The following is a 69404-nucleotide window of genomic DNA, read 5'->3' on the forward strand; positions in this document are numbered from 1 at the left end:
AACAACAAAAAATGATTAAATATCTAGAAAACATGCCCTCTGAGGGAAGGTTGAAAAAAATGGGTTTATTTAGTCTGAAGAAGAAAACAGAAGACTAAGGGGGGACATGATAACCATTTTCAAATACATAAAAGGATGTTATAAGGAGGAGGGAGAAAAAAAATGGTTGTTAACTAAGGCTACGATTTAGCTACATAGGTTGCAGAAGTCATGGAATCCATGACTTCCAGTGACTTCATAGAATCATAGAAACAATCATAGTTACATATCTGTTGTTAGAGGTTAACAATGTAACCAAATAGTTCCTGTCTATCAATGTATTCTGTTAATTCAGAGATCAAAAGAAGATGTTAACATTTAAATGAACTGTAGATATAGTGATATCACTCTTAATTTATCTTTGAAGTTTGTGGTAAATCACCTGCAAATGGTGGAAGATATGCAATTGCCTTTTGTTAATCCATGTAGCTAATTACAGGTGATGTTTAGGAAATAGGAGGTCATTTCAAAGACACTATTGTTCACTCAAGGACTGCATGCTGGCAAGAGGCTATCATAGCCTGCCAGTAATCTCTATACAAATTCTTGGGACCTGATCCTTTCATCTCAAATGTGCTTATGCTTTTTCAGTGGAAGCTTGAAATACAAGATTGAGGGCTCCAGTTCCATTCTTGATCACCTTGATTTTGCACATTGGATGGAACCTATGGACTAATTCTGAAAGAACTTTTTGCAACTCTAAAGCTCACCATCTCTACTATTAAACGGACCTAAAAACTCTATTCATAGCTGTATGTATAATGACCTTTTAACCAATATTCTCTCTCTTTTCTTTTTTAATAAATGTTAGTTTAGTTAATAAGAATTGACTGTAAGTGTGGGTAAGCTCTGAAATATTTGCGTAAGATATGAAATATTCATTAACCTGGAGGGTAATGTGTCCCATCCTTTGGGAATGGTAGAACTTTTAAATGATTAACAAGATTTTCAGTAATCCTCATCATATTTGACTTGGCTGTCTCGGAGGAAGCCCAAGCCTGGGTTGCTTTAAGGAAGATGTTTTATTGCTGGCTTGGTAAATCTAAGTATTAAAATAACCACCAGTTCTGGGGATTGGCTGCCCCATTCTTTGCAGTTTTCCCTAACTGAGCAATCTCAGCATGGCACCCCTCGAATCCCCGCCCCAATAGGATAAGAAGAAATGGGCTTAAATTGCAGAAAGGATGTCTTAGGTTGGACATTAGGAAAAATTTCCTAACTGTCAGGGTAGTTAAGCACTGGAACAAATTGCCTAGGGAGGCTGTGGAATCTCCATCATTGGAGATTTTTTAGAGCAGGTTAGAGAAACACCTGTCAGGGATGGTCTAGAAAATATTTAGTCCTGCCTTGAGTGCGGGCTACAGGACTTGATGACCTATTGAGGTCCTTTCCAGTCCTACATTTCTATGATTAACACTTCCCTAAAATAAGTTACTTTTTAAAAATCCCCACCCTTAAAATAATACACACAACTAAGATAGCAAATAAATTAAAAAAAAAGGAATACATTTTTTGATTTAGGTCAGAAATAACCCCTCTTTAACGTACGTTTTTCTTTCAATAAAGATTGAGTGCCAACTCCAGAATTTAGCCTTATATTATAAATATGTAAAAAGTCTAGAAATGTATAAGATTTTTCATACTTAAATAACAAATTCTGAAGATGATCCCAATGTTGATGATGAAGAAAACAACAGGGATAACAACTATGCCCATGGAAATCATGTTGTCTAGGACTAGTTTAGTCACATCCATTTTTTCTATAGAAAAAGACAAAAAATGGTCAGAAGTTGCTGAAAATATCTAATACCTATATTTGTCCTGCTCCAGAAATGTATTTTCCATTTTAAAGATAGAGAATGATTCTAGATTGTCTTGGGTATTTTGTTATGTGTGTTTGCTGAAAGCACAATTATAATTATTTGACAAATGAAATGGATAGAGAACTGTTGGCCTTTCAAGAAAACAAGGAGAACAGCATCATAATGTATTCTTATGTTTCTCACTTTTTATTTATTTATTTATTTAGTAGTAGTAGTATTCAGTATTCCATATTTTAAATAGCCTTCACAACATACACGATCTTCAAGCATAAAAAGGGGAAAGTTATGGTCTATAATTTATTCCCATGAATCACCAATAAATCCTGCTCACAAACTGACTCCATAGGTTTGGGTGGTCAGGAGTTTGGTTAAGTCCTCCATAGAATTCCTGCATTTCAGATGCTCAAACACACTCATTCTCCTTTGAATCTCCTTAAAGTTCTCAGTGACTAAAAGCACTATTTTCTGAAGGTTGCTGAACATATTCCTGAGCTGTTCATTAGAAATCAGTCCAACTGTTCCAATAATCACTGGGATCATCTTTGTTCTAGTTTTCCATAATCATACTAAGTTCTTCATACTTTGCTATCTTCTCTTCTCAATAGTCTATTGAGCTGCTTAGAAACAGTGAGCTATGTGTGAGGGGGGGAGGAGGAAATGTGTTCCATTTACAGATCTAGTCCATTTCAGTTAGCAACGGTCCTTGCAGTCCATAGCTGACAATATCATTTGCTCCCCAAAATACTCTGGGGTTTTAAATGTTGTCCAGAAATATGCTGGGGGTGGGGAGAAGGAAGGCAGTGGAGTTCTATGTGTTTGCATGTAGCCATAACAGGGTAAGCCATGTGGAAGCTAACATAGCATACTGTTGAGTCCCTCATGAATTCTGACCCAATCCTGGGTACTGATAGCTGCAAACTTTTCCTAAAGCAAGAATTCCAAATAGGTAGTCACATTTTGGGGAAGGACATATTTTCAGGGCCACCTTGGTAGCTGACCAGTACACTCCATTCAGAGATGTTCTGGTCACTATATGTTTGAAAACTTCTGTTGCATAAACTTCAGGTTTTCCCACCAGCAGCTTGGAATAACATCTCCCTTTGCCAGTCAGGCAACACAAAAACTGTTATGTCCTCCAAAATGTGGAAGGTGGGAAATGATAGAAAAAGCTTTTGTAGCCTGGGCACTGATGGGAGCCACCCACCCTGACCCAGTTAGTTTCAAGATTTTCTAAAATAAAAAAGCAGCTTTACATTTTCAACTTCCTGTTGTGCTGTAAATTATTTCACTGGGATCAGCCAGGCTGTGTCCAGGGAGCTTCTGCCATCTGAATCATCCCTCTCACAATATACTGGAATTTGGTTTGTAAAAGTATCATTTTATGTCCTTGAAATTTCACAAAGAATTTTTTATGCATTCCTGCAGTGAATTATTTGGGACAATAACCCACTGTGTCTTGTCCCGTTCTAGGTCTCTGAGCCTCTACTGGCTGCAATACCTCCACAGCTCATCCACAGTGCAGTACAAGGCTGGGCCAAAGAACCTTCATGGACTGTTCCAAGAGGAATTATTTTTGTGACAAACTTATGGTTGAAGTTCTGGAGACAGCCAACAAGAACATCCAACACCAAAACCGGATGAACTTGTGGCTAGAGGAATGGTATGGTGAGATGCAAGAGGACTGGCTCAGACTGGCTTCACACCTGGAAGACAAGGTTTCAGTACAGGAACAGGCATTTAATTCACAGTTCCTGGAACAGGAATGGCTGCTAAGGGAGGAGGACAGAGCTCAGCAGAAAGAACTGTTCCTTTGCCCCCATGCAGCCTTCCATATTTATCCCCTCCCTGTGGATGCTTCCACCCCCTCCAGTAATTTCATAAGTGGTCATGTCATTGCATGGCACTAAAATTCCACACCTATCCCCAAGCACCCCCATCCCTCCTGGCAAACATTAATCCCCTGTACCACCTACCCCAACAAGCACATTCATAAAGGTACTATTCCTCCTCTCCCATTGGGTCATGCAAATCCATAATGTGGGAGCACCAAGCATCCCTGACTCCTGTTGCCTAGGTGCATCCACCTCCAGCAGTGATAGCTCCACTTTCTGGCTGAGCATACCCATTCAGTAGCCCCTCGCTGTCATAGGTCCATTCTAGGGGAAATGGCTCGCCTTTGGCTTCACAAAGATTGGGGAGAGCACAGCAAGTCACAGTAATGCAGACAACATTGATGACAATGGCAGTTGCAATGGGGGAGGTTTAGGTTGGATATTAGGAAAAACTTTTTCACTAGGAGGGTGGTGAAACACTGGAATGCATTACCTAGGGAGGTGGTGGAATCTCCTTCCTTAGAAGTTTTTAAGGTCAGGCTTGACAAAGCCCTGGCTGGGATGATTTAATTGGGGATTGGTCCTGCTTTGAGCAGGGGGTTGGACTAGATGACCTCCTGAGGTCCCTTCCAACCCTGATATTCTATGATTCTATGAATCCAAACAGTTCTGTAGACCTCTCTAATGTGAGTTTAATCTGCCAAAAGCACATTCAGCAACCATTCCACACCTGCTGAGAGTGTAATTAAACCTTCTTTTGCCTGGGCCTCTGAAATCAGGGTTCAGTTCCATTGGCCAAGGCAAAAGCATGTATGCAGGTTCCCTCAGAATAACCATGGGGGACAGAAACTCTGTTTATGACAATGTCATTGGGTGGGAATAATGTCCCATCTTGTCCATGAATGTAGACTCCCAAGTAGTAATAAATACTGGCATTGTGAACTATCCAAGTACAACCCACATTAACATTCATAAATGGTCTTCTATGGTCCATAAGGATTTGCATAACAATGGAGTTGTTGGCAGTTTATGCACCAAATGCTCCTTAAGGAGGACAAACTCCACCAAGTGCAAATTGGAAACCCCATTCTCCCAAACCGTGAGAAATTAGTTCTGTAACATCTTTTATGCCAGCCACTTTTGGGTGAATCACACGTCTGATTGTCTCAGAAAATTCCATCACCACTTTACCCACACTTGAGTTTCCAACCCCAGACTAATTTTCACCAGACTGGTAGCAGTCTGGGGTAACCAGCTATAGCAACCTGCTTCTGGACTGGCAAGACTGGCATCATGCATGTGTCTTTATGCTGGAGGGTCAGGGTAAGCTACTCACAAAGTTCCAGAAATGTGGCTTTCTTCATGCAGAAGTTCTGGATCCACTCCTAGTCATCCCAGGTCTACAAGACAATGTGATCCCACCAGTCTGTGCTTGTGGCCTTGTGCCAGAAGCACCAGTTTAAGCAGGGGACTCAGTGGCTGTACTGAATATCAAGAGCAGCATCAGCCACTTTCAGTTTGCTGGGTGAGCGTATGCCTCCTACTCCTACATCATATGCCTTTTACTGCTCCATCATAGAATCTCAGGGTCGGAAGGGACCTCAGGAGGTCATCTAGTCCAACCCCCTACTCAAAGCAGGACCAATCCCCAATTTTTGCCCCAGATCCCTAAATGACCCCCTCAAGAATTGAAATCACAACCCTGGGTTTAGCAGGCCAATGCTCAAACCACTGAGCTATCCCTCCGCCGCCCCCCCCCCAACCATACATACACTCTACAAACCAAATCATAAATTGTGTCAGGGTCAGAAAATGCTGCCAAAATGTCCACCAGCATCTCATGGAAGCTCTGCCTGTTTCCTGACACAGGAGTGAGACCACAAGCAAGAGAAGTTCATTAAAAGGTGATCCTCCATGTTGCTGGCTCTGGCAGCTGGAAGCACACGGACCAAAATGACCATTCAGCAGGCTGTGTTGGTGTTAGTTGTTTAAACTTCCTGAAACATGCAGGCTGGGCAGTAAAGTTTTCCGACAATGCTCTACTTTCAAAGGACTTGAGTGACCACATTTCCAGCAGGTCCTTGGAAGTCTGGGATGTGGCTGGTTTGACTCAGGTCTGTGTACTGCAGTGTGGATGCCAAAGGCCCAGTTTCAAGCTGGGGTTAGAAAATTCGTAATGTAGAGTTAACAAGCAGTGTAAATGTTCTAACCCAGAGTCAGCTGACTCAAGCCCCACTAATCCAGGGCTTACATAACAATGTAGACATACCAAACCCATATTGTCTTTTTAGGACATAGCTGTATCCATATTTCTGTGAATAACAGATCACAGACTATTAGAACCAGATGGATCCAGTAAAAACCTACTCTCAAACAATTCCCTGAATTAGAAACCAAAGTTACATTTAGCCAGTTCTCAACTGTTTGTTCTTTGTTGTTGATACAGTTTTATGAAAGTGCAGTACACCCTGCAAGGAGGTCCACTGGCAGAATCTAGCCTTTAGGCTTTGTCTACACTGGGGAAATGAGGTGTGTTATCAAATGTGTTCACTGTTATGCTTCAGTTAACACCTTTTAAACATCACAAAGCACCTAGTGTACACAAAGACAGTTGTGTTGACATTAGTGTGACAATATGTGACACTTCAGTAATGATAGTGTTTAGATGTGTGACTGACGAACACTTCTAAAATTAATCCTAAAAAATATTTTCCTAGTGCTTACAATCCAACACTGATGGAGATAAGTTCTCTGACAAACAAACGACTCTGGATTTGTCCTCATTATTTATAAAGGTGAGTTTTTTTTCTATAAACTGGAGTTGTGCCAATTGGAAGCAACAGAGGAGGAGAAAGACCTGGGTGTATTAGCTGATCACAGGATGACTATGAGCCACAAATGTGATGCAGCTGTGAAAAAAGCTAATGGAATCCTAGGATACATCCTAGGATGTCCCCCTAGGGTGCAGAAGATAGTTCCAGGAGCAATAAGGAACTGTTATTATCATTGTGCAAGGCACTGGTGAGACCTCATCTGGAATACTGTGTGCAATTCTGGTCTCCCAAGTTTGAGAAAGTTTAATTCAAACTGGAACATGTGCAGAGAAGGGCTACGAGGGTGATCAGAGGAATGGAAAACCTACCTTATGAGAGGAGACTCAAGGAGTTTCGTTTATTTTTCCTAACCAAACGAAGGCTGAGGGGAGATATGACTGCAGTCTGTAAATACATTAGAGGGATAAATACCAGGGAAGAAGAGGAGTTATTTCCGTTAAGCACTAATATTGACAAAAGAACAAATGGATATAAACTGGCCATCAACAAGTTCGGTATTGAAATTACATGAAGGTTGCTAATAATCTGAGGAGTGAAGCTCTGGAATGACCTTCCAAGGGTAGAAGTGGGGGCAAAAAAACCTAACTGGCTTCAAGACTGAGCTTGAAAAGTTTATGGAGGGGATGTTATGACAAGGTTGCATATAATGGCATGTGGCCCAGCTGCGACTGCTAGTAGTAAATACCCCAATGGCCTCAAAGGGGGATACTAAATAGGGAGGGCCCAGAGTTACTTCAGATAATTCTTTCCCAGGGGTCTGGCTGGTAGGTCTCGCCAACATGGTCAGGGTATAATTGATTGCCATAATTGGAGTCAGGAAGGAATTTTCCACCAGGTGAGATGGCAGAGACCCTAAGGGGCAAGGGGGAGTTCACTTTCCTCTGCAGTTTGGAGTATGGGTCCCTTGCAGGTATAAACTAGTGTAAAGGGTGGGTTCTCTATTAGTTGAAGTCTTTTCATCAAGATTTCAGTACTTCAGTAACTCATCCAGAGGTTGTGCATCTATTACAGGAGTGGGTGGGTGCAGTTCTGTGGGCTGCAGTGTGCAGAAGGTCAGACTAGAAGGTCATGATGGTCTCTTCTGGACCTTAATTTTATGAGTATTAATGAATGAAATAAATTCAAAACAAAATATGCAAGGTGTTCACCCATAAGTAAATCATGTTAGCTGTGTTATTAAATCTTTAGGTTTTATTGCATGAATGTGAGAACTTTAAACTAGTAAATATGGAAAGGAATTCTAAGGCATGAAACTATCCATTAATGCATGCAGCAGCCTACACATCCATGTTTACCTGCTATACAATGGTTTGTGCAAATAACTTTGAAAAGTACCTACAGATCTGATATTTTCCTTTCATTTTCACTAATAGCCTTGGGTTATCACACAGGATTTATTTATGAATTCTTAGAAACCAGATAAAGTTCTTCCACATTCTTTCATATTAATATAAAAGAAGGAATTCTTCTATATAATTTCCTCATACATGGCTGGATCTTATACTCATTCTAATTAGTGGAAATACTTTAACTGAGTTCAGTAAGCATTCTGTCAGGCACATAGGGAAACTATGTATATTAATTTTGGGATTTTCACTCTAAATAAACCAATGCCTGCAGGCATTCTTAACTTTGGCAGTTCCCTGATTCCTGAGAATATTACCATGACATCTCATGTAACCCACAATAACAGTCTGTCTCTTTTTCTCCAGATAATACCCAGACCAGATAGAGAGGTTTATGAGTCTTCTATAGACTTCAGGTTGATTGTTCAGGTTGATTGTAGTGCTTTATCTAAGACTGTAACAAATCCTGCCTTTAGATACAGGGACCATAGAATCATAGAATCATAGAATATCAGGGTTGGAAGGGACCCCAGAAGGTCATCTAGTCCAACCCCCTGCTCGAAGCAGGACCAATTCCCAGTTAAATCATCCCAGCCAGGGCTTTGTCAAGCCTGACCTTAAAAACCTCTAAGGAAGGAGATTCTACCACCTCCCTAGGTAACGCATTCCAGTGTTTCACCACCCTCTTAGTGAAAAAGTTTTTCCTAATATCCAATCTAAACCTCCCCCATTGCAACTTGAGACCATTACTCCTCGTTCTGTCATCTGCTACCATTGAGAACAGTCTAGAGCCATCCTCTTTGGAACCCCCTTTCAGGTAGTTGAAAGCAGCTATCAAATCCCCCCTCATTCTTCTCTTCTGCAGACTAAACAATCCCAGCTCCCTCAGCCTCTCCTCATAAGTCATGTGCTCTAGACCCCTAATCATTTTTGTTGCCCTTCGCTGGACTCTCTCCAATTTATCCACATCCTTCTTGTAGTGTGGGGCCCAAAACTGGACACAGTACTCCAGATGAGGCCTCACCAGTGTCGAATAGAGGGGAACGATCACATCCCTCGATCTGCTGGCTATGCCCCTACTTATACATCCCAAAATGCCATTGGCCTTCTTGGCAACAAGGGCACACTGTTGACTCATATCCAGCTTCTCGTCCACTGTCACCCCTAGGTCCTTTTCCGCAGAACTGCTGCCTAGCCATTCGGTCCCTAGTCTGTAGCGGTGCATTGGATTCTTCCATCCTAAGTGCAGGACCCTGCACTTATCCTTATTGAACCTCATCAGATTTCTTTTGGCCCAATCCTCCAATTTGTCTAGGTCCTTCTGTATCCTATCCCTCCCCTCCAGCGTATCTACCACTCCTCCCAGTTTAGTATCATCTGCAAATTTGCTGAGAGTGCAATCCACACCATCCTCCAGATCATTTATGAAGATATTGAACAAAACCGGCCCCAGGACCGACCCCTGGGGCACTCCACTTGCCACCGGCTGCCAACTAGACATGGAGCCATTTATCACTACCCGTTCAGCCCGACAATCTAGCCAGCTTTCTACCCACCTTATAGTGCATTCATCCAGCCCATACTTCTTTAACTTGCTGACAAGAATACTGTGGGAGACCGTGTCAAAAGCTTTGCTAAAGTCAAGAAACAATACATCCACTGCTTTCCCTTCATCCACAGAACCAGTAATCTCATCATAAAAGGCGATTAGATTAGTCAGGCATGACCTTCCCTTGGTGAATCCATGCTGACTGTTCCTGATCACTTTCCTCTCATGTAAGTGCTTCAGGATTGATTCTTTGAGGACCTGCTCCATGATTTTTCCAGGGACTGAGGTGAGGCTGACCGGCCTGTAGTTCCCAGGATCCTCCTTCTTCCCTTTTTTAAAGATTGGCACTACATTAGCCTTTTTCCAGTCATCCGGGACTTCCCCCGTTCGCCACGAGTTTTCAAAGATAATGGCCAAGGGCTCTGCAATCACAGCCGCCAATTCCTTCAGCACTCTCGGATGTAACTCGTCCGGCCCCATGGACTTGTGCACGTCCAGCTTTTCTAAATAGTCCCTAACCACCTCTATCTCCACAGAGGGCTGGCCATCTCTTCCCCATTCTGTGATGCCCAGCGCAGCAGTCTGGGAGCTGACCTTGTTAGTGAAAACAGAGGCAAAAAAAGCATTGAGTACATTAGCTTTTTCCACATCCTCTGTCACTAGGTTGCCTCCCTCATTCAGTAAGGGGCCCACACTTTCCTTGGCTTTCTTCTTGTTGCCAACATACCTGAAGAAACCCTTCTTGTTACTCTTGACATCTCTTGCTAGCTGCAGCTCCAGGTGCGATTTGGCCCTCCTTATATCTTTCCTACATGCCCGAGCAATATTTTTATACTCTTCCCTGGTCATATGTCCAACCTTCCACTTCTTGTAAGCTTCTTTTTTATGTTTAAGATCCGCTAGGATTTCACCATTAAGCCAAGCTGGTCGCTTGCCATGTTTACTATTCTTTCGACTCATCGGGATGGTTTGTCCCTGTAACCTCAACAGGGATTCCTTGAAATACAGCCAGCTCTCCTGGACTCCCTTCCCCTTCATGATAGTCCCCCAGGGGATCCTACCCATCCGTTCCCTGAGGGAGTCGAAGTCTGCTTTCCTGAAGTCCAGGGTCCGTATCCTGCTGCTTACCTTTCTTCCCTGCGTCAGGATCCTGAACTCAACCAACTCATGGTCACTGCCTCCCAGATTCCCATCCACTTTTGCTTCCCCCACTAATTCTACCCGGTTTGTGAGCAGCAGGTCAAGAAAAGCGCCCCCCCTAGTTGGCTCCCCTAGCACTTGCGCCAGAAAATTGTCCCCTACGCTTTCCAAAAACTTCCTGGATTGTCTATGCACCGCTGTATTGCTCTCCCAGCAGATATCAGGAAAATTAAAGTCACCCATGAGAATCAGGGCATGCGATCTAGTAGCTTCCGTGAGTTGCCGGAAGAAAGCCTCATCCACCTCATCCCCCTGGTCCGGTGGTCTATAGCAGACTCCCACCACTACATCACTCTTGTTGCACACACTTCTAAACTTAATCCAGAGACACTCAGGTTTTTCCACAGTTTCGTACCGGAGCTCTGAGCAGTCATACTGCTCCCTTACATACAGTGCTACTCCCCCACCTTTTCTGCCCTGCCTGTCCTTCCTGAACAGTTTATAACCATCCATGACTGTACTCCAGTCATGTGAGTTATCCCACCAAGTCTCTGTTATTCCAATCACGTCATAGTTCCTTGACATCACCAGGACCTCCAGTTCTCCCTGCTTGTTTCCAAGGCTTTGTGCATTTGTATATAAGCACTTGAGATAACCTGTTGATCGCCCCTCATTCCCAGTATGAGGCAGGAGCCCTCCCCTCACAGACATTCCTGCCTGTGCTTCCTCCCGGTATCCCGCTTTCCCACTTACCTCAGGGCTTTGGTCTCCTTCCCCCGGTGAACCTAGTTTAAAGCCCTCCTCACTAGGTTAGCCAGCCTGCTGGCAAAGATGCTCTTCCCTCTCTTCGTAAGATGGAGCCCGTCTCTGCCCAGCACTCCTCCTTCATGGAACACCATCCCATGGTCAAAGAATCCAAAGCCTTCTCTCCGACACCACCTGCGTAGCCATTCGTTGACTTCCACGATTCGACGGGGACCCTGGGTTCAGTCCCCACAGATTGCCTTACGGCATATCTATGCTACAAAATTTGGTTGACCTAACTTACATCAGCATATGGCCATTGTGATAATTACATCACTTTTGCATTTCTACATTTTGCTCCTTGTGTTGGTGGTTTGCGTCCTCAGGAGGTGCACTTGTATTGATTGCACTGTCAGTGTTGGATGGCTTCTGAGAGCCAGTAACAGTTGAGGTAAGCAACACAATGTCTATGTTAACACCTCATTGACCTAACTACATTGATATTGACTTTGGTGGGAGCAAAATTTTAGTGCAGAGACTTACAGAGTAAGGTTGATGTAAGCTGCTTTGTGTTGACCTAACTCTGTTGTGTAGACCAGATCTCTGCTATGGCATCATTACAATTGAGCATCAATGTGGGGAATTGAATTTCTGTGGAGCACTGAAGCCCAGGTTGGGCTACTCTAGCCAGTAGCCAGCATGGCTTTCTGTCCCCTTCCAGTGACTACATTGTGTACACAGATATATGAGTCTGGTCCTGCCTCTGAGCACAGTAACCTGAATCTTGAGCAATTACAGTCTATTCTTTCTGATCTAGAAGTCCTGGGTTCAGCCCCCTCAAGGGGCATTGTTATACTTAACATTCATTTAACACAGATTTTGCATGAAATAAAACTAAAATTTCAGCAAAGTTGAAGCTGGGCAAATACTTTAAAGAATTATATGACTATTCACTTCAATCTTTAAATGAATTCAAAGCACAAAGTATGCAAATTGTTCACCCGGAAGTAAATCATGCTAGCTGTGTTATATTGCTGTGTTATTAAATCTTGGGTTTTATTGCATGGATGTGAAAACTGTAAACTAGTATATACGGAAAGGAATTCTAAGGCATGAAACGATGCCTTAATGCACGAAGCAGCCTACACACCCATGTTTATCTACTAAGCGATGGTTTGTGCAAACAGCTTTGAAAAGTACCTACAGATCTGATATTTTCCTTTCATTTTCACTAATAGCCTTGGGTTATCACACAGGATTTATTTATGATTTCTTAGTAACCAGATAAAGTTCTTCCACATTCTATCATATTAACATAAAAGAAGGAATTATTCTACATAATTTCCTCATACATGGCTGGATCCATTCCTCAACCTAATTAGTGGAAATAATTTCATTGACTGCAAGAGGCATTGTATCAGGCACATATGGAATCTTAAATTGTCAAATAGATTTTGTGGGTATGGGGAAATTTTATTTCTGTGAACTGCTTATTTTTCCAAGAGTATCTATGGCAAACCTGAAATAATTTGAAGAACAAAAAGCTTGGGGAAAGAGAGGTCCCTTGCCTGTTTGTAAAGCATCCCCCTGAATCTGCAGGCCAAGCAATGTAATAGGAATCAGGTTAGCAGGGTTGATGGCTGAAAATGGAAATGTGAGAATCAATATAAAGTCAATTAAAGTGAGAGTTTTGTGTTGAACAGATTAATGTTAGAGTCACCTATAACTGAGATGATATTTGTCACAGTTCAGGGCAATGGCATCAGTATTCTTCCTCATGGTCCACCAAGGGCACCCACTTTCAGGCTCCCAGCTCCCCACCCATCTCCTCTCTTGGGTGGAGACATGAGCCTGTCTCCCTTCTGACTGGGTTTTTTTCCAGGCTGCACAGTTCTCTGCCTTCAGTGTGATAATCCCAGCAAGCCAGACGGGTAAAGGAGGCCAGTGTCTGTGTTTTGCTTTGTCTTCATGGGATATAAACAGTATAATTTGGAAATCTAACCCTAGTGAAGCCAATAAACAGCAGCTTAAATTACATCATCCAATAAGTAAGAAGACTTTTAGAAGGGTCAAAATGGATTTGAGGAGCAAATCACAAAAGATGAAATAACAAATGAGATTCTTTAAGTCTTTTGAACGTGAATCATTTGCAAAATAATTGTTGCGTCTGCTGAATCAGCCCCGGGGTAAAAGGAACTATTTGGGAGGATAAGGAAATTGCTGAGAAGCTAAAGGATTTCTTTGAATCCATCTTCATGACAGGGAGAGAGACTTATACCAGCTCTACCACTTTCTGGCAATAGACATGAGGTACTCTCTGAAATGGAGGTTTCAGAAGAAAAAAATCATAATTTCAGTTCCAATGAGCTCAGGGATGGGCTCAGATGGTCCATCCAATAGTTCCAAAGGAGATTATGTCTGATATGGTTGAACTGCTATCAAAAATATCCAATCCCTCACTACAAACTGCTACTGTTTCAGCAGACTGGATGGTGGCAAATATATATATGTGTATATATATATATATATATATATATATGTACATTTGCCACCATATATATATAAAAGGCTCTAGGGGTGATCTGGGGAATGAGAGACTAGCAAACATTAGATCTGCACCTGGCAAATTGGTTGAAACAATTAAAATATATAATAAGAAAACACCTGGAAGATCATGGACTGACTAGCACAGATTCTGTAAAAAGAACATTGTGTCTCACTAATCTCTTTGAATGTGTCAATAAAGTAGTGGATAAGAAATATTTGCAATAAACAAAATGTATTTAGGCTTTTTTCCAAGTTTCCTCATTAGAAGCTACTACAGAAATTATTTAGTCATGGGGCAGAGACAAAGTATCATCATGGATCAAAACATGGCTAGGAGAGAGAAAATAAAAAGTAGGTCAATGTCTCCTTATGGCTAAAAGTTGAGAGTGGGATGATAGTTTAATTTAACAAGTGTAGTTTAACATGTTCACTAATTATCCGGAAAGTGGGGTGAATAGTGAGGTAACAACCGTTGCTGATGTCACAAAGTTATTTAGATTAACCAGGAACAAAAAGAACTGTGAAGAATTTCAGAGATAATGAAAAGAGCTGGGTGAATGGGCAAAATGATGGCAATTAAAGTTCAGTGTTAATAAATGCAAAACAACAGACAAAGAAAAGGGACTGTGTTACTTTGAAAGTGTATGTTATAAGATGTTGTTATAGGATAAAGGTTGTTATTTTACAATGGGGTATGTTGCTGGGTGAAGATCAAAAGAAATACATGCCATTGGGTGCCCAGAGACACAGAGGCAGTGACTCCTGGACAGAAGCTCTACCCTGACGGCTTGTTTGGAATTTGTGGGATTTTAAATTTAAGGCTTTTGTGTGGCTCCTGAAGACAGAGGGAGAAGTACTGCAGGATGCTCTAGGGAGTTAGATAGTGATCAAGAAGAAAAGCACTGCCTGAATTTTTTCAGATTTGATTTCCCTAGTGGAGTAAGACCAGGTCTACTCTCAAAAGTTAAGTCAACACAATTATATCACTCAGAAGTGTGAAGAATCCACATCCTTGAGCTACGTAGGTAAACAAACCTAATCTCCAGTGTAGACAGGGTTGGATTCTTCCATCGTCCTAGTTGCTGCCGCACAGGGAGCTGCATTAACTAAACCAACAGGAGCTGACCCAATCTGGAGTTTCCAGTGTAGACAAGTCCCTGAGAAGTAGAAGTGTTATTGATTGCTATTGTTAAGGTTGTGTTATATTTAGTCTGGTTGATTACAAGCTTAGAGTCTTTCCAAGCACATCAGATGGAGGAATAGTCAACCAATCAGTGGGCAGCGGGGTGTGTGTGTTTTTTAAGAGATCTGCAGGGCCATTGGAGCAGAGTTAGGAAAAACAGTCAGGATTTCCTGATATTCACAGGCAAGTGTCCTCAAATGAGCCTTAGAGGGGTGTCAAGGTTCCTTCCCCACTCTGAACTCTAGGGTACAGATGTGGGGACCTGCATGAAAGACCCCCTAAGATTATTTTTAACACCTTAGGCTAAAACTTCTCCAAGGTACAAACTGTTTTACCTTTTGTCTTTGAACCTTTATGCTGACACCACCAAAGTGTCTCACAAAAATAACAGGGGAAGTGCCCACTTGGAAACATCTCCCCCCCCAAAAATATCCCCCCAAGCACTACACCCCCTTTCTTCGGCAACGCTTGATAAAAATCCTCACCAGTTTGCATAGGTGAACACAGACCCAAACCCTTGGATCTTAAGAACAATGAAAAAGCAATCAGGTTCTTAAAAGAGAATTCTAGTTAAAGAAAAAGTAAAAGAAAAACCTCTATAAAAATCAGGAAGGGAAATACCTTACAGAGTAGTCAGATTCAAAACATAGAGAATCCCTCTAGGCAAAACCTTAAGTTACAAAAAGACACAAAAAGAGGAATATACATCCCATTCAGCACAACTTATTTTATCAGCCATTTAAACAAAACAGAATCTAACACATATCTAACTAGATTGCTTCCTAACTCTTTACAGGACTTCTGACCTGCATTCCTGCTCTGGTCCCAGTAAAAACACCACACAGACAGAGAGGACCCTTTGTTTCCCCCCAACTCCAGCTTTGAAAATATCTTGTCTCCTCATTGGTCATTTTGGTCAGGTGCCAGCGAGGTTATCTTAGCTTCTTAACCCTTTACAGGTGAAAGGGTTTTTCCTGTGGCCAGGAGGGATTTAAAGGTGTTTACCTTCCCTTTATATTTATGACACACACCCCAAATCAAAGATAGGGTGAAACGCTAGCTGTGATTTCTTCCTGGAGCTCTAGGAGAAAAGAGTTAATAAGACACATGCACCTCTAAATATACTGCCAAGTATATAACGACTAACAATATTTTTCAGATATCAAGGACGATTTTAACCAGTTCATTCTGGGAAACTTTCACGGGAGAGTGCATCAGCCACTTTGTTAGAAGCTCCTGAGATGTGTTGTAGATCGAAATCAAAATCTTGGAGAGCTAAACTCCACCGAATAAGTTTTTTATTTCCCGTGTCGGTATGAAGCCACTGTAGCACAGCATGGTCGGTTTGCAGGTGGAAATGCCGTCCCCAAACGTATGGGCATAGCTTTTCCAGAGCATAGACAATGGCGTAACATTCTTTTTCACTGACTGACCAGTTACTTTCCCGATCAGACAGCTTCTTGCTAAGAAACACTACAGGATGGAATTCTTGATCCGGTCCTTCCTGTATTAAAACTGCTCCCACGCCACGCTCGGATGCATCTGTGGTTACTAGGAACGGTTTGTCAAAGTCTGGGGCCCTTAGCACAGGGTCACACATGAGTGTCGCTTTAAGCTGGTTAAAGGCCTTCTGACACTCTTCCGTCCACTGAACTGCATTGGAGTGTTTCTTTTTGGTTAGGTCTGTCAGTGGGGCAGCAATTTGGCTGTATTGCGGTACAAATCGCCTGTAATAACCGGCCAAGACTAAGAAGGATTGGACCTGTTTCTTTGACTTTGGGACAGGCCACTTTTGGATAGCATCCACTTCGGCCTGTAGTTCCTTGACCCACCTGGTGTCCAAGGTAAGTCACTCTGTTTAGGCCTATTTGACACTTCTTAGCCTTAACAGGTAGTCCTGCCTCCTTTATGCGCTCAAAGACTTTTTGTAGATGTTCCAGGTGTTCTGCCCTTTGTAGTAGACACCTTCAGGCCACTCAGCGTTATCTCCTCCCTGGCCTGTAAACTGACAAACCTTTAATTCTCTGGAATAAAAGGGCTTTAGAGAATTAATATGGTACACCTTAGATTTTTGGTTGGAGGTGGGGAATGCTATGAGATAATTAACAGCTCGCAGGCGCTCTTAGACCATGAATTGCCCATCCCACGAGTCTTCCATTTTATGGGTCTGGGGCGCCTTTAAGACCATGACCTGGTCCCCTACTTTGAAGGAACGCTCTCTGGCATGTTTATCATACTAGGCTTTTTGTTCTTTTTGAGCATCCTGTAGGTTTTCTTTAGCAAGGGCTAAAGAGGTTCGGAGGGTGTTTTGTAGGTTGGTTACAAAGTCCAGAATGTTAGTTCCTGGAGAAGGTGTAAACCCCTCCCATTGCTGCTTCACCAACTGTAATGGCCCTTTAACCTCGTGGCCATATTCAAGTTCAAATGGTGAAAACCCTAAACTGGGATGTGGTACAGCTCTGTAGGCAAAGAGCAACTGCTGCAACACTAGGTCCCAGTCATTGGAGTCCTCATTTACGAATTTACGTATCATGGCCCCCAAAGTTCCATTAAATTTCTCCACCAGGCCACTTGTTTGATGATGGTAAGGGGTGGCAACCAAATGATTCACCCCATGAGCTTCCCAAAGGCTTTCCACAGTTCCTGCCAGGAAATTAGTTCCTGAATCTGTGAGGATGTTGGAGGGCCAACCTACCCTGGCAAAAATGTCTGTTAGTGCCTGACACACACTTTTAGCCCTGGTGTTGCTTAGAGCTACTGCTTCCGGTCATCAGGTAGCAAAATCCATGAAAGTCAGTATGTACTGCTTTCCTCTGGATGTCTTTTTCGGAAAAGGACACAGAAGATCCACAGCTACTCGCTGAAATGGGACCTCAATGATGGGGAGTTGCTGAAGAGGGGCTTTGACCTGGTCTTGAGGTTTTCCCAATCTTTGGCACACCTCACAAGACCGGACATAGGTAGAAACATCCTTGCCCATTCCCTCCCAGTGGAATGACCCCCCCAAACGGTCTTTGGTCCTGTTCATCCCAGCATGGCCACTAGGATGATCGTGGGCTAAGCTCAAGAGCTTGGCCCAGTATTTAGTTGGAACTACCAACTGTCTCTGAGGATGCCAGTCTTCCTGGTGTCCCCCAGAAAGAGTTTCCTTGTATAAAAGTCCTCTTTCTACAACAAACCTGGATTGATTAGAAGAGCTGAGAGGCGGTGGATTGCTCTGTGCCACCGTCCAAGCACTCTGGAGGCTTTCATCTGCTTCCTCTTCGGTCTGGAACTGTTCCCTTGATGCTGGAGACATCAGTTCCTCATTGGATTGTGGAACTAGGCTTGGTCCCTCTGGAAGTGATGTAGGGGATGGGGCTGTTTCCGTTGACTGTGAACCGCTCTCCGCTGGGCCACTATGTTGGGGTTCAGGCTCCGGCAGAGCCTCTTGTGTAGGGTTATCGACTGCTGCCGGTTCAAGTTCGGGGGGCCCTCTGGTGTTGGGGTTGCAAGTACTGGATTCCGTGCTGGCAATGGGTCTGGTGCTGGTTGTTCCACTGGTTCCGGTTCTGGGACTGGTTCCGTCTGGGTCTCTAAGACTGGATCCACTACTGCTGTTGCAGACATTGGCCTGGGGTCCGGGTCCATCACCTCTGACCGGGTTCTGATAGAAGTTTCCGGAACAGAGCTAGGCCTCACGGCTTGTTTAGCCTGGATGCAGGTGACCATTCCCACCCTCTTGGCCCGCTTCACATGATTGGCCAAGTCTTCCCCCAACAGCATGGGGATAGGATAATCATCACAGACTGCAAAAGTCCATGTTCCTGACCAGCCCTTGTACTGGACAGGCAACTTGGCTGTAGGCAAATTGAAAGAGTTGGACTTGAAGGGTTGAATTGTTACTTGGATCTCTGAGTCGATTAAATGTGAGTCCAATAAGGAAGCATGGATAGCCGACACTTGCATTCCGGTGTCCCTCCATGCGGTGACCTTCTTCCCGCCCACACTCACAGTTTCCCTCCACTCTGAGGGTATCTGGGAGGTATCTGGGCCTGAGAACCTCTGGTGTGATTCCGGTGCAATGAACTGTAACCTGTTGGGGTTCTTGGGGCAGTTGGTCTTTACATGCCCCGGTTCGTTACATTTAAAACATCGTCCAGCTGACGGGTCACTGGGGTGAGGTGGGCTGCTGGAGAATGGTGTGGCGGGACAATAAGGTGACTGGAGTTTCCTTGGGGTGTAGTTGGGGCCCTGGGCTGCCCCCGGTAGTAGGGTGTGGTCTGAGGTTGTCCCTTCTGGTATCTGCTCCAACTGCGACCAGGATTGTTCCTCTCTCCTTCCTCCACCCGTTTTGTTCCGGTTTGCCCCTTCTGATATTCGCCCCAACTGCTACTAGTTTTTTTCTTTTCTGCCACCTTCACCCATTTGGCTCCAATCTCCCCAGCCTTGATTACAGTTGTGAGCTTCCCATCTAGGATGTATCTTTCTATTTCCTCAGGAACACCCTCTAAGAACTGCTCCATTTGCATTAGGAAGGGCAACTCTTCTGGAGATTTAACACTTGCTCCTGATATCCAGGCATCCCAATTTTTCACAATGTGGTAGGCATGTCAGGTAAATGACACATCTGGTTTCCACCTTAGGGCTCTGAACCGCCGATGGGAATGCTCGGGTGTTAGCCCCATTCTGACTCTTGCCTGGGTTTTAAACAGTCCATACTGGTTCATGTGTTCCTTAGGCATTTCAGCTGCCACCTCGGCTAAGGGTCCACTGAGCTGCGGCCTCAGCTCAACTATGTATTGGTCTGTAGAGATGCTGTACCCAAGGCAGGCCCTTTCGAAGTTTTCTAAGAAGGCCTCGATATCATCGCCTGCCTTGTAGGTGGGGAACTTCCTGGGATGTGAAGCGGTACCTGGAGAAGGATTGCTATTCTGCTGAGCCTTTGCCTTCTCCATCTCCAATGCATGCTTCCTCTCTTTTTCCTTCTCCTTCAGTTCTTTTTCCCTTGCCTCCATAGCTCTTCTGTGGGCATCCTCTTGGGCTTTTTCCTTTTCCTCCATTTCTTTTTCCTTTGCTTCCATAGCTCTCCTGTGGGCAGCCTCTTTGGCTTTTTCTGCCTTGGGCTCTGTCATGGTTGCCTCTCTGTTTTTAACTAAGTTTACACCCGAGAGTTAGAAATAAAACAAACAAACAAACAAAAAAAATTGGCTTGTAAAAAAAATAGGTTGTGCTGTAACCGGATACCTATGTTCTCTGATAATGATTGTCAGCCTACAGAAAAATCCTTTTAAAAAAACCCGAACACCTTTGTCTCCAGGCAAATAGACAGAAAAACCCTCTAGTTGTTCTTAGCTTAAAAAAAAAAAAAAAGAAAAAAAAAAAAGCTCTTCAGGTCTGTGAAGAACTTGTGAATTTCCCTGCAGGAGGTTAACTACCCCGCCTTTAGGTAGAGAAAACTCCAGCTCACAAAAGCAAGCTCCCTTTTGTCTCTGCTCTGGCCCCCTGGCAGAGACAAAAAAAACTCTAACTTCTTTCAGCTTAAAACCTGTTTCCAAGGAGCCCAAAGGAAAAAAAAAGTCCTTTAAAAATCTGTGCTTCTGGTTCAAAAAAATCTCAAATTGATCTCAAAATGATTTCAAATTAATCCCACTGCTGTGCCACCATGTCAAGGTTCCTTCCCCACTCTGAACTCTAGGGTACAGATGTGGGGACCTGCATGAAAGACCCCCTAAGATTATTTTTACTAGCTTCGGTTAAAATTTCTCCAAGGTACAAACTATTTTACCTTTTGTCCCTGGACTTTACTGCTGCCACCACCAAAGTGTCTAACAAAAATAACAGGGGAAGTGCCCACTTGGAAACGTCTCCCCCCCCCCAAATATCCCCCCAACCACTACACCCCCTTTCCTGGGGAAGGCTTGATAAAAATCCTCACCAATTTGCATAGGTGAACACAGACCCAAACCCTTGGATCTTAAGAACAATGAAAAAGCAATCAGGTTCTTAAAAGAGAATTTTAATTAAAGAAAAAGTAAAAGAAAAACCTCTGTAAAATCAGGAAGGGAAATGCCTTACAGAGTAGTCAGATTCAAAACAGTGTGACAAAGCTCTGTCCTTGCCTCCGTGGGTCCCATGTTTCCTGGCGGTTTTCACTAGCCTCAGAGGCTCACTGTGACCCTGCACGTAACCCTTCTCTCTCTAGAGACAAGGGTCACAGTCTACTGAGCCATTTTCATCATAAGCCAGTGAGGGAGGTGAGGAGAAGTTATCCTTCCTTGCACAGTCTCTGTTGTCTCCCAGTTTCAGTGATTAATCAGGGGGAAAAGGTGGGGGGGGGGAGCCCGGGCCCACCCTCTACTCCGGGCTCCAGCCCAGGGACCCTAATAGTATCAGCTATGGTAGCTGACCTTTTAGAAACATGACATGTACAATTCCCTGGGCTACTTCCCCCACAGCAGCCCTCACTTCCTCAAGCTCCAGTTCACCCTTACCTCAGGGCCTCCTTCCTTGTGCCTGACATGGTGTTTACTACACAGCCTCTCCAACAGCGCAACTTCCTCCCACAGCTCCTGACATGCCCCACCCACCTGACTAACTGGGAGGCTTTTAACTAGTTTCAGCCAGCCCCTGATTGGCTTCAGGTGTCCCAATCAACCTAGCCTTCTCCCTGCCTTCTGGAAAGTTCTTAATTGGCCCCAGGTGTCTTAATTGACCTGGAGCAGCTGCCATTACACTTATCCTGGTACCAGGGATTTGTTTATCCTGGAGCTAATATATCTATCTCCCACTACTTTTCTATAGCCATCTGGCCTTGCCCCGTCACAACAGAGAATCCCTCTAGGCAAAACCTTAAGTTACAAAAAGACACAAAAACAGGAATATACATTCCATTCAGTACAACTTATTTTCTCAGCCATTTAAACAAAACAGCATATCTAACTAGATTGCTTCCTAACTCTTTACAGGAGTTCTGACCTGCATTCCTGCTCTGGTCCCAGCAAAAGCATCACACAGACAGAGAGGACCCTTTGTTTCCTCCCCCTCCAGCTTTGAAAGTATCTTGTCTCCTCATTGGTCATTTTGGTCAGGTGCCAGCGAGGTTATCTTAGCTTCTTAACCCTTTACATGTGAAAGGGTTTTTCCTGTGGCCAGGAGGGATTTAAAGGTGTTTACCCTTCCCTTTATATTTATGACAAGGGATAAAAGGCTGTAATAGCAACCCAGAGACACTAGTATGGAACAACGTGTGTGCCCAAGAAGGGTCTGGTTGTGACAAACTCATACACTTTACAAGGGTGTAAATAAACTGTATCAGTTCAAGATGGGGACCTGTGCATCACTGCAGATGGCTAAATAAAGACCTTTGCTCAGTGTGCAGCTGTGTTCACAAAAGCAAACAAGATGCTATGTTGTATAAGGAATGAGATGGAAAATAGTATGGAAAATAAAATAATGGCATTGTGATGGGTTGGATCACAGAAACCCCCTGGGGGTTGCCATCTGATGTGCCAAGACTACTTCTGTTCCTACTTTCCTGCCCTGGCAGCTTAGGACTTCAGTGTCTTGCCTGGTTTGAGCCAGACCCACAAGCCTGCTGCAAACCCAGACCCAGGTCTGAACCACGTCCCCTAACAGCTGTAGGCTTAACTGAAAGCAACTTAGGAAGTGTTCCTGTCCTTGACACTCAGATGCCTAACTCCCAATGGAGTCCAAACCCTAAATAAATCTGTTTTACCCTGTATAAAGCTTATACAGGGTAAACTCATAAATTGTTCACCCTCTATAACACTGATAGAGAGATATGCACAGCTGTTTGCCCCCCCCCCCCCCCGCCCCACATGTATTAATATATACTCTGGGTTAATTAATAAGTAAAAAGTGATTTTATTAAATACAGAAAGTAGGATTTAAGTGGTTCCAAGTGGTAACAGACAGAACAAAGTGAATTACCAAGCAAAATAAAATAAAATACGCAAGTCTATGTCTGGTACGGTAATAAAACTGAATAAAGATAAAAACCTCACCAGTTTCCGTAAGCTTTCTTTTACAGACTAGTCTCCTTCTAGTCTGGGTCCAGCAATCACTCACACACCCTGTAGTTACTGTCCTTTGTTCCAGTTTCTTTCAGGTATCTTTGGGGGTGGAGAGGCTCTCTCTTTAGCCAGCTGAAGACAAAATGGGGGGGTCTCTGCGGGGTTTAAATAGACTTTCTCTTGGGGGTGGAAACCCCCTCCTCTCTCCTATGCAAAGCCCAGGTACAAAATGGAGTTTTGGAGTCACCTGGGCAAGTCACGTGTCCATGCATGATTGAGTTCCTTACCAGCCAAGCCACATTCCTGGGAAAGCTCTGATGTGGATTGGTGTCTCCAAGTTCATTGTTGTCTTAAGGGCTTCTTGAGTAGGTACTTACTGAGAATAGACTTTTCTCAGGAAGCTGACCAACTGCTTCACTAAAAGCTACTTAGAATCAGACAAGTATACAGCCAATATGCATAACTTTAAATACAAAAATGAAACATGCATACAAATAGGATTAATAGATTCAGTAGATCATAACCTCCATAGAGATATATTACATGGCATATGTAGCTGTCATAAATATAAAGGGAAGGGTAACCATCTTTCTGTATACAGAACTTTAAAATCCCTCCTGGCCAGAGGCAAAACTCTTTCACCTGTAAAGGGTTAAGAAGCTAAGATAACCTCGCTGGCACCTGACCAAAATGACCAATGAGGAGACAAGTTACTTTCAAAGCTGGGGCGGGGGGGCGGGAACAAAGGGTCTGTCTGACTGTGTGATGCTTTTGCCAGGAACAGATCATAGAATCATAGAATCATAGAATATCAGGGTTGGAAGGGACCTCAGGAGGTCATCTAGTCCAACCCCCTGCTCAAAGCAGGACAGATCCCCAACTAAATCATCCCAGCCAGGGCTTTGTCAAGTCTGACCTTAAAAACTTCTAAGGAAGGAGATTCCACCACCTCCCAAGGTAACGCATTCCAGTGTTTCACCACCCTCCTAGTGAAAAAGTTTTTCCTAATATCCAACCTAAACCTCCCCCACTGCAACTTGAGAACATTACTCCTTGTTCTGTCATCAGCTACCACTGAGAACAGTCTAGAGCCATCCTCTTTGGAACCCCCTTTCAGGTAGTTGAAAGGAGCTATCAAATCACTCCTCATTCTTCTCTTCCGCAGATTAAACAATCCCAGTTCCCTCAGCCTATCCTCATAAGTCATGTGTTCCAGTCCCCTAATCATTTTTGTTGCCCTTTGCTGGACTCTTTCCAATTTTTCCACATCCTTCTTGTAGTGTGGGGCCCAAAACTGGACACAGTACTCCAGATGAGGCCTCACCAATGTCGAATAGAGGGGAACGATCACGTCCCTCGATCTGCTGGCAATGCCCCTACTTATACATCCCAAAATGCCATTGGCCTTCTTGGCAACAAGGGCACACTGTTGACTCATATCCAGCTTCTCGTCCACTGTAACCCCTAGGTCCTTTTCTGCAGAACTGCTGCCGACCAATTCCGTCCCTAGTCTGTAGCGGTGCATTGGATTCTTCCGTCCTAAGTGCAGGACTCTGCACTTATCCTTGTTGAACCTCATCAGATTTCTTTTGGCCCAATCCTCCAATTTCTCTAGGGCCCTCTGTATCCTATCCCTATCCTCCAGTGTATCTACCTCTCCTCCCAGTTTAGTGTCATCAGCAAACTTGCTGAGGGTGCAATCCACACCATCCTCCAGATCATTTATGAAGATATTGAACAAAACCGGCCCCAGGACCGACCCCTGGGGCACTCCACTTGATACCGGCTGCCAAGTAGACATGGAGCCATTGATCACTACCCATTGAGCCCGACAATCTAGCCAACTTTCTATCCACCTTATAGTCCATTCATCCAGCCCACACTTTTTTAACTTGCTGGCAAGAATACTGTGGGAGACAGTGTCAAAAGCTTTGCTAAAGTCAAGGAACAACACATCCACTGCTTTCCCCTCATCCACAGAGCCAGTTATCTCGTCATAGAAGGCAATTAGATTAGTCAGGCATGACTTGCCCTTGGTGAATCCATGCTGACTGTTCCTGATCACTTTCCTCTCCTCTAAGTGCTTCAGAATTGATTCCTTGAGGACCTGCTCCATGATTTTTCCAGGGACTGAGGTGAGGCTGACTGGCCTGTAGTTCCCAGGATCCTCCTTCCCTTTTTTAAAGATGGGCACTACATTAGCCTTTTTCTAGTATTCTGGGACCTCCCCCGATTGCCATGAGTTTTCAAAGATAATGGCCAATGGCTCTGCAATCACATCCGCCAACTCCTTTAGCACTCTCGGATGCAGCGGATCTGGCCCCATGGACTTGTGCTCATCCAGCTTTTCTAAATAGTCCTGAACCACTTCTTTCTCCACAGAGGGCTGGTCACCTCCTCCCCATGCTGTGCTGTCCAGTGCAGTAGTCTGGGATCTGACCTAATTCGTGAAGACAGAGGCAAAAAAAGCATCGAGTACATTAGCTTTTTCCACATCCTCTGTCACTAGGTTGCCTCCCTCATTCAGTAAGGGGCCCACACTTTCCTGAATTTCTTCTTGTTGATAACATACCTGAAGAAACCCTTCTTGTTACTCTTAACATCTCTTGCTAGCTGCAACTCCAGGTGTGATTTGGCCTTCCTGATTTCACTCCTGCATGCCCAAGCAATATTTGTATATTCTTCCCTGGTCATTTGTCCAATCTTCCACTTCTTGTAAGCTTCTTTTTTGTGCTTAAGATCAGCAAGGATTTCACTGTTAAGCCAAGCTGGTCTCCTGCCATATTTACTATTCTTTCTACACATCGGGATGGTTTGTCCCTGTAACCTCAATAAGGATTCTATAAAATACAGCCAGCTCTCCTGGACTCCTTTCCCCCTCATGTTATTCTCCCAGGTGATCCTGCCCATCAATTCCCTGAGGGAGTCAAAGTCTGCTTTTCTGAAGTCCAGGGTCCGTATTCTGCTGCTCTCCTTTCTTCCCTGTGTCAGAATCCTGAACTCTACCATCTCATGGTCACTGCCTCCCAGGTTCCCATCCACTTTTGCTTCCCCTACTAATTCTTCCCGGTTTGTGAGCAGCAGGTCAAGAAGAGCTCTGCCCCTAGTTGGTTCCTCCAGCACTTGCACCAGGAAATTGTCCCCTACAGTTTCCAAAAACTTCCTGGATTGTCTGTGCACTGTTGTACTGCTCTCCCAGCAGATATCAGGGTGATTGAAGTCTCCCATGAGAATCAGGGCCTGCGACCTAGTAACTTTCGTGAGTTGCCGGAAGAAAGCCTCGTGCTCCTCATCCCCCTAGTCCGGTGGTCTATAGCAGACTCCCACCACAACATCACCCTTGTTGCTCACGCTTCTAAACTTAATCCAGAGACTCTCAGGTTTTTCTGCAGTTTCATACCGGAGCTCTGAGCACTCATACTGCTCCCTTACATACAGTGCAACTCCCCCACCTTTTCTGCCCTGCCTGTCCTTCCTGAACAGTTTATATCCATCCATGACAGTACTCCAGTCATGTGAGTTATCCCTTCTTCCATTTGTGTATAGGCACTTGAGATAACTCGCTGATCGTCCCTCTTTCTCAGTATGAGGCAGGAGCCCTCCCCTCTCACACGCTCCTGCTCGTGCTTCCTCATGGTATCCCACTTCCCCACTTACCTCAGGGCTTTGGTCTCATTCCCTCGGTGAACCTAGTTTAAAGCCCTCCTCACTAGGTTAGCCAGCCTGCTTGCGAAGATGCTCTTTCCTCTCTTCTTTAGGTGGAACCCGTCTCTGCCTAGCATTCCTCCTTCCTCCTTCTTGGAACACCATCCCATGGTCAAAGAATCCAAAGCCTTCTCTCCGACACCACCTGCGTAGCCATTCGTTGACTTCCACGATACGACGGTCTCTACCCAGGCCTTTTCCTTCCACAGCGAGGATGGACAAGAACACCACTTGCACCTCAAACTCCTTTATCCTTCTTCCCAGAGCCACGTAGTCTGCAGTGATCTGCTCAAGGTCATTCTTGGCAGTATTATTGGTGCCCACGTGGAGAAGCAGGAAGGGGTAGCAATCCGAGGGCTTGATGAGTCTCGGCAGTCTCTCTGTCACATCGTGAATCCTAGCTCCGGGCAAGCAGCAGACTTCTCGGTTTTTCCGATCAGGGTGGTAGATAGATGACTCAGTCCACCTGAGGTGAGAGTCCTTGACCACCACCACCCGCCTCCATCTCTTGGGAGCGGTGGTCGTGGAACCTCCATCCCTAGGACAGTGCATCTCATGCCTTCCAATCGGCGGAGTCTCCTTCTATTCCCTTCCCTCAGATGTCTCATCTCGTCCACTCTCCGCATTAGTACCTGTGGAGAGAACATGGAAACAGTTACTTACCTGTATCTGCGTTGCTGGTACATGGACACTCCCCTTTCTTCTTCTGGAGGTCACATGCTGCCAAATTTCTTCACCGTCCTCCTGTCCCCGCAGCGCAGCCTGCTCTGAATCTTCAGAACGTTGTGTCTGTAAAAGCATATCCTGACGTCTGTCCAGGAAATCTTCAGTTTCTCTTATGCAACACAGGGTCGATACCTGTTGCTCCAGACCTTGAACCTTCTCTTCCAATATGGAGACCAGCTTGCACTTTGTTCAGACAAAGTCGCTTCTGTCCTGTGGAAGAAAGACAAACATGGCACATCCAGTGCAGGTCACAACAGCTGAACTCTCTCCATCCATATTACCTTCCTTCTACGAGCTTCCTCAGGAGTTGTAGTAACTACTCAGAGAAGCCGGCAAGATGTAAGCCTCAGTGGGCTCTCCCCCGGCGAACTCCCAGGCAAACTCCCTCTGTTAGCTGCTCTGCTGTTCTCTGCTCAGGAATGCTCTTCAGAACTCCTGTAAAAAGTTAGTAAGTAATCTAGCTAGAAATGTGTTAGATTTTCTTTTGTTTAATGGCTGGTAAATAAGCTGTGCTGAATGGAATGTATATTCCTGTTTTTGTGTCTTTTTGTAACTTAAGGTTCTGCCCAGAGGGATTCTCTATGTTTTGAATCTGATTACCCTGTAAGGTATTTACCATCCTGATTTTACAGAGGTGATTCTTTTACTTTTTCTTTAATTAAAATTCTTCTTTTAAGATCCTGATTGCTTTTTCATTATTCTTAAGATCCAAGGGTTTGGGTCTGTGTTCACCTATGCGAATTGGTGAGGATTTTTATCAAGCCTTCCCCAGGAAAGGCAGTGTAGGGCTTGGGGGGATATTTTTGGGGGAAGACGTCTCCAAGTGGGCTCTTTCTCTGTTCTTTGTTTAACATGCTTGGTGGTGGCAGCATGGGGTTCAAGGACAAGGCAAAGTTTGTACCTTGAGGAAGTTTTTAACCTAAGCTGGTAAGAATAAGCTTAGGGGGTCTTTCATGCAGGTCCCCACATCTATACCCTAGAATTCAGAGTGGGGAAGGAACCTTGACAAGCCCCTTTTAACATTTCCAGGAAATGTTGTCTCCACCCACAAAGCCACTGCAAGTGGTTTACCAAAAGGTATAATAACAGGTTAGAGCAGATGGCTTTTCACCAGGTTTTATTATTGCTTAAGTTTGGGTCAGTATGAACTGGTTTAGTATTAGAGTGGAAGCAGAACAGCTGAAACAGTTCAGATAACCTCACTGTCACTGCGTATGGTGAACCAGTGCCCTTGAAAAAAAATAGGCTCCAGAGGCAATCCTGGCAATTTCAGGCCCCAGTAAGCCTAACTTCAATCAGAGGCAATTTGTGGAAACTATAAAGAAGAGAGTTATTGGACATATGGGTGAACATGAGATGTTGGGGAGGAGTCAGCACAGCTTTTGTAAAGAGAAATCATGCCTAACCAAACAATTAGAATTCTTTGAGGGTGTCAATAAGCATGTGACTAAGGGTGATGCTATTGACGTTGTGTACTGAGACTTTCAGAGAGCCTTTGACAAGGTCTCACACCCAAGGCTTTTAAGCCAACTAAGCATTAATGGGATAAGAGGAAGGTCCTGTCATCGACCAGTGACTGGCTAAGAGGTAGGAAACAAACGGTAGGACTAACTGGTCAGTTGTAACAATGGAGTGAAGTAAATAGCAAGGAACCACAAGGATCTGTATTGTGATCTGTACATTCAACATGTTTAAAAAATGATCTCGAAAAGGATCTGCCAGGATGGCAACGACAGTCTCTCCTGTTGCCGTATGGCATATTTCTAATCTCCCTGAGACTCACAATCACTGTCACCATCCTGTTCAGGTGGTTGGTCGTATATTCCTACTGCTATACTCTTATTATTCGAGCATGGGATTTCTATCCCGAGAGATTCCAGGGTACAGTTCTAGTCATTTAAGATCTTTGCTGTATTTGACTCTATGCTTTCTTTCACATATAGTGCCACTCCCCCACCAGCACAACATGCTCTTTGATTGCTATAGATTTTGCACCACGGTATTGATATGTCCCATTGACTATCATCATTCCACCAAGTTTCTATGATGCCCATTATACCAATAACCTCTGGCCAAGGGGATAGTGGAAACTCCCGCCACTAACTGAGCTGGTCTATTGCCACAAGCATACATGGGCTAGTGTTCCTATAACCATTGAGCTGGGGCATTAGCTTCGTCAGCAATAAACCTGACCGTGTTCCTTCACTGAAAACAGTGCCTGTGGATTTATTGGACAGTTCAAAGTCTGCTGTCTCCAGTATCTGTGCAGAGCTGGGGCAGCATACAGAGCGAACAAACACACACACAGCCGAAAATATATCAACACGTGCTATGGAAAGAAAGGTGTGGTCATAGATGCATCCATAGGTGGAACATCATCTGTATCAGAAGGGAAACATGACGGCTGCCCACCTCCTCTGAACTGTATTTACCTGTGAAGTGTGAAAGTGTTTTTAAAGGCTACTGGCCAGTGCTGGCAATAGCTGAGCTCCTGTGATACCTGCTGACAGCGGGAGAGGCGTACACAAATAGACCTATACAGCTGGATATAGACCCAGATTATAGTTATTAGTCAGACATCAATCTGAAATGTAATAATAAACTTGGTGTTACTGTGTTTCCAAAACCAATTATATGAAACAAGGCTCTGTTTTCCTCAATGAAATCCTCATATTCTCTGTCAGAAACATCATGTTCTTAAAAGGCTACACAGATTACAGATATTGGTAACTGCCAAGAGGCTGAACACTAATTTTATGGAAAACATACAGATGTGATGGCACTACAAACAATAGGTGCTGGAACTAGGGGGCTGAGGGTGCTTCCGCACCTGCTGGCTTGAAGTGGTTTCCATCATATACAGGGTTTACAGTTTGATTCAATGACTCTCAGCACCCCAACTATAAAAAATTGTTCCAGCACCCCATAACACACAGATATAAATTAATAATGAGATGTCAAATAATTAGGCTCAATCAACTTTTATTAATCAAAAATTATTAATCAAAATTAACACAACATAATACAGAAAGGAAAAGTCAATTATTTACCAACCCATTCTGAAGACAGCAGTGCAGCTGGTCAAACTTTCTCAAGATGGGGTGCATCCCCCTCTGTATTTATACCTGACTCAGAGATTGCAATTAAGCAGAGAAACATTAGTATAATATAGGATATTATTTGCCTACTCTTAGCTGCTAATACACCTAATCCAGATAAACTGGTAGTTAGCAATGAAAAAAAAATACTTTCATCATTAATAGTTCAGTTTGTGAGATTCCACTACAGTTCCATTCATTATATGGGAAGCCACCCCTGTAACATTAGCAATATATATAACTATAATTTCATAGGGAATGTTATTCCAGATCACCATTCTCCTGGCTGCAAAGCATTCTGTTACTTTGATTCAGTTTGGTGAACAGTGCCATGAAGCAGCAGGAGGCTTTGGCTGAGTTTGGTCAACAAAACAGGACATCACAACCATTTTAAATTTAGTCCTCTTCTTTAATTGAACAAACACTCATTGTTGTTCCTTTGTGGGAATTTTTAAAGAATGGACAAACATCTCCTGAGAATGAACAATCTTTAAATGTGAACAACACAGAGATGTCAGTTACATTAAAAAAAGTCACCCACCCCTCTTGGTAACTCAGGTAAACTCCAATTTTCTTGGGCTTTTTCTGAACTGTGACCCGGGTCCATGGATCTGTTTTTGCCCAATAATCTCTGCCACTCAGACCCAGCGTCCAGAATCCCTCTTTAGGGGACAGGGAAAGTTTTCCTTTTCTCTCTATTGATTTTCTGGCCACTCCCAGGTCCCAGTCATTGATCTTCTCAACATTCACCTCCCAGTAGTGCTTTCCAAAGGAGAATCCTTCGGAGCCCAACACACAGACAGTTGAATCGAACCTCTGTGGGTTTGATGGAACTTGTTGAGGTTGGGCTTCATGTTTCAAACTCTTCTGATCCCCAGCAATAAAGAGGTTGGGGTGGGCTGTTTCTGCATTGAGAGTGATGTCATCTGCAAAGAAAGACTGGGTTGTCAAAAGCAGCGATCTAATGTCAGTCTGAGCTGGAATAAGGGAAGTTTACAGGATGGGCCCCATCCTGCACTCCGTTCTCAGGTGGGGGTTTTGCCTGATTCAAGCCTTCTTGACAATGTTTTTGTTGTATTGAAATTCTTCAGATAAATGAGAGTTGTCTGAATTTCACCCAAAAATGAAAAGTGATTCTGAATTATTTGGTGGCATTCTCAAGGGGGATATAGTCAAATTCGTCCAACATTTAGTGACACTGGCATTCACAAAACCCTTACTCAACTGCTGCCTAACCTTGCAGGCACATAAATTCCCTACGTACCTAGGTTTCCACCATTAAAGTGCCCAAGGTGCCTAAACTTTGGCAGCTGGGCCTGCACCCAGCCACCTGAGTCCTGGCATTGCCCAGCAGTTTGGCACTGAACTCATGCCCAAGCCCAAGCAGGATTCATAAAGTAGGCGCAGCCCTGCCTGGCCTGCCTTCGGGGTCTGATCCAGTAGATGTGCTCAGATGAGGTGCTACCCTTATATGTGCTTAAAGTTTAGTACTTGCTTCAATACCTACTGAACTGGAGCCTTCGGGGGGGGGGGGGGGGCGGACCATTAATCTTCACACAATCAGACTGTACAGCACCTATTAGGTTGGATCACTGTACTTCCCCACTGCATTCACAATTGTACTATCAATGTGATAATGAACTATTTTAGTAATGAAAATAATGTTTTCTCTATTAGTTGGAGGTGGGTATTGAGAATTAGGACTCATAAATTCTATTCCCCTCCGTGACACTGACCTGATCAATGAGCTTGTTTGAATAACTTAAGCAGACTCTGTAAACTATGCATAATTCCAAACTCAATGAGGGATAGACCGGACTGGATTATTTGTAAAGAGCTTTGAGATGATTAGAAGAAAATTACAATGAAATGTAAATTACTGTCACCACTCTCTTGTCCATATCTGCCATAAATCACCATGATTGCAACTGTGTCTTTCATCATCCCCTAAATGAACATCACTCGGTATCATATTCATTTTTTCCAACATCATCATAATCACCATCAATCTCCAATCAACACCACTACTGCCAGAGCTAACTTTTCACCACTGTCTTCATCAGTATCAAATGCCATCACAATACCACATATTTCACTTCTGGTCACAACTACCCACCTTCATAACCCCTGTCAGCATTACTTATCTTAGTGTGACTAATGGAGTCACCATCACTACCATCACATCAGCTGTGCTTTTACCCAGCTCAAATCCTGAGGCCCTGACTTAGTATTTCCTTGCCCAGATCTAACACTCAGTGCAGGCTGATTCTGATCTTACATCTGTGTGAATTAGGAGTGACTTCACATAGATCCATGAGGTTACACTGGTATGAAATTAGTATAAAGTCAGAATCAGGTCCTGATATAAATGGGAGTTTTGCCTAAGTAAAGAGGGTGTAAAACTGAGCATGGCTCTCAGGATTTGTTCTCAGGATAACAGCATTTTCTGGTATGTTTCTAGTTTGGTTGCTATATTAACACAATGATTTCTTAATACTGGAAGAAATGTGTATACTGTTACCTGTCTTATTACGAGCCTTTCTCCATTCTGAAATCAGAATAAGAAATAACAGACATTGAATTAAAAGAGGCCCATACTAAAGAGTTTCCTGCTTCTGGCAGTAGAATATTAAATGTTAAATTACACACAGAACATGTTCCTAGAATGCACACAGACAGATGTAGTACATAGATTCATAGATACTAAGGTCAGAAGGGACCATTATGATCATCTAGTCCGACCTCCTGCAGAATGCAGGCCACAGAATTTCACCCACCCACTCATGCGAAAAAACTCTCACCTATGTCTGAGCTATTGAAGTCCTCAAATCGTGGTTTAAAGACTTCAAGGAGCAGAGAATCCTCCAGCAAGTGACCCGTGCCCCATGCTACAGAGGAAGGCAAAAAACCTCCAGGGCCTCCTCCAATCTGCCCTGGAGGAAAATTCCTTCCCGACCCCAAATATGGCGATCAGCTAAACCCTGAGCATATGGGCAAGATTCACCAGCCAGATACTACAGAAAATTCTTTCCTGGGTAACTCAGATCCCACCCCATCTAACATCCCATCACAGGCCATTAGACCTATTTACCATGAATTTTTAAAGATCAATTAATTACCAAAATCATGTTATCCCATCATACCATCTCCTCCATAAACTTATCGAGTTTAATCTTAAAGCCAGATAGATCTTTTGCCCCCACTGCTTCCCTTGGAAGGCTATTCCAAAACTTCACTCCTCTGATGGTTAGAAACCTTCATCTAATTTCAAGTCTAAACTTCCCAATGACCAGTTTGTATCCATTTGTTCTTGTGTCCACATTCGTACTGAGCTTAAATAATTCCTCTCCCTCTCCGGTATTTATCCCTCTGATATATTTATAGAGAGCAATCATATCTCCCCTCAACCTTCTTTTAGTTAGGCTAAACAAGCCAAGCTCCTTGAGTCTCCTTTCATAAGACAAGTTTTCCATTCCTCGGATCATCCTAGTAGCCCTTCTCTGTACCTGTTCCAGTTTGAATTCATCCTTCTTAAACATGGGAGACCAGAACTGCACACAGTATTCCAGGTGAGGTCTCACCAGTGCCTTGTATAACGGTACTAAAACCTCCTTATCCCTACTGGAAATATCTCTCCTGATGCATCCCAAGACCGCATTAGCTTCTTTCATGGCCATATCACATTGGCGGCTCATAGTCATCCTATGATCAACCAATACTCCAAGGTCCTTCTCCTCCTCCGTTACTTCTAATTGATGCGTCCCCAGCTTATTACTAAAATTCTTGTTATTAATCCCTAAATGCATAACCTGAAACTTCTCACTATTAAATTTTATCCTATTACTATTACTCCAGTTTACATCATGCCTACATGTGGGCTTTGCTGAGCTCCAATGATTAGAAACCTGGGCAAGGGTCTTGGTCTGCCTAAAAACTGCTTTGTTTATCTTGAATCTCAAGCCAATGCCTCACTTCATCATGTGACCTGCTCTTTTTTGGGTGTTGTATGATTTCAGCTTTTTCTTACACAAACAAAACTCCCTCACACTTCCCCCACCCCTCACACACACACTGGTTCAGACCACCTATTCTCTCTAACAACAATTCGGACACTGCTATTGTTATTTATTTTGTTGGGTTTGGTGTGGCAGTATGCACCAAGTGAGATGGGGCTAGGGCCCAGGTCCACAAAGAGATTAGGTGTTGAATCCTTTTCACTGCAGTGTAACAGGATTAGGGACAGGGGTATTATAAAATGGGATCCTCCTCCACCCTAAATTATCTTCGTGGGATGAGAAGTAACCTGTCTCTCACTGCCCCTGGTGTTACCCAGAGGAACAGGCTTGGTGTGGTTCCCTGCGTGTGAGAAGAGGTGGGGCACGAGTAACTCCAGGGGACTTCCTTTCCCCTGATCTCCCTAGCGAGGCTACACCAGCAGGGTCTTGCCTACTGGGTCCCCAGGACACACTGGGATTGGGTTTAAAGGCTGCAACCCAATTACCAGTTATCCTCCCTCTTGAGGGATCTCAGAGCTACTTGGGGGGCCCCGGGATGGAGCTTGAACACTGGAGGCTATAGCAAAGGAGCTTCCAAATTACTTCATCCTCTCATCACAGTACCTGCCCTCCAGTTGTTCCTCTTACCACGCTGGAGTGCTCCCATTTGGCTGCTATACAGATCCCCGAAAAGTAACATTTCCCTAACTGGGGTAGTAGCTTTATCCACAACTAAGCTGTTAAAAGGAGCACACACACTAAATGCCAGCTCAAATACAACAGATTTCTCTCTCTCAGGAAGAGCCTGAAAACAGGAAAAAACTTAACAGGTTTCAAAATATACTAAGCAGCTGACGGGCTTTAAAATACATGATAACTATTGTCACACCACTGCCTACACCTGGCTGGGAACCATACTGAACTATTCACTCTGTATGTACACACACAAACCAACACACTTTACACACTAGCAGTCTCTTCTGTGGGGCGATGAAACTTGGCTCCTTGGTTTGATAGCCCCAGAAGGGGATTGTGATGGGGATAATGCCACACCCACTGGGTTATGGTGTCACACAAATTACCACAGCAGTGTCTGCTCATACTCTTATGTAACCAAGGGTCACCTGAAAAGGAAAGAAATAGCGGGGGGAAAACCCATCCTCCTCTGAGCCCCGGATTCCCCAGACTGCTGCAAACTGGTACCACCTTTCCTTGGGCCATGCACGGCTCGCATAGGGCCTTGCCTTGGGACTGGACCAGACAATCCTCTGCAGACCTGACTGCAGTCATCCCCAAGGACTCATGCCTCTTCCTGGCTCAGGGGCTGTCAGGAACCCTGCAAGCTGGGCCAGTCATGGTAGTACTGGGAATTTCTGGGAGCCCACAGTTCGGGCCCTCCCAGCTACCCTACATACTCCCCCTCGCTGGGTCTCTGCGCCTGTCTCCTGCTCACTCACAGTGAGGCCCTGATCCCCCAGGCCCTCCTTGCAGCCCCTGTCTCTGGTGGTAGGCTTGCTCCCTTCCATGGGGATCAGCCTGGCTAGGTTTTTCTCCGCATTTAGGCAGGACCCTTCCCCCTCACCACCCTTCGCCCCACCCACTCACCGACCGTGCCCCTGCCCCCTCATTGTCCTCACACTTCCCTGCTCACTGCCCCTCACCTCTCTCATCAGACCCACTTCCTCAGCAACCCTGGCATCAACCCCTCACCACCCCTCACCCAGCCACCTTGCCCTATCCTCCTCACCACCCTCGCCTCACCCTCTCGCTGCCACTTGCCCTGTTCACACTGCCCTATGCCCCATGCTCCTCACTGACCGTGGCCCTGCCCCCCTCACCACCTCTCTCCCCGACTCCCTCACCACTCCTTGCCCACTCTCCAGCCCCACCCCCTGTAGTCCTGTTTCTGGTGCTGGGTTCACTGCCCTACACAGGGCCCTTCCAGGCTGGGTCTGTTACTGTGTCATGGAGGTTTTCTGCTCTCTGTGCTGACCTCCACCAGCTCACTGGGTCTCTAGGCCTCTCCCCACTCTTTCACGAGTCTCTTCTCTCCCTGGCCCTGCCCCCAGCTCCTCTCCCCAGGGGCAGCTCTCGCTGTCTTCTTCCCCAGCACATACACAGGCTGTGACCTGAGTTGGGCTTCCTGATTGGCCCGTCTGCCTGATCAATCAAACTGACTTGGGCTGTGGGATACTTCACACTGGCCCTGGTCTGGAGCCCTCTGATTGGCCAGAGGGCCTCTCAGTACCAGGGCCCTGACTCTCTTCTTGGCCCCACTCCTCTCTCCTGCCATGGGGAGAGGCCAGCCAAACAAACCCACCAAGTTTTAATGAGGGCCCAAATGTCCCCTTACAGCAACATCTCACTTTTAGGCACCTAGGCACCCAATGGATTTCACAAGGCCTCAGTTTGGTGCCAGGGTCTCTGTTCATTGCATGGTGTAGCTTGTAATTTATCCATTAATCTATTATAAGAGACTAATATATAAGAGACTAATAATGGGTTAAAATATTGCAAGGTTTAACGCTGAAATGCAAGAAACCTACAGGCTGAGGCCTGTAAAATATTTAGCTTAGCCAAATTAGGCCTTAGGACTTAGGATGAGTTACCCATATTATAAAAATATTAGCACAAGTAAGTTAATGATAAATCTGCTGAGCTTGTGTTTATGTTTGTATGCTGATTTTTTTGAAAAAATAACAGCTGAGTTTGGATAATGATGTCTGAGGAAATCACAGGCTGACTTCTGGTAGCTGGGGTGTAATGTTAGAGACATCCTTAAGGTATCCACATGTTACTATGTTGATCAAGTGACATAAATGTTAACAAGTTAAAAGAAGAACTATCCAAATGGCCTATCAGCTGAAGAGTCCCCCGTGAATATTAGAGTGACACTCCCAAAGATGGACATGTGAGGTTCAACCCTCATACATGTTAATGACCTTTGGTGGGCATATGCATAACTTATTATGAATAGGACCTGACAGATGGCTAGAAGACATCGTTTCCTGGAGGTCATTTCTTGACCCTCAACAGCAGCCAGATGCCTCCACTCTTTTTCAGGATTCCATGTGAGCATGAAAGAATTGGAAATGCTGGTGCTGGACACTTTGTTTTTTCTAGCCATTGCCATTTATGCAACAGTTATATTAGTTGTGGTTTTCTATATGAGAAGACTTTTAATAAAGGTAGATCTGATTAAATGTGGTCATTTTTCTCACATGCTCCTCAAATATCCCACAATGATGCTAGTTGACATGGTGAAGAGATAGGTGCCTAGCAATAGGCTCTACAAAAGCCAGTGCACTAAGCAGAGTGCCATTTAATTTAGCCAATGGGAGATGCTAAACCCTGCCCTCTCAGGGGGTTCGGCACCTCAGTCTGAGCTGGAGGGAGGTGCCTAAGCTGTATCTTATAAGAAAAGCAGCAGTGTGTGCCTATCTCCACACAAAATTGCTCAGAAGGAGGGCAACCTCCCTTTTAACCTTTAGCTCAGTGGTTACAGCACTCACCCAGAATGGGGAAGACCTAGTTCTCACCCTCTGCCTGAGGTACAGTAGGGATTAGAACTTGACTTTCCCACCTCCCAGTCCTAGTCACTGGACTGAAGGTTATAAGGGAGGTCCAGAACAGTAGCTAAAGAACACTCAATGATACTTGGGGTGGGGGGTGGGAAAAGGAGTAATGAAGGGTTCTGTTTCCATCTTATCCTTCAACTCTGAGCTGGCTCTTCAGTGGGAGGTTCCCAATGTGCAGAATACACCATCATAAAGCATTCTGAAGGATTCTTAAGGATTCTGCCCATTATCTTTGAAAACTTGTGGTGATCGGGGGAGGTCCTGGACGATTGGAAAAAGGCAAATATAGTGCCCATCTTTAAAAAAAGGGAAGAAGGAGAACCCAGGCAACTACAGACAGGTCAGCCTCACCTCAGTCCCTGGAAAAATCATGGAGCAATTCCTCAAGGTAACCATTTTGAAGGACTTGGAGGAGAGGAAGGCAATTAGGAACAGTCAACATGGATTCACCAAAGGCAAGTCATGCCTGACCGGTTGGTTGCCTGATTGCCTTCTATGATGAGATAACTGGCTCTGTGGATATGGGAAAAGCAGTGGACGTGATATATCTTGACTTTAGCAAAGCTTTTGATACGGTCTCCCACAGTATTCTTGACAGCAAGTTAAAAAAGTTTGGATGGGATGAATGGACTCTAAGGTGGATAGAAAGTTGGCTAGATTGTCGGGCTCAACGGGTACTGATCAACAGCTTGATGTCTAGTTGGCAGCCGGTATCAAGTGGAATGCCCCAGGGGTCGGTCCTAGGGCTGGTTTTGTTCAACATCTTTATTAATGATCTGGACGATGGGATAGATTGCACCCTCAGCAAGTTTGCGGATGACACTAAATGGAGGGGAGAGGTAGATATGCTGGAGGGTAGGGATAGGGTCCAGAGTGACCTAGAAAAATTGGAGGATTGGGCCAAAAGAAATCTGATGAGGTTCCACTAGGACAAGTACAGAGTCCTGCACTTAGGATGGAAGAATCCCAGGCACTGCTACAGACTGGGTACTGACTGGCTAAGCAGAAGTTCTGCAGAAAAGGACCTGGGGATTACAGTGGATGAGAAGCTGGATATGAGTCAGCAGTGTGACCTTGTTGCCAAGAAGGCTAACGGCATATTGGGCTGCATTAGTAGGAGCATTGCCAGCAGATCGAGGGAAGTGATAATTCCCCTCTATTTGGCACTGGTGAGGCCACATCTGGAATATTGTGTCCAGTTTTGGTCCCCCCACTACAGAAAGGATGTGGACAAATTGGAGAGTGTCCAGTGGAGGCCAAAAAAAAAAATGATTAGGGGGCTGTGGCACATGACTTATGAGGAGAGGCTGTGGGAACTGGGCTTTAGTCTGCAGAAGAGAAGAGTGAGGGGGGATATGATAGCAGCCGTCAACTACCTGAAGGGGGGTTCCAAAGAGGATGGATCTAGACTGTTCTCAGTGGTAGCAGATGAAAGAACAAGGAGTAATGGTCTCAAGTTGCAGTGGGGGAGGTCTAGGTTGGATATTAGGAAACACTATTTCACTAGGAGGGTGCTGAAGCACTGGAATGGATTACTTAGGGAGGTGGTGGAATCTCCATCCTTAGAGGTTTTTAAGGCCCGGCTTGACGAAGCCCTGGATGGGATGATTTAGTTGTTGTTGGTCCTGCTTTATGCAGGGGGTTGGACTAGAAGACCTTCTGAGGTCTCTTCCAACCCTAATCTTCTGTGATTCTATGATTCTCTAAACTGTTAGCATTACCAGCAGATCCCATGGCAAATACACAAGGCACGTATTATGGATGCCAAGAAATGTCCCCTTTTCCTGGCCAAACACCTTACACTAGGCCAGAAGGAGCTTATATAGGAGCATGTATAGTGCCTGTACACCATACAAGGATTCCCTAATGCTAGTGGACATCCCTAGAGCTCAGATCCATTGATTTTTGTGGACATTTGAAGCAGCATGAAGAAGATATGATGAGGCTCAGAATCTGACAATTTTTTATATTCAAAGAGCTACTATTCCACAGTCGAGTGCAACACTTAAAATAGATATAATTTTATCAATTCAAAATGATTTTCCCAATGACTAACACACACCATATCCTATCATGAAAAAAATTATCCCATAGAAAATTTCTGCTAACCTCCTATATACACTCAAAGATAAAATTAACAGAAGAGGAGGCATGCATTATGGAATGTCCATACTGTACAGAGATTCTGAAAATCATTCCTTCGATTTTAGACTGTAGAGGAAATAAATACAGATATTCTAGGGTACTAACTCAACTTGGTGTGAGAGAAACTCATCACAGTTCTGTTATGGGGTTTCAAAGAAATCTGCTGAGGTATTCGCTCTCATTGAATTGAGCAAAGGCAATGAAATGAAGAAATATCTTTTTTTTTCATTTAAGAACATTCTTCTGAAGGACAGTAGCAGCTGAGAAATCAAAGAGAACTTACCAAGTTCATTCTGGAGTTGGTCTGCAAAAAAACAGTGCAATTTCCATTAGAAACTGGTGAACTGACAATCATCAGCTGCCAGTTTTCTCTTTTCTATACACCATACCCGATCCATCACCCAGACCTAGTAACAATTCAGAATCCTGAGTTTCAGAACTAAACAAGGCAAAGGTCCTGTGCTCGTACAAAACTGGAAACTCACCCCACAGACTCTGTAGTACTAATTCCCGTCTCCCAGCCACCCATTACCACACACACCTTATCGTCTATGGCTTGAACCCTCAGTGTCTTGAAGGAACTACTATGGTACCAACAAATACAAGTAATTTGTGCCCAGTCTGATTTACATTAAACTCAAAAATGAAAGTAAACCTACATTTCTTTTTCTCAAACTTCTCTTAAATAGCATAAAATAAAATTTATTTCAAAATAATATAAGTCTTTCAATATGCTATTTGTGCTGTAGCATCCAAATGTAAAGTAATGGACAGATTCCCTGCATTCCTGTACTTCAAATGTGACATTCAGGGTATGTCACCATAGCAGCTTAGAGGTGTGATTTCCAGCTTGGGTGGATGTGCACGCAACAAACTCTGCTTGAGTTTCCACATAAAAATAGCAGTGAGGCCACACCAGATAGTGGTGAAGTCTTGGGCTATCTGCCCAAGTATGTACCCAGTGGGATGGGAGGCACTGTACATGTGTGGCTAACCTGAATTTCTGCCTCTGCCACCATGTCCGCAATGCTCTTTTTATTTCACTAGCTTGAGCAAGAAAATTAACTAGATACATGAATCCCCGTCTTCAAATGTGTGGGGTTTTTCTTTTTCAAATTTAAACAGAGAGCCAGGCATCCAAAATGAGGCCAATATTTTTTAGGTTAGTGAGATGAACACATTGATGGTTATTGATTTCCCACACAGCCTGCTTTTTGTGTGAGTGAAACTGTTCACAAACTGATCCTCATTTTCTCATTATCTTCTGGAGATATAAAACATTATAAATAAATCAACCATGTCACAAATTTCAGCTGATAGTGATTACCACCACTTTTCTTTAGAGTGTGAATATGGTCACTAAGCAGTTAAAAATGAGGGGTAAGAAACTGAAAACCCAAATTTAACTTGATATAACTTGCTCTCCAGCACTATGAAATCCAATATTAACTTAACTGTTTGAGGTACAACACAGAACAAAATACACCAGTGATGTGAACTGAAATGGGAGGGAGCTAGATCTATGTATATAATACCATAAAAATAAAAAGATAGCTGTCATAAATACAAAGGGAAGCGTAACCACCTTTCTGTATACAGTGCTATAAAATCCCTCCTGGCCAGAGGCAAAATCCAGTCACCTGTAAAGGGTTAAAAAGCTAAGGTAACCTCGCTGGCACCTGACCCAAAATGACCAATGAGGAGACAAAATACTTTCACATCTGGAAGGTGGGGACAAAGGGTTTGGTCTGTCTGTGTGATACCTTTGCTGGGAACAGATCAAGGATGCAAGCCTTCCAACTCCTGTAAAGTTAGTAAGTAATCTAGCTAGAAAATGAGTTATATTTTCTTTTGTTTTTTGGCTTGTAAAATTTGTTGTGTTGGAGGGAATGTGTATTCCTGTTTTTGTGTCTTTTTGTAACTTAAGGTTTTGCCTGGAGGGATTCTCTATGTTTTGAATCTGATTACCCTGTAAAGTATTTACCATCCTGATTTTACAGAGGTGATTCTTTTACCTTTTCTTTAAATAAAATTCTTCTTTTAAGAACCTGATTGATTTTTCATTGTTCTTAAGATCCAAGGGTTTGGGTCTGTGTTCACCTGTTCCAATGGTGAGGATATTATTATCAAGCCTTCCCCAGGAAAGACGGTGTAGGGCTTGGGGGGATATTTTGGGGGAAGACGTCTCCAAGTGGGCTCTTTCCCTGTTCTTTGTTTAAATTGCTTGATGGTGGCAGCATACTGTTCAAGGACAAGGCAAAGTTTGTACCTTGGGGAAGTTTTTAACCTAAGCTGGTAAGAATAAGCTTAGGGGGTCTTTCATGCAGGTCCCCACATCTGTACCCTAGAGTTCAGACTGGGGAAGGAACCTTGACAATAGCCTTGAGAACAGATTCTATCTCCATATTTATATGGCATTCATTGTTATATGATCTCACAGGTTGAGAAATAAGATGACTAAAACAGAGACAGAGAAAGAGAATATGGCACATAAAGAGCAAGATTAAAGGGGAATGGTGAAAGAGACTTTGGAATGTGAGAAAAAGTAAAAACAAATTGTAGAAAAAAATAACAGAATTGTTTAAATTAAGTAAAATGGAAAGATCTGTTCAGAGTCTAAGATGAGCTCCCTTTTGCTGCTGCATATCTCAAAGTAAATTTTCAATAGTTGACATGGACTGTTAGTGTGTAATTTGAGACCTCCTGAGTCCAGACAACCTGTATCTCCTGTTGACTTAATTTGGAGTTGTGGGAACTCATTCTTCTAGAAATCAGGGGAAAGCTAGCTGAAGTGGGAGATGCCCAACAAATGGTAAGTATAACAAAAAATGTGATCCCTAGACAGTAAAATACGTTTCTGAGCTAAGAGAAGAGGGGGGGTAATAAAAATTTATATATATATATATAATTTAAATTATAGAGGTTTTCTCATATTTTTTTCTATTTATTTATACTTTTGTTTATTTCATTTTATTTTATTTGGGTGAAGCCACCTGGCAATCCCATATGTACCATATTTTTCCCTTAATGTTTCTGTCAAAGAAATCAATGTTTAAGCATTCCCAAATAGGCTGTACTCTGCCTCAGATAATCACAAATAGCTCCTATGGAAATTAGCAGAGATGATCATAGGGTTACTTGGAACAGAATTGTTCTTTTCTTCAAAAATAGATAAAGGATGTAACTGCTCTTCTCAGCTCAAGATCCTCCTACAAACACAGAAAGGCCATCTCCATCCAGGGGCACTGGTTACAGCACTCACTCAGGATGTGAGCAACCCAGTTCTCACCCTCTGCCTGAGGTGGAGCAGAGATTTGAACCTGGGTTTCCCACCTCTCACTGAGTGCACTAATCACTGGATCAAGATTGTAATGGAGTTCCGGAGCTGTGGCTAAAGAACACTCAGTGAAACTTTGTGGGTGGGGAGGAGAAGTAATAAAAGGTTCTGTTTCCATCCTATCCTCCAATTCTGAGCTTTCACTGCAGTGGGATGTTCCCACTGTGCTTACAACAGCTCAAAGGATTTTCTAAACTGATTTGGTTACTAACAGATCCCTGGCATAGTGCAGAAGACAAACTGTATGAATGTGGAGCCATGTCCCCTTTTTTCTGGCCAAACACCTTGCACTGGGCCAGAAGGAAGTGATATAGGAGCATGTATAGTGCCTGTACACCATACAAAGATTCCCTAGTGCTAGGGGAAACCCCTAGAACACAGATCCATTGATTCTGGGGGACATTTGTGTAATTAGAGCAGCATGAAGAAGTTGCAACGTGGCTCAGAATCTGACAGAAAACATTTATTTTATTCAAAGAGCTACTATTCCACAGCCAAGTGCAACACTTAAAATAGATATAATTTTATCAACTCAAAATGATTTTCCCAATGACTAACACATACCATATCCTATCATGAAAAAATAACCCCATAGATAATTTCTGCTAGCCTTCTACACACACTCAAAGATAAAATTAATAGAAGAGGAGCCATAGCATTATGAAATGTCCATACTGCACAGTGATTCTGAAAATCAGTCCTTCAATTTTACACCATAGAGGAAATAAACACAAATATTCGAGGGTGATAAATCAACTTGATGTGAGAGAAACTCATCACATTTCTGTTATGGGGTTTAAAATAAATCTACTGAGGTATTCACTCTCCTTGAATTGAGTAAAGGCAATGAAATGAAAACAAATATATATTTGTTTTCATTTGTAACTGCTCTTCTCAGCTCAAGATCCTCCTACATACACAGAAAAGCCATCTCCAACCAGGGCCACTGGTTACAGAACTCACTCAGGATGTGAGCAACCCAGTTCTCACCCTCTGCCTGAGGTGGAGCAGGCAGCAACAAATATATATTTGTTTTCATTTAAGAACATTCTTCTGAAGGATAGTAGCACTGCGAAATCAAAGAGAACTTACCAAATTCATTCTGGAGTTTGTCTGCAAAAGAACAGTGTGATTTCAATTAGAAATTGGATGAATGGGTATTACTTTAGCTAACTGAAGGAGCAGTCCCTGCAGAATTCCCCAATCATCAGCTGCCAGTTTTCTCTTTCCTCTCCTTTCCAACACAGCACACTTTAATCATTACCCAGATCTACTAACTACTCAGAGTCTTGCATTCCAGCACTAAACAAAGCAAAGGCCCTGTGATCTCACAAAACTGGAGAACCAGCCCACACCCCACTAACTCCTCTTTGCACATGTTCTTCTCCCAACCACCCATTACCTCAGAAAGCTTATTGACAAAGGCTTAAACTGTGAGTTTGTTGAAGATATTATAGTGATACACAATCTACCAGTAACTTGTGCTCAGTCTGATTAACACTAAACTCAAAAAGCAAAGTAAACATAATGTTCTATTTCTTAAGCTTGTCAGAAAAAGATAAAAATAAAATTTTCTGTCAAAATAATGAAAGTCTTTCAATATGCAAAATGTGCTGTAGATCCCAAACTAAAGTAATGCATAGATTCATAGATTCCCTGCACTCCTGTACTTCCTTTGTGACACTCAGGGTACTTCAACATAGAATCATAGAACCCTGCAGGATATTGTGCCTAAATCATCCAAGACAGATGGCTATCCAGCCTCTTTTTGAAAACCTACAGTGAAGGAGCATCCACGACTTCCCTAGGCATTGTGTTCCATTGTCCTACTGTTCTTAAAATTTTTTTTCATCTTTTATATGGCAGACTTTTAAGTATTAGAACACTGCTATCCTTTTCCCCCTTAATCTCCTCTTTTCCAGACTAAACATACCCAGTTCCCTCACTCTTTGCTCCTACGGCTTGCAATCATCTTTGTCTCTTGCCTATAGATCCTTTCCAGTTTCTTTACATCCCTTCTATACATGGGTGACCAAACTTGGACAAGATACTACAGCTGACGCCTAACCAGTGTTGAGTAGAGTGCTACTATTATGTTCTGTGACTTGCATGCTATACCTCTGTTAATGCAACTAAAATTGCATTTTCTTTTTTTTTTTGCAACAGCAACACACTGCTGACTCATATTGAGGTTGTGGTCCACCACAACTCCCAGATTATTCTCAGCAGTGCTGCTGCCATTCCAGTTATCCCCCATTTCTGTATTTGTGCATTTGTTTTTTTTCTTTCTGAAGGATAGCACTTTGTTTCATTTTGTTGTCTAGCCCAGTTCTCCAATGAATCAAGAATTTTAGCTCTGTGCTCCAAAATGTGTGATACCACTCTAACTTTGTGTCATCTTTAAATTTGATAATTATGCTCTCTATTCATACATCCAGGTTTTTAATAAATATGTTAAACAAAACTGGACCCAGAACAGATCCCTGTAGAACCTGACTTGGGACTTCCTTGCAATCATTCCATTAATAGTTATACTTATATATAGTTATACTTTGCAGTTGTTTAACCAATTATTTGTCCACTTAATTGTAGTTCCACCTGTGATGTTATTGACTTGAACTGGGACCTTATAGAACATTGTTGCAACCAAGGTCCTGTAGTGGCACCACATCTTGTATAAAGAGGGTCAAATAAGGTATCTAAGATGAGGTTATGGTTTGCTGGTTATGATTATGCTATCTGTTTGCATGTATCATTTTTGTATTGAAAGATATAAGTATTGACTCTATATTGTCTGTATTTCAAACTTATGCTATGCTTCTGGGTAACACTCCAGACAAGTTGGTGTCAGCTCTGCCTAGGCTGCTGGATGGCCCATTAAGGACCATCAGCTATACAATTGACCCATTGAGAGAAGGCAGACATGCCTTGCGACTCAGCAAGGTATGCAGGGACCTGCCTATGGACAGAACTCTGAGGTTTTTCCAGGCCATGTGATGGACAGCTTGTCTTTGGAACAAAGAAAGAAAGACCACATGGCAAGAGAATATAAAAAGCTGCTGCAGCTCCTCCATCTTGTCTTCAATCCTGCTTCTGACCTCTGGAGGGACTTTGCTACACTGAAACTCTGAACAAAGGACTGAAAGAACCATCCCAGCTGTGGATGTTCTCCAGAGACTTGATTTGAACCTGCAGTTTATTCTGCCACTGCTACAAGCCTGAACCAAGAACTTTGCCATGACTGTATGTCATTGATTCCATTTAACCAATTCTAGCTCTCATCTATATTTCTTTCCTTTTATGAATAAACCTTTAGATTTAAGATTCAAAAGGATTGGCAACAGCGTGATTTGTGGGTAAGATCTGATTTGTATATTGACCTGGGTCTGGGGCTTGGTCCTTTGGGATCGAGAGAACCTTTTTTCTTTTACTGGGGTATTGGTTTTCATAACCATTTGTCTCCATAAATGTAGCAGCTTTTTATATTCTCTTGCCATGTGGTCTTTCTTTCTTTGTTCCAAAGACAAGCTGTCCATCACATGGCCTGGAAAAACCTCAGAGTTCTGTCCATAGGCAGGTCCCTGCATACCTTGCTGAGTCGCAAGGCATGTCTGCCTTCTCTCAATGGGTCAATTGTATAGCTGATGGTCCTTAATGGGCCATCCAGCAGCCTAGGCAGAGCTGACACCAACTTGTCTGGAGTGTCACCCAGAAGCATAGCATAAGTTTGAAATACAGATAGTATAGAGTCAATACTTATATCTTTCAATACAAAAATGATACATGCAAACAGATAGCATAATCATAACCAGCAAATCATAACCTCATCTTAGACACCTTATTTGACCCTCTTTATACAAGATGTGGTGCCACTACAGGACCTTGGTTATTGGTCCCTGTTCAAGTCAATAACGTCACGCCACCGAGCCCACATTTCTCCAGTTTACTTGTCAGAATGTCATGTGGGACTGTGTCTAAAGCCTTTCTAAAGTCCAGGTATATTATGTTCACCACATTCCCCCATCCACAAAACCAGTTACCCTGTCAAGGAAGAAATCAAACTGGTTTGGCATGATTTGTTCTTAGTAAATCCATGTTTGGTGCCCCTTCATCCTCCAGGTATTAGCAAGTTAAATGTTTTATACATTGCTCTAGTATCTTCCCAGGTATCAACATCAGGCTGCCTGGTCTATAGTTCCTCAGCTCCTTCTTTTTTCCCCCTTTTTAAAAGATGGGCACTACCTTACCCCTCCTCCAGTCTTCTGGTACCTCTCCTGTCATCCATGAGTTTACACATATTATTGCCAGTGGCTGTGAGATTTCTTCAGCTAATTCCTTCAGCACCCTGGGGGGAGTAGCATCAGACCCTGCTGACTTGAATTCATTCAAATTAGTTAGAAGAACTGATGTGTTCTTTACTTATCCTGATCTGCATCCCTTCCCCTTTATTGTCTATGGTAACTACACTAGTCACCCGGTCACATGTTATTTTTCGTTTGAAGATTGAAGCAAAGTAGGCACTGAACACTGCCACCTTATCATCTCCTATTACCAGCTCACCTTCTTCATTGAGCAGCGGACCCACAGCATCCCTGAATTTTCTTTTCTGTCTGACATATTTGTAAAACCCCTTCTTGTTGTTGCTAAAATTTCTTGCCAGCTGTAACTCATTCATTGCCTTGGCTTTCCTGATTTTGTCCCTAATCACTCACACTATTGCCATGTATACTTCCTGGGTGAGTTGTCCCTCCTTCCATTTCCTGTGTGTATCCCTTTTGGTTTTTAGATAGCTAAAAAGTTCCTTGTGCAGCCACATTGGTCTCCTGTTGGTCTTCTTATCTTTCCTGTGACTCAGAATAGCTTGATGTTTAGCCTTTAGAATCACATCATTTAGCAATTGCCAGTCCCCTTTGATTCCTTTTCTTTCTAATTGATCTCTCCATGGGACCTTGACTACTAGTTCTCTGAATTGGTTGAAATCGGCATAGTAGCTGGGAGGTGTGATTCGCAGCTTCAGCATATGTACATGTGACAGGTCTGCTCAAGATTGTGCCTAAAAACAGCAGTGTGGTCATGGTGGCCCAGTGGGTTGCATGAGCCCTCTGACCAAACAGGGTTGATCAGATTTTAATTGGGTGTCTAAAGTGAGCCACTGCCTCCTCCATCATGCCCACACTTCAATTTTTAGTGAGCTTTGTCAAGCAAGATAACCAGCTAATTACCTGAATTCACTTCCTGGGTTGTGTGTGTTTTCTTTTTTCCACACATTTAAAGAGAGAGCCATCTGAATCAAGGATGATTTTTTTTAAGGACAGTGAGATTAATACATTAGTAGTTCTTAATTTCAGTACAAACCCTGCTTCTGTGTGAGTGAAATTGTTCACAAACCAATTCCAACTTACTCATTTTCTCCTGAAGATCACCTATGGGACGAGCAAAAATGTTAGAATCAAAGCAGCCATATTTAAAAATTCAGCTGAAAATGACTAACCCCCCTTTTCTGTGAAGTGTGAATATGGTTACTAAGCAGTTAATAATGAGATGTGAGGCGGTAAAAGCCCAAATTTAGCTTGATGTAAGTTGTTCTGCAGCACTATGAAATCCAGCATTAAGGCAAGTGTTTAAGGCATGACACAAGACAAAGTAAACCAATTATTTGACCTAGAGTGAGAGGGATATTTATATCTGTATCTATATCTAATATCTTAATAATGAAAAGATAGCCTTAAAAACAGATTATATCTAGATTTTTATACTCCATTCTTCATTATATATTCTGATAGGATGAGAAATGAGAGGACTAAAACAGACTGGAAGAGAGAGAATATAGCACTTAGATAGAAAGATTAAAAGGAAATGATGAAGAAAATATTTGGAATGTGAGAAAAATGTAAAAAATATTAGTAAACATTAACAGAAATATTATAATTAAGTAAAATGGAAAAGTTTATTCAGAGTCTAAGATGATCTCCCTTTTGCTGTTGCTCACTTAGGACTTAAATTTTCAATAGCAAGTACTGATTATCAGTGTATAATTTGAGACCTTTTTGTGTCCAGAGAACCTTTATCTCCTGTTGAAGAAATCTGGAGTCGTGAGCACTCAGCAGCTCTGAAAATGACACCAAGCTGCCTGAAATTGGCAAGTACCAATGGCAAGTGAAAAAAAAAAAGTGATCCTTAGGCAGTAGAAGACAAATGTGAGCTGAGGGAGAAGGAAGGAAGAAGACTAAGGCCTGGTTTACACTACGAGGTTAGGTCGAATTTAGCTGTGTTAGGCTGATTTTATAATGAATGCGTCTACACAACCAAACCTGTTCTGCCAACCTAAAGGGCCCTTAAAATCAACTGCTGTACTCCTCTCCGATGAGGGGAGTAGCACTAAAATCAACCTTCCTGGGTCTAATTTGGGGTAGTGTAGACGCAGCTCTGTGCAATTCAATGGTATTGGCCTCTGGGAGCTAACCCAGAGTGCTCCAATGTGACTGCTCTGGACAGCATTTTCAACTCCAATGCACTAGCCAGGTACACAGGAAAAGCACCAGGAACTTTTGAATTTCATGTCCTGTTTGGTCAGCATGGCTAGCTCAACAGAACAGGTGACCATGCAGTCCCAGAATCGCAAACGAGCTCCAGCATGGTGTGAATGGGAGACACTGGATCTGATTGCTGTACGGGGAGAAGAATCTGTGCAGGCAGAACTCTGATCCAGCAGAAGAAATGCTGATATATATGCCAAAATCGCATAGGGCATGGTGGAGAGAGGCTACACCAGGGATGCACAGCAGTTCCGTGTAAAAATTAAGGAGCTCAGGCAAGCCTACCAGAAGACAAAGGAGGCAAACGGTCGCTCAGGGTCAGAGCCCCAGACATGCCCCTTCTATGATCAGCTGCATGACATTCTAAGAGGGGACCCTACCAGTACCCCAACACTCTCATGGACACCTGCAAGGAAGCAGCTTCATGCAACATGGATGAGGATTTTGTGGATGAGGAAGAGGAGGAGGAGGAGGAGAATGCGCAGCAGGCAAATAGAGAATCCATTCTTCCCGGCAGCCAGGACCTTTTCCTCACCCTGGAGCCAATACCATCCCAGGGCCTATTGTTCCCAGACCCTGAAGGCAGAGAAGGCAGCTCTGGTGAGTGCACATTTGTAAGGACACTACAGGGGTTAAAAGCAATTGTGTTTAATTTTTGATTTGCCCTGAGCAGTTGGGATGCATTCGTGGCCAATACAGCTAATGGAAAAGTCTGTTAACGTGTCTGGGGATGGAGCGGGAATCCTCCAGGGACATCTCCATAAAGTTCTCCTGGAGGTAATCTGAAAGCCTTTGCAGAAGGTTTCTGGGGAGGACTGCCTTATTTCGTTCTCCATGGTAGGACACTTTACCACACCAAGCCAGTAGCAAGTGGTCTGGAATCATTGCAGCACAAAGCATGGCAGCGAATGGTCCTGGATTTTGGTTGCATTCATGGAACATTTGATCTTTATCTTTCTGTGTCAGCCTCAGGAGAGTGATATCATTCATGGTCACCTGGTTGAAATAGGGGAAGTTTTGTAAGGGAACAGTAATCCCCTCTGTTTGCTGATCCCCGACACATTAAACCCTGGGCATGCTTGGCTGTTTGTGCTTGGCTAAAAGGGATCATCCCGGAGAATAGCCATGCTGGGGGTGGGGAGGGGTGTGCTGCACATCCATCACAAAACTGCTGCCCCTCCTTTTAAACAGCAACCACAGCCCGTCCTTTTAAATGCAGCCCCTTCTTTTAAATGGCAAGTACAACTAGCATTGGTTGCTATGAGAAAGGAGGCTGCTGCAGTTTGAAACCATTCCCACACGTTATGAATGTGGAAGAAGCCAACCCCACATACCCTTTGGCTTACCATGGCTTCCTGCAAACTGAATTCTGTTGACCAGCCGTGTGTGATGTGTCACCATACCGGCAGGCACTCAATATAAAAGGCAAAATGCGACCTTGTACCTAAAACACATGTGCTGTCTCCTGTGAATTGCTTGATTCACTGTGAAAGAGTCTCCCTTTTGTTCTCAAAAAGGTATCTTCTTAAAAGTCTACTCTCCTTTTTCCCCTCCCTGCAGCTGCAAATGTTTCTAAGCTCCCCATATCAACTCCATCCCTGAGGTTATCACAGATTAGAAGGCGAAAAAACCACACTCGTGATGACATGTTTTCAGAGCTCATGCAATCCTCCCACACTGATAGGGCACAGCTGAATGCATGGAGGCATTCGGTGGCAGACGCCAGGAAAGCATACAGTGAGTGTGATCGGAACACACGAGAGGAGATGCTGAGGCTAATGGGGGAGCAAACAGACATGATGAGGAGTCTGGTGGAGCTGCAGGAATGGCAACTAGAGTACAGACCACCACTGCAGCCATTATGTAACCACCTGCCCCCCTCACCAAGTTCCATATCCTCCTCACCCAGATGCCCAAGAACACGGGTGGGAGGCTCCGGGAACCCTGCCACTCAACTCCAGGGAATAGTCCAAGCAACAGAAGTCTAACATTCAACCAGCTTTGATTCGTAGTGTGGATACAATAAGCAATGCGCCTTTTCCTTCCCTCCTCCCCCACCCCACCCCAAACCCTTTGTACACCCGGGCTTCCTTTTACTAGTCAGCTTTGTCAGTGATCTCAAGCATTTTTTAATAAATAACGAATGAATGGTTTCAGAACAATAGGGACTTTATTTCCTGTGCCAGCTGTGGTCAAAGGGGGGAGGGGGATTGGCTTACAGGGAAGTACATTCACCAAAGGGGGCGGCTTTGCATCAAGGACAAACACACACAACTGTCACACTGTAGCCTGGTCAGTCATGAAACTGTTTTTCAAAGCATCTTGCAGTGCACCTCGGTATGCTCTTCTAATTGCCCTGGTGTCTGGCTGTTCAAAATTGGCCGCCAGGCGATCTGCCTCAACCTCCCAACCCGCCATAAACTTCTCCCCCTTACTCTTACAGATATTATGGAGCACACAGCAAGCAGCAATAACAATGAGAATATTGCTTTCTCTGAGGTCTAACCTACTGAGCAAACTGCTCCAGGGCCCCTTTAAACATTCAAAGACACATTCTACCACTATTCTGCACTTGCTCAGCCTATAGTTGAACTGCTTCTTACTTCTGTCCAGGCTGCCTGTGTACGGCTTCATGAGCCATGGGAGCGAGGGGTAGGCTGGGTCCCCAAGGATAACTATTGGCATTTCAACATCCCCAATGGTAATTTTCTGGTCTGGGAAGAAAGTTCCTTCTTGCAGCTTTCTGAACAGCCCGGAGTGCTGAAAGATGCGAGTGTCATGCACCTTTCCCGACCATCCCACGTTGATGTTGGTGAAACGGCCCTTGTGATCCACCAGTGCTTGCAACACCATTGAGAAGTACCCCTTGCGGTTTATGTACTCTTTGGCAAGGTGGTCTGGTGCCAAGATAGGGATATGCATTCCGTCTATTGCCCCATCACAGTTAGGGAACCCCATTGCAGCAAAGCCATCCACTATTACCTGCACATTTCCCAGAGTCACTACCCTTCTTAGCAGAAGGGTATTGATTGCCCTGGCTACTTGGATCACAGCAGCCCCCACGGTAGATTTGCCCACTCCGAATTGATTACTGACTGACTGGTAGCAGTCAGGCATTGCAAGCTTCCACAGGGCTGTCACCACTCGCTTCTCAACTGCCAGGGAAGGTCTCATCTTGGTATTCTTGCACTTCAGGGTGGGGGAAAGCAACTCACAAAGTTCCATGAAAGTGGCTTTATGCATGTGAAAGTTTCGCAGCCACTGGGAATCATCCCATACCTGCAACACTATGTGGTCCCACCAGTCTGTGCTTGTTTTCCGGGCCGAGAATCGGCGTTCCACTGTATCAATATGCCCCAGTGCTGCCATGATATCCCAATTGCCACATCTCATGCTTTCAGGAATGACTGTGTCCATGTCGTCCTCACAATCTTCCTCATGCTGGCGGCTCCTAGCTAGGGTCTGCACATACCGCAGGATAACGTGCAATGTGTTTACAATGCTCACAAAAGCAGTGTGCAGCTGAGTGGGCTCCATGCTTGATGTGCTATGGTGTCTCCACAGCTAACCCAGGAAAAAAGGTGTGAAATGATTGTTTGCCATTAATTTCAAGGAGGGAGGGAGGAGACTGATGACATGTACCCAAACCCACCAAAGTTTTTGCCCCATCAGGCATTGGGAGCTTAACCCAGAATTCCAATGGGCAGCGGGGACTTTGGGATAGCTACTCACAGTGCACCACTCCGTGAGTCGATGCTAGCCATGGTACTGAGGATGCACTCCACTGACCAAATTCTCTTAGTGGGGACATGTGCGATTGACTGTATAAAATCGGTTACTAAAGATTGACTTCTATAAAATCAACCTAATATCGTAGTGTAGACATGCCCTAAGTTCAAGAAATAAATTATATTTGTTTTGCCATTATAGCATTTTCCCTTATCATTTTATTTATTTAATTTCTGTGAAATTATGAGACAGACCCTTCTTTTCCCTGCAATGTTTCTGAAAATCAATATTTAAGAATTCAGAAAAGGGGTCAAACTATCTCTGGGATAAGCACAAATGGCTTCAATGAAGATCAATGGAGAAGCACAAAGGATTTGTTGGAACAGAATTGTTCTTTTCTTCCAAAATTGAGAAAGTATGTAACTACGAGCAGCGAACAGCAGAGCAGCTAACAGAAGGAGTTTGCCTGGGATCTGCCTGAGAGGAGGTATGCTAAGGGCTGCAGTAAGGAGGCTGTGTTGGTGAGTAGCTGAGTGTTTGTTGTGAGGACAGTCTGACCGTGTGCTTGATTGGTTGTTTGAAAAGGGAGGGGATTTGGGAGTGCTTTGTTCCAGGTGAGCCTTAAGAGGGCCTGACTGTTATAAAAAGCCAGTCAGCTGCGAACCAGCTGAGCAGTGAACAGCAGAGCAGCTAACAGAAGGAGTTTGCCTGGGAGTTCGCCTGGGAAGAGCCCACTGAGGCTTACATCTTGCCGGCTTCTCTGAGTAATTACTACAACTCCTGAGGAAGCTCGTAGAAGGAAGGTAATATGGATGGAGAGTGTTCAGCTGTTGTGACCTGCACTGGATGTGCCATGTTTGTCTTTCTTCCAAGGACAGAAGCGACTTTGTCTGTACAAAGTGCAAGCTGGTCTCCATATTGGAAGAGAAGGTTCAAGGTCTGGAGCAACAGGTATTGACTCTGCGGTGTTTAAGAGAAACTGAAGATTTTCTGGACAGATGTCAGGATATGCTTCAATGGGCACAAGGTTCTGAAGATTCAGAGCAGGCTGCACTGTGGGGACAGGAGGACGGAGAAGAAATTTGGCATCATGTGACCTCCAGAAGAAGAAAGGGGAGCATCCATGCACCAGCAACGCAGATACAGGTAAGTAACCATTTTCATGTTCTCTCCACAGGTACTAATGCGGAGAGTGGATTAGATGATACATCTGAGGGAAGGGAGCAAAAGGAGACTCCGCCGATTGGATAAGATGCACTGTCCTAGGGTTGAGGGTTCCACGACCACTGCTCCCAAGAGAAGGAGGCGGGTGGTGGTGGTCAGGGACTCTCTCCTCAGGGGGACTGAGTCATCTATCAGCCGCCCCGACCGGGAAAACTGGGAAGTCTGCTGCTTGCCAGGAGCTAAGATTCACGATGTGACGGAGAGACTGCCGAGACTCATCAAGCCCTCGGATCGCTACCCCTTCCTGCTTCTCCACGTGGGCACCAATGATACTGCCAAGAATGACCTTGAGCGGATCACTACAGACTACGTGGCTCTGGGAAGAAGGATAAAGGAGTTTGAGGTGCAAGTGGTGTTCTTGTCCATCCTCCCTGTGGAAGGAAAAGGCCTGGGTAGAAACTGTCGAGTCGTGGAAGTCAACAAATGGCTACGCAGGTGGTGTCGGAGAGAAGGCTTTGGATTCTTTGACCATGGGATGGTGTTCCAAGAACGAGGAGTGTTAGGCAGAGACGGGCTCCACCTAATGAAGAGAGGGAAGAGCATCTTCGCAAGCAGTCTGGCTAACCTAGTGAGGAGGGCTTTAAACTAGGTTCACCGGGGGAAGGAGACCAAAGCCCTGAGGTAAGTGGGGAAGTGGGATACCGGGAGGAAGCACGAGCAGGAGCGTGTGAGAGGGGAGGGCTCCTGCCTCATACTGAGAAAGAGGGGTGATCAGTGAGTTATCTCAAGTGCCTATACACAAATGCAAGAAGCCTGGGAAACAAGCAGGGAGAACTGGAAGTCCTGGCAAAGTCAAGGAATTATGATGTGATTGTAATAACAGAGACTTGGTGGGACAACTCACATGACTGGAGTACTGTCATGGATGGATATAAGCTGTTCAGGAAGGACAGGCAGGGCAGAAAAGGTGGGGGAGTTGCACTGTATGTAAGAGAGCAGTATGACTGCTCAGAGCTCAAGTATGAAACTGAAGAAAAACATGAGAGTCTCTGGATTAAGTTTAGAAGCGTGAGCAACAAGGGTGATGTTGTGGTGGGAGTCTGCTATAGACCACCGGACCAGGGGGATGAGGTGGACGAGGCTTTCTTCTGGCAACTCACAGAAGTTACTAGATCGCATGCCCTGGTTCTCATGGGAGACTTCAATCATCCTGATATCTGCTGGGAGAGCAATACAGTGGTGCACAGACAATCCAGGAAGTTTTTGGAAAATGTAGGGGACAATTTCCTGGTGCAAGTGCTGGAGGAACCAACTAGGGGCAGAGCTCTTCTTGACCTGCTGCTCACAAACCAGGAAGAATTAGTAGGGGAAGCAAAAGTGGATGGGAACCTGGGAGGCAGTGACCATGAGTGGGTCGAGTTCAGGATCCTGACACAAGGAAGAAAGGAAAGCAGCAGAATACAGACCCTGGACTTCAGAAAAGCAGACTTTGACTCCCTCAGGGAACTGATAGGCAGGATTCCTTGGGAGAATAACATGACAAAGGAAGGAGTCCAGGACAGCAGGCTGTATTTTAAAGAATCCTTACTGAGGTTACAGGGACAAACCATCCCGATGTGTAGAAAGAATAGTAAATATGGCAGGAGACCAGCTTGGCTTAACAGTGAAATCCTTGCTGATCTTAAGCACAAAAAAGAAGCTTACAAGAAGTGGAAGATTGGACAAATGACCAGGGAAGATTATAAAAGTATTGCTCGGGCATGTAGGAGTGAAATCAGGAAGGCGAAATCACACCTGGAATTGCAGCTAGCAAGAGATGTTAAGAGTAACAAGAAAGGTTTCTTCAGGTATGTTAGCAACAAGAAGAAAGTCAAGGAAAGTGTGGGCCCCTTACTGAATGAGGGAGGCAATCTCGTGTCAGAGGATGTGGAAAAAGTTAATGTACTCAATGCTTTTTTTGCCTCTGTCTTCACGAACAAGGTCAGCTCCCAGACTACTGCACTGGGCAGCACAGCATGGGGAGGAGGTGACCAGCCCTCTGTGGAGAAAGAAGTGCTTCGGGACTATTTAGAAAAGCTGGACGTGCACAAGTCCATGGGGCCAGATGCATTGCATCCGAGAGTGCTAAAGGAGTTGGCGGAAGTGATTGCAGAGCCATTGGCCATTATCTTTGAAAACTCATGGCGATCGGGGGAAGTCCCAGATGACTGGAAAAAGGCTAATGTAGTGCCCATCTTTAAAAAAGAGAAGAAGGAGGATCCTGGGAACTACAGGCCAGTCAGCCTCACCTCAGTCCCTGGAAAAATCATGGAGCAGGTCCTCAAGGAATCAATTCTGAAGCACTTAGAGGAGAGGAAAGTGATCAGCAACAGTCAGCATGGATTCACCAAGCGCAAGTCACGCCTGACTAATCTAATTGCCTTCTATGATGAGATAACTGGTTCTGTGGATGAAGGGAAAGCAGTGGACATGTTGTTCCTTGACTTTAACAAAGCTTTTGACACTGTCTCCCACAGTATTCTTGCCAGCAAGTTAAAGAAGTATGGGCTGGATGAATGGACTATAAGATGGGTAGAAATTTGGCTAGATTGTCGGGCTCAATGGGTAGTGATCAATGGCTCCAAGTCTAGTTGGCAGCCGGTATCAAGTGGAGTGCCCCAAGGGTCGGTCCTGGGGCCGGTTTTGTTCAATATCTTCATAAATGATCTGGAGGTTGGTGTGGATTGCACCCTCAGCAAGTTTGCAGATGACACTAAACTGGTAGGAGAGGTAGATACGCTGGAGGGTAGGGATAGGATACAGAGGGCCCTAGAGAAATTGGAGGATTGGGCCAAAAGAAATCTGATGAGGTTCAACAAGGAGAAGTGCAGAGTCCTGCAATTAGGACGGAAGAATCCCATGCACCGCTACAGACTAGGGACCGAATGGCTAGGCAGCAGTTCTGCGGAAAAGGACCTAGGGGTTACAGTGGATGAGAAGCTGGATATGAGTCAACAGTGTGCCCTTGTTGCCAAGAAGGCCAATGGCATTTTGGGATGTATAAGTAAGGGCATTGCCAGCAGATCGAGGGAAGTGATTGTTCCCCTCTATTTGACATTGGTGAGGCCTCATCTGGAGTACTATGTCCAGTTTTGGGCCCCACACTACAAGAAGGATGTGGCAAAATTGGAAAGAGTCCAGCGGAGGGCAACAAAAATGATTAGGGGACTGGAACACATGACTTATGAGGAGAGGCTGAGGGGACTGGGATTGTTTAGTCTATGGAAGAGAAGAATGAGGGGGGATTTGATAGCTGCTTTCAACTACCTGAAAGGGGGTTCCAAGGAGGATGGACCTAGACTGTTCTCAGTGGTAGCAGGTGACAGAACAAGGAGTAATGGTCTCAAGTTGCAGTGGGGGAGGTTTAGGTTGGGTATTAGGAAAAACTGTTTCAGTATGTGGGTGGTGAAACACTGGAATGCGTTACCTAGGAAGGTGGTGGAATCTCCTTCCTTAGAAGTTTTTAAGGTCAGGCTTGACAAAGCCCTGGCTGGGATGATTTGATTGGGGATTGTTCCTGCTTTGAGCAGGGGGTTGGACTAGATGACCTCCTGAGGTCCCTTCCAACCCTGATATTCTATGATTCTATGATACTGTTCTCAGCTAAATGCCCTCCTACATAGACACAGAAGCAGGGTTAGATTAAGGCAGAGGCTTTAGGGGGCTGCAGCCCAGAGCCGCAGCTCAAGGGGGCCCCGCAAAAATAAACCACAGGCAGCGATCTCTGGGCCGTTAAAAGGGGTTGGCTGCTGGCATGTCTCTGTGGCTCCTGGTGGTGGGGGTAGAGGCAGCTCCGCATGCTGCCCCTGCCACCAGCACTGTCCCTGCAGCTGCCATTGGCCAGTTCCTGGCTAATGGGAGCTACAGTTGTTGTGCTTGCAGGCGTGGGCAGTGCACGGAGACATGCTGTCCCCTTCTCCCCAGAGGCCACAGAGCCGTGCTAGCAGCTAGCCGCTTCTGGGAGCGGTGTTGGGCCATGGCATGCAGGCAGTCTGCCAGAGCCCTGCTGCATCGCTGGCCAGGAGCCGCCTGTGGTAAGCACCTCCCCGCCGGAGCCTACACCTTGCACCGCCTCTTCCACCCAATCCCCTGCCCCAGAACAGAATCCCCCTCCTGCAGCCAAAGTCTCTGCAGACCCCGCACCACCTCCTGCACCCCAATCCCCTGTCTCAGCGCCCTCCTGCACCAAAATCCCTCCCAGAAAATATACTTGTATACAGGGGCCCCCACAAAATCTAATAGCCCTGGGCCAACAGCAGAGTTAATCTGGCCCTGCACAGTAGGCATCTCTAAACAGGACTATCTACACTCTCAAAGGAGAGCATAGTCCCTGCTCCTGTCTAGCATCCCTGTAGTTGTTCAAAAGTGAATGCAGTAGAGTGGGCCAAAGACTTCTCCACAACAGTCAATGAAGTTGGGAAGGGCAGGAATTTGAGAACTCCCTAAACTGCCTGCATGAGTGTAAACATGCTACTGCAGCATGGATCCCTCAGGACAAATGGTGGATTTGCAACACCTCATTACTTTTAAAAATACATCCCTTTGTGTTTTATGCCTACATTTTTCAATATGGTACATGGTTGAAAGCTTAGTGTCAATTATGAAGCTCAGGAAACAAAACATACAGGAAAATTGGTGTTGTGAACATTCCATATAGGTTGTGTCAATATTCCAGAAGCCACTTAACAAAATAACACACTTCAGCTACACTAAAGAGTTTTATTCTTTTACACTCAAAATTATTTTTTCCTGGAATCACAGTCTGCAGTATAAAGAAACGATCAGAATGGTTTTAGCATACCCATTATTTATTTTTCAAAACCAGAAGAACTAATAATATATTTCACTATTCTAGGTCCTAGAGAACTCCAAGAAGGCAGGGTTTACTTGTTTTCTCTCCTTATCTTTGCAATTTGTAAGATGGCAGATCGGACAGAAATTACCTTAGCAATTAATATATGTTTCCTTTCTATCTATTCTTTTTCTCACTTTTCCTTTTCTCTCTCAATAGGAAGCTGAGTTTGCAGAAGTCAACACAAAATGGAGATAAATCATTTTATGCAATCCTCTCCCTAGGTGGGATACATTAATTAGGGATGTGTCTTGTGTCTTCCATATACAACTCTGGCTCTGATGACAGCCAGCCTGAATTAAGTTTGGAAAAGATGGTGATAACAACTAACAGTTTGCTCCAGGCTTACCACTGATGTCTTTCTTTATAGATATATTCCATATCGCAGTGGGTCCCAGTCACATAATATAGATCATAATTTCAAAGCCCCAGAAATTCAGGTAGGGGTAGGAAGGAGGAGGTCAAGATCTGAGGTTTTAGTGTGGGCAATTATAGAGAAAGGGGACAACAAGGAAATTCAGATCCAGCTTCATGTTTTAAACCTTACAGTTGTCTGTCCAGTGTCATTAACTGAGATACACTGAAGGGAACCGTGGCCAACTATCTGTGAGTTAGACCCTCAAACAGATGGTTGTGAGGCCACTCCTTCAGAACTATTTCTTGAAACTAAATAAACTTGCCATTTATCACAGAGTCTGTAACCTAGTACTTCAACGGAAGGTTGAGAAGAAATGGTGTGTGAGATATTTCAATAATACCTTGATACCACGGGTTCACTCAACTTGTATAACTTCAGATAGTGGAATAGCAGAGAGACAGTGCTTTTACCTCTATTTTATGACCTTCATCTAGCCATGGATTAAGTATCCTGGTTGCATTCTTAAAATTCTATCATCAGCATTTGATAGGAAGACAGAGATTGACAGACTGGATCAGAGCAGGAGGTCTATTCTGTGACCTGCACCAGATGATTAAGGTTTAAGAAAGAAACCCTGTAGGAAGCAGCTATGGAATAAACATGTCCATAACAACATTTTCTTTGCAATTTTATCATTTAGCAGTTGGCTTTTACCCTGAAGCAAAAAGGTTTATAACCTGTGTATACTTTTATCTTATCTAATGTAACAGAGGACATACTTATTGATCAGTGGTTCGAAAACTTTTTCATAGTGCAGATATTCTCCCATGGACACCTCTCCATCGAATAGCAATCAAATAACATCAATGCGACAATAACAGTAATTGCTTACATGGAAAACCAATTTTAGGGATGTAATTTAATATATATTTTAGCTGTCTTCAATGGAATTGAGCATCTGGAAACAAAGAGGAGGCTCAACACCATGTGGTCAGTCCAACAGCAACTGCTCCAGGAATCACTGTTTGAGAAATATTTTTATTCAGGTAAGGATATAATCCTTTCCTAGAAACCAACTAAGCTTTTTTCCTCAATTGTATTTTTTGGCAGTGAGTTCTGGGCTGTGGTAGTGGTATGTTGCATACCTCACATGAACTCAGTTTAGCCATAGTATCTATGCAGTTTGTAGACAGACTGACCAGCTCCCAATCCAAACTGCCCATTCCTCATTCTTGTGGAGAGAACTGCAACACAAAAGTGCTCTACAAAAGGCAGGGTTGTGGAGTCCCCTGTACAGGATCTCTGCTGCTTGTCTCCTCATGCGGGAGAAGCAGCAGTTCAACATTTTGGGCCTGTTGTTCCTGCACAGGCTACGTGGCAGCAGAGAGGTCTGATTCACCATATTCTGAGTTTGTGCATAGGGAATTTTCAATTTTCCAATCCTGAGGTTACTTAGTTGCAGCAAGATCCAATGTCAGGGTGCAGTTTCTATTGTTTGAGTAGTCCTAGTAGTAGTACAACAGCTTAGTCACATAAGTAAAGAAAATAAACCTCTGGGTAAAACGTTGTTTTTAGTCTCTGTTATGCAGGTGTACATTTAAAGAAATGAATGTACATGGCTGTTCCCACTATGGTGGGGCATTGCAAACGCTTTAATTAGCTTTGTTTGTATCTTTCTTTGATTAATTGGGATGATAATACTTGCCTGCCTATATCACAGGAGAACTGAGAAAATTAATTAGTTAATGTCTGTACAGCGCTTTGATCACAAAATGTCCCACAAAAATGTCAAATAGTTTTAGAGAGCCTATTGTGACAGGATCAGGCCAGATGGCTACAGGAGAGTAATAGAAGGCAGATATATTAGCCCCAGGTTAAGTAGGTCCCTTTTCCCTGGGAAAGGTAACAGGGAAGGTTTTTTGAAACAGAAAAGAATTTTATTGTGACAGTTACAAGAATTACCAAAGAAACAAATCAAAGTATGCAACAAAACAACGCAAACAGAAGGTATAACACAGCAGCTTTCAGGAGGGTGAAGTGTTCAGGCTAGCCTGGGCCCAGAGCGGGGGGGCTTCCTCGACACTCGTGGTCTTCCACCCTCCTGAGTTACCTGGTGGCCTAGAGCGGGGGGGCTTCCTCGACACTCGTGGTCTTCCACCCCCTCGAGTTACCTAGTGCCACGCCCAGTGTCACCGATTATCCCTCTCCTGAGAGTGCCCGGCAAGATGGGCATGGCTGCGGGGTGGGCGGTTTGGGGGTGGGAGGGTAGACACCCACCTATTATAGGACTCCTCCTAGATGACAGTAACGATGGTATCCACAGTGGCAACGGCTGGGGCTGGTGTCTCTCGCTCTTCCCTCAATCAAAGGGTCAGATGGAGGGAACCGGACGGGGTCACTGAGCAGAGAACCCGGACAGTGCCCACCGCTCTTCGAAGGTGTCAAGGGAGTCGGTGGTCGCCGCCCAGAGGAACTCCGCCCGGATACGTGAATGTACTGAGGATAGGAAAAAGGCTCTACAATCGCAGGACGTTTCATGGGCCAACCTCCTCTCTCTGGTTTTATAAATGGCTGTTTTTGCCAAAGCTAGGAGGAGGTTAACCAGGAGATCCCGCGACTTTGTGGGGCCGTGGATGGGGAGTGTATAGATAAAGAGGTGGGGAGAAAAATGAAGCCAAAAGCGCAACAGAATATTTGTGAGGAGCCGAAAAAGGGGCTGTAATCTGGTACACTCTAAATAGACGTGTGCCAGGGTTTCCCTCACATTACAAAAAGGGCAAGTATCCGGGATGGAAGTAAACCGTGTCAAAAACACGCCCGTGCTCACAGCTCCGTGAAGGAGCCGCCAACTGATGTCTCCGACGGGCCTCGGGACCAAGGTGGAATACAAGCTGGCCCATCGAGGTTGCTCACCCGCCAAAGGTGGCAGGAGGTCCCGCCACTTTGTGTCGGGGCGGGACACCAGGGTGTGGGTGTGAAGGGTGTGAAGCGTGAGTGTATACAAATATTTCCGTGATGCAAGTTGAAAACTGACCGGTTGCAGTTCATGCAGCCGGCTCGCAGTGAAAGGGTGAGGGGTTTGTCGGGATCGGCAGGGTAGGGGCCCAATGGAAAGGTCCGGCGGGCCCGGGGTAGAGGATGGGCGTGGTGCGCCCTCGCGCAAAGCTCGGTTGACATAAGCCCGAGCTGCAGGGGTCAAGGTGGCCTTCACCTCCTGAAGTACGCGCCGGGGAGTACGGGGGCTGGAGAGCCCCATGCGCCGAGCGAGCGTCAGGGGATCCAGCCAGTCTCTCCGGTCTTAGTCCAGGAGGTCTCCGACCTTCGTGACTTCCGCCAAGACCAACCTCTGGCGCACCGAGCGGGACTCCACCACCTGCACACGGAGTTGGGGGTTGTGTAGCAGGGGCTCCGTGAGGAGATCTGCTTCCGCGGTGGCCGCCACGGACCTGGTCGTTAGAAACAGTTTCCAGGTCCGGAGGAGGTCCTGGTAGAAGACCGGCAGCCCGGAGAGGTCTCGCGGAAAACCTCTCGAACAAAGGTAAAAGAGCTGCCGGTCGTATCGGAGCCCCTGGAAGCGGCGCAGGAAGGCGTGCGCCAGTATGCTCCACGTCGAACTACCTGCACTGTAAAGGAGCCTCTGCAGGGCCTGGAGGCGGAAAACGCAGACCTGAGTGTACAGACACTTCAGGCCCTGTCCTCCTTCCTTCAGGGGTAAATGAAGAACTCCAACAGGGGCCCAGTGCATTCCCGACCAAAAGAACTCTAGAATCAATCTCCGGAGGTGGGTCAGGAAACCCGGGGCCGGGGCCAGGGTGTTGAGCCGGTACCAGAGCGTGGACAGGACTAGTTGGTTAAGCACCAGTGCTCTCCCTCGGAGGGAGAGACATCGGAGTAGCCCTGTCCATTTCCGGATCCGCTCTATCACCCCGCCCTCCACATTTTGCCAGTTCTCCGGCGGGGAAGGGTGCGTGGCGGAAAGGTAAACGCCGAGATAGAGCAGAGGACCCGCGCTCCACCGGATGGTCTGAAGTGCGGGTGGGAGGGAGCTTACCCGCCGCCAGTCCCCCACCGCCAAGCCAGAGCTCTTGACCCAGTTGACTCGGGCGGAGGAGGCTGCCGAATAGATGGCTTGGCATGCCTCCACTCGCGCCAGGTCGCCCGGGTCCTGGACCACGAGAAGTACGTCATCGGCGTACGCCGACAGGACCAGCCGCAGCTCCGGCTCCCGCAGCACCAACCCTGTCAACCTCCTGCGGAGGAGACAGAGGAAAGGCTCGATCGCAAGAGCGTACAGCTGGCCCGAGAGGGGGCACCCTTGTCGCACTCCTCGCCCGAAGCTGACCGGTTCGGTCAGGGTCCAGTTGAGCCTAACCAAACACTCCGCAGAGGCATACAGCACCCGGAGAAAACTCACAAACTGAGGTCCGAATCCAAACGCCTGCAGAGTGCTCAGGAGGTACCCATGGTCTACTCTGTCGAACGCCTTCTCCTGATCAAGGGACAGGAGGGCGAACGACAGACCATCTCTCCGCCCGAGTTCCAAAAGGTCTCGGACTAGAAATAGGTTGTCAAAAATGCTGCGACCTGGGACAGTATAGGTCTGGTCTGGGTGGATCACATCCGCCATCACGGACCCTAGCCGCAGCGAAATTGCTTTCGCTACGATTTTGTAATCCGTGCTAAGGAGTGAGACGGGACGCCAGTTTCGTAAATCGCGGAGGTCCCCCTTCTTCGGCAGCAAGGCGAGCACCGCTCGCCTGCACGACAGAGGGAGGATCCCGCCCTGCAAGGACTCAGCCCAGACAGTAACTAGGTCTGGGCCGAGGATGTCCCAGAACGCGCGGTAAAACTCCACGGTTAGCCCGTCCATGCCCGGAGATTTATTGGTGGGCATGCGGCGGAGGGCTTCCGAGAACTCGGCCAGGGTGAGAGGCAGCTCTAGCTGCTCTCGGTCGCCCACGCTGACCGTGGGGAGGTCCTCCCAGAGCACCCCGCAGGCGCCAGGATCGGTCGGATCCGGGGAGAAAAGGCTTGTGTAGAAGTCGCGGGCTCTCCCACACATCTCCTCCGGATCCGTGAGGGGGGTGCCGTCTTCTGCTAGAAGGCAGGTGACGTGCTTCTTGGCCCCCCTCGTTTTTTCCAGGGCATAGAAGAAGCGGGAGCCGCGGTCCATCTCCCGAAGGAGGCGGATGCGGGACCGGACGAAGGCACCTCGGGCCCGGTGGTCCTCGAGGGCCCGAAGCTCCTCCCGCTTCTCCCGGCACGCTCCGCAGAGGGACGGGTCCTCGGGGTCGGCGGCCAGGCGCCTCTCCAGCTCCAAGACCTCCCGTTCCAACTGCTCTATCGCCACATTTCTCCGTCGGCTGGTGCCCCGAGTGTAGTCACGGCAAAAGAGCTTGGCGCGGACCTTCCCTAAATCCCACCATCGCCGCACCGAGGGAAAGGCACGCCATTGCTCTCGCCAGGCGAGCCAAAACTCCCGGAAGGACGTCACGAAGCTCTCGTCCTCCAACAGGCTATTATTAAAGTGCCAATAGGCCGGCCCCGGTCTCTCTGCACGGAGGGAGACCGTTATAGTAACTAAATGATGGTCGGAAAAAGGGGCCGGCCGAATGGTAGAGGAGTGGGCCTGTGAAAGATGGAAACGGGATAAATAAATACGGTCCAACCGAGAGTGGTGTGACCGATTGGCCTCCACCCGGACAAAAGTGAACGTGGAGGTGTCATCTGGGTGATGGTCACGCCAGACGTCCACTAGGGAGTGATATTCAACTATTCCCCGAAGAATATTCGCGGCAGCCGGGCTCAGCTCGGCGCCTGAGCGGTCCTGTTCCTCGAGGGTGGTGTTAAAGTCTCCTCCCAGGACCAGGCACTCGTGCGAATCTAGGGTGCCGAGAAAGTCGGACACCCGCTGGTAAAATTGTGGCCGCTTTGGGCTCATTTGTGGGGCATAAATATTAACAAGATTTACCACGAGCCCCTCCATACGGACTCGAAGGTGCAGCAGGTGGTCTGGCACGACCTCAGTGACCCCTAGCACCTCGGGCCGTAGGGTGGGGGAGAACAGGGTCGCCACTCCAGCTTGCCAAGTCGTGAAGTGGCTAAAGTAGACCCCGTCCCCCCACTCCAGCCGCCACCTGTCCTCAAAGGTCGGGTCCGTATGGGTCTCCTGCAGGAAAACTACAGAGTACCCTCCTTCCCGAAGGTAACAGAGCACCTGGGACCTGCAGAGAGCCATCCTACAGCCCCTGGTATTCAAGGTTGCAATAAGAGTAGGCATCATGCGGAGGGCTGGTGGGGTGGAGGTTTCCCGGTGGCGGGGGTGTTTCTGGCCCCCGGCGGGTTGCGCACCAACCCGTGACCCATCTCATAGATGAGTAGATCGTTTTGGAAGTTGCGGGCCTGCTCGTAGGCCGCAGCACCGCGCCTGCCTTGCCCTTTGCCCTCCTTTATAAGGGCCCTTGTGGTCCGAAGAAGTTGCTCAAAGTCCCCCCAGAGCTGAAGAGCTAGCTGTACCTTATTGCGGGCACCACGGGTGTGTTCTAAGAACTTACGTAGTGCATGCCGCAGCTCATGGGGGGATGGGATTACGGTTCCCGGGGTATTCCCCGGTGGGACTCTTAATACAGCCTCGAGGTCCGCTAAGGCGGGTAGGCAGGGTGCGGACCACCGACGGGGGGTCTGACAGGCTGGGGTTATGAAATCCATTTCATGCCTTGAGGTGGAAGGCAATGGCGGGGAAAAAATTGCAACTCCTAATGGGTCGCGACTAGAAAGTGCAAAAACTGCTCCTTGGGGGGAATCTGCAGAAGGCGGAAAAGAAACGACCCCAGGGGCAGCAGGAGCATCGCAGGAGGGGATAAACTGGGTGGGGCTAGGGGAGGGGGCAGGGGCAAAGGTAAGGCTCTGAGATTCAGGAGGCAAGCAACTGAAGAAAGGTGCCTCCTGAGCAGAGTCGAGGGTTAAGGGGTAAGGGAGGGGGCTCCCAGTAATGCTAGGCGCTGGCCCCGCGTTGGTCTTGGCGGCCGTGGCATCTGGTGGTGGACCACCTTCTGCAGGGTGCTCGCCCGGGAAGGCAATCAGGGGGAGGGAGTATGGGGAAAAAGGGGCTGGGGTGAGGTTGCCCAGTCTGAGGCCAGCCGGGAGTAGATCATCCTCTCCCTGGGTGACCGGGGTCAAATCTAGGGCCTCAATCTCCGCGTACACGGAGGAGAGGCCAGCGCCTGCTACCCCGGGGGCCTCTCCTCTAGGGCCCGCCTCAGCGGTCGCCTCGGGGTTCGCGGGGGGTTCGGATGGTATCCGAGCAGAAAGGGTGTCCTCAGGGGTCTCGGAGGGGAGGGTCTCCCGTGGAGGGGGAGTTCTGCCCTCCAAAGCCAGTCTGTCTTCTCCTCCCGACACCAGCGGATGGACCTCACTCGTGGTCGTAGCGGAGGGCTCGATGTCAGTGCGTCCCTTCCTGGTCTTCCGGGGGGCTTCCGCGTCGGATGGATGCAGCGGAGCTCGAGCCTTCCGCTTGCTCCGTTTCCCCTGGACTAAGTTCCAGTCCTCCATAGCGTCGTCCGGGGGCTGGTTAGCAGGGGTCGTATCAGGGGGCGGAGGTGATGGTTCAGGGGTTCGGGGGGGCAGCGGTGAGGCAGCATGAGGAGGGGGGGGTTCTCCTTGGGGTGGGCCCTCTCCTATGCTCGATAATATCTTTGTCGCGCCCTCCTCCATAGGCTCTACTGAGGTGGTAGTAGCAAGGGTGGGACTCCCTTGCTCGCCCGGGCGTAGTAGGGAAGGAGTCTCCTGGGCCCGGGCGGGAGCAGCAGTGGATTGAGTAGGAGGAGGGTTGGTTTCAGGTGCTGGGCAGCCAGGGGCGTCGGCAACAACGGGGACGATATCCTGCCGGGTCTCGGGGGTCTCAGGTGCCCCTCCCCTCCGGGCCAAAGGGCAGTCTCTGCGGACATGCCTGGCCGAGCGGCAGAGGTAGCACCGGGCCTCTCCGGTGGAGTAGAAGACCCGATAGCAGGCTCCCTGGTAGGGGACTAAGAAGGACCCCTCGAGCGCCTCCCCATCACGCACCCCCGCCGGCGGTAAAATCTGCACTTGCCGGCGGAAAGAAAGGACGTGACGGAGGGTGGGGTCCCTGCAGCCCAACGGGAGAGGGCTGATGACAGAGGTAAGCTTCCCCAGGGCGGAGAGAGCGGGTAACAGGGCAGCATTGGGTAAAAAGGGGGGAACGGAGGTAAGGACAAGGCGAACACCCAGGTCTTCTAGCGGCTCTAGGGGGACAAACAACCCCCCTACCACCAGGCCCCTCTCCACCGCCTCTTGGGCGGCAGCCTCCGTAGCTAAGAAAAAAACGACCTTCCCATACATCTTGGAGGCCGCCACAATAGCCGTGGGTCCTACCACCTTCGCTAACGCCTGCACGTATGTCTCCACGTGGGGCGAGGCGGGCACCAGGAGGCAACGGACACCGTGCTTCCTGGTCAGGGCGGAAAAAGGGCCCCGACTGCTGGTGATTGTAGCGGAGGCAGTGGGTGGGCGAGATGACGAGGCGGCAGGCAGGGGGGAGCCTGCCACCGCCCGCGCATACGTCCTGGGGGCCGGGGGGGGGACATATGTAGCGCTGGTGGAGGGAATTGCAGGGAGGGGCGCCGCGGTCGATGACGAGGCCACGGCTGTGGGGGCCGCCCCTGCCATGGAGGGCCCAGATGTTTTGGCGGGGCCCTTTCTTTTCTGCCCGTCCTGGCTTTTGCGGCCAGCTGGCAGAGAGTTCCTAGAACCTGAGGTGAGAGGGGGCATAGCAGCAGCAGTAATCACTCCGGTGCCTCCTGCTGCCGGTGCCCCAGCAGGGGCGGTGGCAGGTATTTTGGCAATCGTGGTGGGGGGGGCAAGATTGGGGGTTGGGCGGGGGGGGTGGGGGAGAAACAGCTAAATTTTTTAAAGGGGCCTCGCCTTCCTCATTCCCCGCCATTATAAGCAGGGAGGGACGGAGAGACACCGGAAGGAAAGGGGGAGGGGGGAAACAAAATAACCACTCCTCCCTACTAAGCTACAGGAGGGGAGAAAAATACCAAATGGGGTAAACAAAGGGGGGGGGAATCC

General features: G+C 45.8%; 1 protein-coding gene across 1 annotated transcript; it reads right to left on the bottom strand.

Annotated features, from left to right (window-relative positions):
- Window positions 1-30671: 30671 nt before the first annotated feature.
- On the bottom strand, window positions 30672-49059 carry LOC141980432 (butyrophilin subfamily 1 member A1-like). Its single transcript, XM_074941655.1, has 5 exons — window positions 49039-49059; window positions 44729-44749; window positions 40583-40603; window positions 33103-33129; window positions 30672-31507 (listed from the first exon to the last, which is right to left on the bottom strand). The coding sequence occupies exons 1-5, from the start codon at window positions 49040-49042 to the stop codon at window positions 30978-30980; spliced, it is 603 nt and encodes a 200-aa protein (XP_074797756.1). The 5' UTR covers window positions 49043-49059; the 3' UTR covers window positions 30672-30977.
- Between the last annotated feature and the right edge of the window lie 20345 nt (window positions 49060-69404).

The sequence above is a fragment of the Natator depressus genome, unplaced genomic scaffold (genome assembly GCF_965152275.1).
Source record: "Natator depressus isolate rNatDep1 unplaced genomic scaffold, rNatDep2.hap1 scaffold_86, whole genome shotgun sequence".
Taxonomy (NCBI): domain Eukaryota; kingdom Metazoa; phylum Chordata; order Testudines; family Cheloniidae; genus Natator; species Natator depressus.

Excerpts from the sequence above, each read along its gene's own strand:
- LOC141980432 (XM_074941655.1), bottom strand. Across the intron at positions 33,130-40,582 it reads CCAACTCCAGAATGAACTTG|AATGGAGAAAGGCTCGTAAT; the intron begins GTAAGTTCTCTT and ends TTCTGATTTCAG. Across the intron at positions 31,508-33,102 it reads AAAGGCTCGTAATAAGACAG|ATGACATCACTCTCAATGCA; the intron begins GTAACAGTATAC and ends CTTTCTTTGCAG.